The sequence below is a fragment of the Gossypium hirsutum genome, chromosome D01 (genome assembly GCF_007990345.1).
Source record: "Gossypium hirsutum isolate 1008001.06 chromosome D01, Gossypium_hirsutum_v2.1, whole genome shotgun sequence".
Taxonomy (NCBI): Eukaryota; Viridiplantae; Streptophyta; class Magnoliopsida; order Malvales; family Malvaceae; genus Gossypium; species Gossypium hirsutum.
Window position 1 is genome coordinate 22,178,572 of NC_053437.1, and position 72,089 is coordinate 22,250,660.

Genomic DNA, 72,089 nt, shown 5'->3' on the forward strand with positions numbered 1-72,089 from the left:
TAAGTTATATATTATGAAACATATATATACTAATATTGTGTTAGTTACGTACGTACATTTGTTTGTTAGCTTAAAAATAGAGCATATATTGGGATCTAAATTAAAATTGTTATACATTATATTAATTTGAATAATTTCAGTAAGTTATAAATTATAATGTTGGTTATATTTAAATTATACATACTGCATAAAATTGAAATAATTTTATAAATTCATATTAGTGTATCAATTTAAAATAATGTCATAACAATTATCAAAATAAAAAATCTACTAAAAATCATTAAACTTATAAATAAAGACAAATAAATTAAATTAAAAAATTAGCGGCGCTTATACAGAAAACGCCACTATAGAACAAGATTTGTGGGGTTTATTGCAAAAACGCCGCAAAATGTGTAACCGAAACGACTTCGTTTTTATACTGTTTATTGGTATTAGCGGCGTTTTTTGTAAAAAAGTCGCAAATGAAAGTTATGTATTTTAGGGTTTTGGGATTAATATTTAAGTTTTGTTGTATACGGTTTAGGGTTTTAGGGTTCAATACATAATGTTTATTAATTTAGGATTACAATTTTATGTTTAGGGTTTTGGGTTTAGGTTTATGGCTTGAGGAATGGGGTTTAGGGTTTGAGTTTACATGTTAGTTTTAATGTGAGGTTTACGGCTTATAAGATATATTAATGATCAAATTTATTGTTTTACGGCTTGATGTTTATGGTTTATGGTTTACCCTTATTGATTTGAATGTTACAATGCTTGGTTTTTGTGTTCGGATTTGCATGAAGAATATGAGTTAGCTAGGGTTTAGCCTTTAATTTTAATGTTTACGGGTTATAGGGATTAATAGCTTCAGGTTTTAGGGTACAAAAGCAAAAAAAAATTAAAATTCTTTCTGCTTTTTACTTCTTATTATGTCACTAGTATATAGGATTATAAGAGACAGGGTTATATATATAATATGCCACGATATATATCTATGCATATATGTTATATATTATACATACTGCATAAAATTGAAATAATTTTATAAATTCATATTAATGTATCAATTTAAAATAATGTCATAACAATTATCAAAATAAAAAATCTACTAAAAATCATTAGACTTATAAATAAAGACAAATAAAATAAATTGAAAAATTAGCGGCGTTTATACAGAAAACGCCGCTATAGAATAAGATTTGTAACCGAAACGACTTCGTTTTTATACTGTTTATTGGTATTAGCGGTGTTTTTTGTAAAAACGTCACAAATGAAAGTTATGTATTTTAGGGTATTAGGATTAATATTTAAGTTTTGTTGCATACGGTTTGGGGTTTTAGGGTTCGATACATAATGTTTATTAATTTAGGATCATAATTTTATGTTTAGGGTTTTGGGTTTAGGTTTACGGTTTGAGGAATGGGGTTTAGGGTTTGAGTTTACATGTTAGTTTTAATGCGAGGTTTACGGCTTATAAGATGTAATGATCAAATTTACTGTTTTACGGCTTGATGTTTATGGTTTATGGTTTACCCTTATTGATTTGAATGTTACAATGCTTGGTTTTTGTGTTCGGATTTGCATGAAGAATATGAGTTAGCTAGGGTTTAGCCTTTAATTTTAATGTTTACGGGTTATAGGGATTAATAGCTTCAGGTTTTAGGGTACAAAAGCAAAAAAAAATTAAAATTCTTTCTGCTTTTTACTTCTTATTATGTCACTAGTATATAGGATTATAAGAGACAGGGTTATATATATAATATGCCACGATATATATCTATGCATATATGTTATATATTATACATACTGCATAAAATTGAAATAATTTTATAAATGCATATTAATGTATCAATTTAAAATAATGTCATAACAATTATCAAAAAAAATCTATTAAAAATCATTAAACTTATAAATAAAGACAAATAAAATAAATTGAAAAATTAGCTGCGCTTATACAGAAAACGCCGCTATAGAACAAGATTTGTGGCGTTTATTGCAAAAATGTCGCGAAACGTGTAACCGAAATGACTTCGTTTTTTATACTGTTTATTGGTATCAAAAAACGCCGCAAATGAAAGTTTTGTATTTTAGGGTATTGGGATTAATATTTATAAATTTTAATGTTGTTAATGTTTAAATTAATCATACTGTATAAAATTAAAATTTTTTTATAAATTTTATCAATTAAAAAAAGTATTAAGTTTGAAACTTATTAAAAATAATAATTATAAATAAAAAGAAAAAATATATATTATAACAACTGAATTATTAGTGGCGTTTCTATGAAAAATGCCGCTAATATATTTAATTGAAACGACGTCGTTTAGTGAGAGATCAGATTTCGGGGTATACCCCCTCTCCTAGCGCCAATTTCATTTTTTCTCTTCTAAAATCCCTAAGTTCTGAAATCCCTAACTCCATTTACTGTTTTTGCTTTCTCCCATTTCTGAAAATCAATTCTGTATCTCTTTCAAATTTCCTTCTTTGGGTGTTTCAATTTCTTGCAAAACTGATAAACATCGGGTTCGTACATTCCGTAGACACAGACAGTTGACGGAGAACGTCGAGGAGCATCGTCGGAATTAGTGGTCGGGGGAATAAGTGTTCAAGGTTCGCTTTCCCTATTCTGCCTCCGTATACATTGGGTTTTCCCCAATTTGTTAATTTTATTTTTCCTTCCCTGTTATTGTGCTAAGAAACTGACATTAAAAAATATATACTCTGTTTATAGGGTTTTCGGTCTTCCTCTTCAATTTTTGTTCATCGTTTTGAAGGTAATGTAACGCTTCGAATGTTCATTTATTTTCTGAATGGTTTCATTGGTTAGGAACTGATTTTATAGGGTTTGTGTTTAGGGTTTCATTCAATTCCATTTCATTGCTTCCTTTTATGTTTTCTGCATCATTTAGCAGGTATGTGAATTAGGTACAATTTCTTGATGATTCCTTCTATGCTAATATAAGATTAAGTTGAAAAGCATTGACGTGTGTTCTGTGCTAATATATTTTTACCATCCAACATCATTGTCGTGTGTTCTGTTCCTTATTGTCATTTTTAGTTTTGGAACAAAAGAGGAAAATATCTGGAATATTCTTGGTTATGTTATTTGATGCCTATATATATAACAATCATGGTCGAATTATATTTTATACTTATTAAAAGAATAAATAAATTAATTTCTATAAAGAGTAAACTAAATTTTTTGTATTATATTTCTATTTATTTTTACCGTTAAATGTCACGTGTTACTGCCTAATTATTTTATTAATTATGCTAGTTTTTAACTGCAATATGGAAACAATTTAAAATAGATATAATTAATTGAATTATAAAAATTAATTTAATAAAAATGGGAAAGCAGGTTTAAGAAAATAATAAATAAATGATCTCGTTCGTAGGGACTAAATTCTTAATTTTAAACACCAAATAAATTTAAAGATTATTTCGAGTAAATTACAATTATATTTTTAATTTAATTCATCAACAATTTCAAACATTAAATTTAAGCTTAAAATATGTTATTATTTTATCTATTTACTTAGGTAATATGTTTATAAAGGTTAAAAAGTATTAACTTATATGTCTCTATCTTTGCATATCGTATCAAATAAATTTCTAATATTTAGTTTATATCTAATATTTTTGTTTTTTTATTTAAATTGAGGTCTAATTAGATACAAATCTAAAAATAATGATTTTCTTAAATACAAGGACATAAGAAAAAACAAAATAAAAACCCATGTTCTCCGCAATAACTACCAAGGAAAATAAATATCTTGTATTTCTTTTTATTGAGTGTTGTTTAGTCTAGTTGTGTAGAGCATGCCTAATATTAACATATACCATTTTTTTTAAAAAAATTAATTTGACTTTGACCTTAGCTGTAATTAGTTAAAAACTCAAAAGTTAAAAAAAATTACTAGGAACAATAGGACAATAAAATGTAGAGAAGAACGACCTTTCAATTGATTCATACAGGTCGTGGAATTAAGCAAGATCAATTTGGTTTCACAATGGTGAACTTCACTCGATTGATTCATACAGGACAACAATTGATTGATGAGCCATACGTATTTTCTTCTCAAGTCAAACAAGTTTTTTACTCAAAAGATCCAATTGATGAGGGTTGGTACGTTGTACTCCGTAACATCCCTAGGGACTTGTTTGACATGGGCAGTGAAAGTAGAGATGGCATTGACGACAGAACACAAACTTTGCCATTTCTAGAACAAAACTTAAACGAAAACATCCCTAGTACTAGTACACACAGTCAATGGCTCCGCCAGGATACGGATGAAGATATTTATGGATTATAAATTTTGTAAGCTTTTACGATTATTTAATTATATGTAATACCATATCATAATATTGGTCTTATTATATATTTAAACTATTTTAAACATATTATTATTGTAATTGTATATTAAGTTTTCAACTAATTTATTTGTATTGCAGATAAAATGCCTAGAAGACCCGTGCGAGCGCACCGCATTGTTCAAGGTACTTCAAACTCGGTGGAAACAAACAGCACTGAACAACAGACTGCTGTTGGATCTTCGAATGTTCCGGTTACACCTGAGGAACCTATAAAAGCTCAAAGTAATTTAACATTTAATTTACATGTGTGTTGACTTATTATTTATTTTATTTTTTAAATTTCTTATATTACAATACTTTTATTTTCCAGCTGAAACTGGTGGGACGCGGAGAGTTCGCGGACGTACGCTACTGAGGGATTTATACGATCTAGATCCAGTCGAGCATGTCCAAGTATCCAGTAATACCTTTGGTCAGCCTGTTGGATCAGAAGCTCGCCTTTTAGCAAGATACGTGGGCATTCTAGCACGGAATGCAAATATGTTGCCAATTAACTTCGAGCCATGGCATAAAGTGCCCCAGAGTAACAAGAACCAAGCTCTCGATAACATTGAGGTAACAAAACGTGTATATAATTTATAATACTTGGGTTTAAGTTTCGTTTAAATTTACTTTCTTAAGTTGTGTTTTTTGTAGGCGAGATTTGCTCTAGAGGTCTCCAATGCTTATGTAAAGAAGGCATTGGGAAAAAGATGGAGAGACCATAAGAGCACTTTAAAGAAAGACTATTTTAAGACAAAAACAACACTCGACGAGAAATTACAAAATGTCCCGCCGGGAATGCTGAGGTACCAGTGGGAAGAGGTCGTTAGATTTTGGACTTCGAAGAAAGGAGAGGTATGTGTTACTACAAAAATCTTGTAATTATTTTGGTTTATAGTATTTACTAATTAACGTACTAATAATTTCATAACGTAGGATCGTGAACGAGTTGGAACAAGTAGTAGGTAGAAACAAAAATTCACGCACACAGTTGGGTCGAGAAGTTTTGTGTGTGTAGCTCAGGCCGACGTATTTTGAATTTTTTAATACTGGCAGATATTTATTACTTTCTATCAAATAATATTTTTACTATTGTATTGTAGGAAGTGTTGTCGGGTCAAAAAGTTGGACGCCTTCAACTTTTTGATATTACACATAGGAAGAAAGATGGAAACCCTATGACTCCTGAAGCTGCAGAAATTATGGTACGTTTGCTTAATACAATTTGACTTATTTTAATTATTTATACTGTTTATTTTCTAATGGTTTATTTCATTTCTTGTAATGCAAATATTGTTAAGTTATGTTGCATTTGTTTTTCTAATATATATTGCGTTCTTAACTATGTGATTTATTTTTTAGGAAAACTGAAGGATAAAAAGGCGGAGTACGAAGCGATTGCTTCCAGTGATAGTTCTGTTCATATTGACGACATTGATAATCAGATTATCACTGAAGTTTTGGGTCCTGAAAGGTATGGTCGGGTTCGATTTCAAGGATCTTTTGTTAACCCATCCCAATATTTTGGATCCAGCTCACAACAATACATCCATTCGGGGAGTTAGGCTCAAGCTGAAGTTCAGAGGTTAAGAGACCAGATAGCTCAGATGCAAGCGACAACAAGTGAGCAAATTACACAACTTAAAGCGGAGGCAACATCGAGAGAAGCTGAGGTTCAAAAAAGATATGAAGAACTCCAGGTACAACTTAAAGCATATGCGGCAGCAAGAGAAGCAGAGGCAGCAGCGAGAGAAGCTGAGGTTCAACGAAAGTATGAACAACTCCAGCAGTAGCTTAAAGCAGATGCGGCAGTGAGAGAAGCAGAGGCTGCAGCGAGGGAAGTAGAGGCTACAGCGAAGGAAGCAGAACAGCTTAAAAAGTTCGATAAACTCCAGCAGCAGCTTCAGAATATGATGAATATGTTTCAGCAGTCGCAACCACCGGTGCCTTAGACTATCGTGTAAATATACTTCAATTTTGACTTTGGTATTATCATTTTAACTTTTACAATTTTTGTAAGAATAATACGAATTTTATTTTATTTATTTTAAATATTATATAGATTTATTACTTTCGGTTGGTTAGATTTGGTTTCTTCTGATTTGTTTTTACAGGAGGGCTGAAAATAAAAAAAATTTCAAACCTGCCAAAATTAGTGGCGTTTTTCTAAAAGCGCCGCTAAAAACCATGAGCTATAGCGGCGTTTGTTGGTTAAGCGCCTCTAAAGACCATGGTCTATAGTGGCGTTTGTATGGTAAGCGCCACTAAAGACCAAGATCTATAGCGGCGTTTTATGGGTAAGCGCCACTAAAAGCCATGGGCTATAGCGGCGTTTTATGGGTTAGTGCCGCTAAAGACCATGGTCTATAGCCGCGTTTTATGGATAAGCGCTGCTAAAGACCATGGTCTATAGCGGCGTTTGATGGCTAAGCGCCGCTAAAGACCCTGGTCTATAGCGGCGTTTATTATAAAAAGTGCCGCTAAAGTTACCGATGCAGTCATTAGCGGCATTATTTGCGGCACTTCTCTAAGCGCCGCTAAAAGTATTTGCGACGCTAAAAAAAGCCGCTATAGCCCTAAAAAGCGCCGTTAAAAGCCTATTTTGGTGTAGTGGGGCCAGCTGATCTAGTGGTTAAGTGGAGTATTTGATTGCATAAGGTCTTGAGTTTGAGTCCATGTTGGAGCGTAGGTGTTATTTTTGCGCAGTGATGGACAAGTATTTCGGCAGAGTGGGATTCTTGAGTGGTTGTAGGTTAGTAGGATTAGTGGGAGAACATTTAGGGATATGGGGTAGCTATCGATATCATCGAAGTTTCTATTTGGTTTTTATTTTTCCCAAATTTTGGCATTCTCCTATTTTCCCCAATTTTTCTACCGTCCTATTATTCTTTGCTTTGCCAAGTTATTGCTCCCTAGTCCACCCTCTCTATTTGATTTTTCTAGTGGCCAAACTTTTCGGCCAGCAATTGTATACACTCGTTCTATAAGTATCTAACTCCCTCTATTTTATTGTTTCTTAGCTAGTTCCTAAAAAGGATTGTTTTGGATCTCTTGGTTTAGGCAAAAATTAGTAATCAGTTGCGGCTTCACAAGTAAATTGAGCGTTAGGAATTTTGATTCATTGCCGGTAAATGTTTAGGTTCACTATCGATTTTGATGTAGACAATTTTTAGTTGTGAGATTTTTTTAGGGATCTAAATTGGGCTCTAATTATTGATTTTTAGGTCTTGGAGTGCTTGGGAGCGTATTTGCAGCGAAACGAGATCAGGTGTGTACCCGAAACACAAAAATAAAGGATTCGGTAAAAAGCTAAAATTGCTTGCTATTTGGACAATAGCAGTAGGCTAACTTTGAAAAATCACCATAAATTGTGGAAATTGAATTAGAGGATGAAAAAATATGAGATTAAATATATTTGAGTCTAGTTTCTCATAGAATAAATGAAGTAAGCAAAAGAATTTCATATTATGAGATATTTGAATTTTAGTGAGACAGGGTCAGAATTTATATGTTTAAAATCCTGAATGAGTTTATTTTCATGAGAAACAAACTAGAACATCATCCAAATTCTGTACGAGAAAATAATTAATTTTTAGTGCAAAAAGGTTGAAACTGTTAGACAACAGAGCAGGGGAAACTTTAAAGAATAAATTGTACTTATTGGCTAAACCAAAAATTCCAAACATTTTATGGTAAGAAGATATATGAGTCTAGTTTCAGGGAAAATTTGTGGATCTTAATTTGGAATTCTGTTGCTTAAGATACAAATAATTTAGTAACAGTGACTCAAGTAGACAGCTTTGAAGGATCATATAAGTAAATAGTGGAAACACATATGAATAATTAACTAGCACGGGTTACATTAAAATAGATCATAAGGCCAAGACAAATCTAGGTCATGTGGGCCATACGGGCGTGTGGGCCTACACAGGCGAACATCTTGGGCTTGTAGGCCCATTTTCACTGTTTGACTGATAAGGTTGTACGAGTTGCCCAAGTCGACTGTGAACCTACTGTAGGGTCGGTAAGTTCACCTAGACCCCTACTTGACTGAAATGACTGTATGACTGATATGATTAAGCCTGATGATGTCCCACTGATTTTATACTGTATGCCCTATTTACATGCATGATATTATGTTATAGCATGTCATTTATGTATACTGCATTGCATTGGGTTGGGGGATTATAATGTTCGGAGAAAGTGTACTGAAAGGCCTCAAGCCTAATTTACTGGCAGTTCAGTTTTAAACTACTGTCTAGTGCCGCATTCGATACTACTTGGAGTGTAGGGATGGGTGGGTTGATTATATCCCCACATGGAGTGTAGGGTTGGATGGAGATGATGTGTAGAGGCTGGATGGGTAGGATTTTTGTGACTGCATATCTGTTACTGCTACTGGTACTGTGATGGGCTAAAGCCCTACTACATGACTGTTTTTGTACTGAGATGGGCTAAGGCCCAAACTGGACTGATACTGATACTGAAAAGGGTTTAAGCCCAAACTGTGATTATCTGTTTACTGTCTGTTCATTTGTATGGGGGTTACACACTGAGTTTACGTAAACTCGCCCCTTATATTTAATCTGTACATGTAATCCCTAGATTTAGGCGGATCGGTGCAGCGGAGGACTCAGTGGTGGCCACATGACTTCTTTTATACTGTTTATTACCTATTTATGATTTTACTTTTATTTGGGAGTATTTTGCTGTAATTATGGCCTTTACGAATTTTGGTTTAAATTTTGTATTTTATATGGTTTTATGATTTAAATCTGCTACTGTTAGGTAAAACACAGGTTTTCAAATGAAATTAATGTTTTATCAAAAATACCACGAATAAGCAAACTGTTTAAAAGCTTTCGCAATAAAAAACATTTTGAAATTGAATAACGATATGTAAATGAATAATGTTTTGAAAACGAACGACACGATTTGAAGTTAACATAAGATAATAAAAAAATGGTTAAATAGAAAAGAGGATTTAGGGACGACATATTTTTCGAAAACCACTACCATGTGACGTCGTCAGATTCGACCACTACCATGTTAAGAAGATGTTTGGATTGTTTTTCTTTCATTTTTTTTGCTATTTGATTGCATTTTTATTGATGATATAATGTGTAAGTGGTTGTTTGGAATTGGTTATTCTGGTTGTTGGTTTTATGTTTAAGAGATTTTGTAAATTTTCTACTCCAAGGCTCATAGTATAAGAGTCATGAACATATACTCAAAGAGTTCTTGACTTGGAAGTTCATTTTCACTTTCGAACACTATCAAATACTATTAGTAGGAATTTGTTTTGGCTTAAATATGTTTCTATAATGATGTTTAGATTAGTAAAGCTCTTCGGTTTTCTAAATTTTATGTGTTTGATGTGTAGTAACCCATTTTTTAGTGGTACCAAAAATGGTGGTTTTGAAACCCCATTTTTCGATTATCAAGTCAATAAATATTATTATTTAATATTTATGAGTCTATTTTAGTATTATATCGAATTTTGGTATGTTAATTTTATTGAATCGATAGTTAATTGTGGTACAAGAACTAAATCGTAAAAGTGGTAAAAGTTAATCACTAGATTTTTAATTTCTAAATGGCTTATTTAGTACTTGAACAAGGCATAAAATGACAATTAAGACAACTTAGAATATTGTGGATGGTTAAAATTGTAACACCTCTAAGCCATCACTGGCACCAGACTAGGGTTACAGGAAGTTACAGCAGTTAACAAAACACAGGTAAAACATTTCATTTCAAAAGCATATTTTCAAAACATTCAATAATAATTCATTTAACAAACATGTCATTCAATCATATACGAAGCTTAATTCGAGCCTACAAGGCCTTAAAAATAGTTTTGAAACAATCAGGGACTAATCTGAAACAAATAAAAAAAATTTGAAAAATTTGAAAATTTTTGAAATAGGGGTCACACAACCATGTGATAGATCTCAAGCCGAGTGACTCAAAGACATGGTCGTGTGGCCAAACCGTGTAACAAAATGTGCTCATGTAACTCAGGGTCAAACGGCCGTGTCACCGACGTTAGACCAGGATGTGTTCAACTCGATGTAAGTTTGGCCATGTCACCAGACCGTGTAACAACTTTATGTCGTGTTGAAAAATCTACACTTTAAATCTATAAGACACACGGTCGTGTGGAGTGGTCGTGTGTGTGGCACACGATTTTGTGACAGCCCGTGTCTCAGGCCGTGTGCAACCAAATGACCTCATTTTCAAACCAAAACAACCACCACTACTTAGGCACCAAGCTATACCATTTCCAACCAAAATCATCTACACTAAAACACATATAAACACACCTAAATCATACCAAAAGTTATACCACTTATGTGCCTTACCAATGTGACCTCATTGGTAGCACAATATTAAGCATATACAATAAGCAACTTAACCATAACCATCAACAAGGTTTCAAAATGCCAACTATCCAAAACCATATATCCAAGCCACTTAGCAAAAACAAAATCTAACATTCCAATACCATGAATTACCTACCAATTGGCCATTCCATATATTCAATCACTAAAGATATACCAAAACAATGCCTATCAACGAAAATGCACAAAACATTTTCATACCAAATAAGACTAACATGAAATCATAACATATCACTTTATGACCACATAGACTTAATTTCAAATTTCAACTAAAACATTAACCTTAACAACTTCAAAACATATATACATGCCACAAACCAAAATAACCAAAACAAAAGCTACTGGAAAGAGCCTGGATAGTGTGAGCTCTGAAGTTGACCTGTCCAACTAATTCCACAAAACGTAAACTACAGAAATCAATAAATGAAACAAAGTAAGCTCATATAGCTTAGTAAATTCATAAATCCTTAACAAAACTCTTACCTCAATTTACAATTAAGTAAACAGATATAACTAATTTAATACAAATTCCTGTCAAGACATTTACAACAATAAGGTGAGCTTTTCACATATCAATCGTATAATCTCTTAATCCTTCAATACGACATATTTGCATATCATTCAATGAGAAAGATTTAATATATAAATCATATCAACCAATTGATCATGTCAATTCATATTCATATTCTATTTCTTTTAAACACATAACTCTGTCACCCATATCGCATTTACAAAGCGAGCGTTTCATACATATAACTATAAACTTTCTGTTCATTTCAATATCGTTTCAAACAACTTTTAAATACATAATCGTTAATTATTCAATTTCATCATTTAACATTTCAATATTAATATAAATAGATCATCTCCTAATAATTAATTAATTAATTACTAATATATATTTTTAACGAAAGGCCCAATGAACTATAGTAACATGACTCGGATACTCGGGTACCCCAAAACACACCAAAGAGCATCAAAATGCTGACAGAGACACCAAAGTGAAAACAAGGGCATGAAAATGCAAACTCATACAAGCACGTATTCTAACCCTACTACATGCCAATTGTATCCTAATCGATTACTACGTTCAAACGAGCATTTTAACAAAAATATCGCACTTAACATTCAGAGGCACTTTAAAAATATCCGTACACATGCTGCAAATCAACTATGTTCTTTTCGAAATCATATAACTCGTGTTTCATATAAGTTCAACAATTTCCTAATAGGTACTTCAATATTGTACTTAATTATAAATAATTAATAATTTCAATATTGCATTAGCATTTCAATCAAAATTTGATTAATAAATTCATAACAGCACGAATCATAAATATATTCATATGTCTATACTATGAACTTACCTAATTCAATCAGCAAGCAAATCTATTCATGGGGACTATTATGCAATTTTCCCTTTTTCCCAATTTTCCTCCGTACCGTTCAATCCTTGATCTATATAATAATTAAATTCAATTTATTAAACTCAAATACATTATTAAATTTATTTCTATGCATATGCCCCTTAAATTTCATTTTTTACAATTTTACACTTTATTCAATTTAGTCCTTAACACCAAAATATTTTAAATTTTCACTTTTAACCTCTAATACTTCCAACTAAATTCAATAACACCCCAAAGCAGCCTTTAACATTCGAATTCTTCACAATTAATATGCTAAATTTTTACAAAATTTCAAATTAGGCCCTAGGTTCAAAACTAACCAAAATTCCTTTACAAAATAATCCTAATTAACAATAAAGATTACCAAATCATCATTTAATCTCATAAACACCAAAATTTAATCAATGGTAATTTTAACAAACTTTTAACTATTTTGAGAACGAAAATACAGGCTAGCTAGACTCGTTGCAACAAGCACAACAACATAAAATATACTAAAAAACTATTTAGAAATTACTTACCATGAAAATTAAATAAGATGAATAGAAGCTTTTGGATGTTCTTCAATGCTGTATTCGGTGGAATAAAAGAAAACATGAAAGGAGATGATACTATTTTTTTATGTTTTTTATCTTTTTAACAAATGTTTATTATTTAAATTAATTAACATATACATTATTTCCATATAAAGTAATGTGAAATACTATCCACCAACCTTAATAATGGCTTAATTTCCTTGTCAATCCTTAAACAAACCTTAATTATGCATTTTAGTTAATAATAATCAATAGTGATAAAGTTTTATAATTTTTACGATTTAGTCCTTTTTCCTTAATTAACTAGTCAAACATTAAAATTTCTAGACCAAACATCAATAAAACATTATAATAACTCTGAACATATTTAATAAAAATATTTACAGACCCGATTTACAAAAACGGGGTCCCAAAATCTCATTTTTTAAAACCACTTAACTTTCGAAATAAACCATTTATCTTTACTATTTGTTCAATAAACTAAAATTTATCAAATCAAAATTTAGGATAAAATTATATTTGACTCATATAAATTAAATAATAATTTATTACGGACTTACTGATTAGATTTGTGGTCCCAAAACTATTGTTTCCAACACCACAGAAAAACAAGTTTTACAAAAATCTTAGATATACTAAAAATAATGTTAATTTTATGTTGAAAATGATTAATATCAATAAAATTTAATGAAAATAAAAGCATGGAAATTAAGAGAAACATTGTCTTATTTTCTTCTTCAACCACGAAGAACCGGTCCTAGGGCATTAAACTTTATGTCCTTGATAGGTAAGCTTAATTTTGTCATTTCTTGTAATTTTTATGTTTTTGAGATCTCGAGAGCTTAATTTAGCTAGCCTAGGGACTATTTTGCAAAATTTTTAAAGTTTATAAAAGTTTCTATTGTTGAATATTGAAGTTTTTGGCACTAAATTGTTAGATTTTAAGCTTAGATGTAAAAAATGACTAATTTGTAAAGTGAAAGTTGTTAGTTTTGAACATAGGGACTAAAGTGTAAATATTTCTAAATTGACATGAATTTTTTTAAATGTAGATTTTAGAGGGCTAGAGAAGGATGAAATTGAGATCAGTTTCAAAACAAAAGGTCAAATGAGATAGTTATGGAAAATTCAGTTTTAGGGACTAAATTGAATAAAATATAAAACTTGAGGGAATATCTGATAAATGAAATCAAACTTATATATAGTTATAGTGTAACCTCCCCAACCTGACCTAGACATTCTGGCTGAATCGTAAAGGATAAAATAGCCACCGGTGTGACTAAGTGACCTTACAATCCTTTGAACACCTTAGTTAATCTCTTTTAGGAAAAACCGTGTTCTTCTCTTGATTTACTTTGGAAAACATTCATTATTTACTTTGAAAAAATTGCTGCTTGTTCTCTTATTTTACAAAATTTCTACTACCTTTCAATGCAACGGAAAAACTTTGTTTATGTCAAGTTTTCAGTTAGGTCATGTGACATGCATTTCCCAGTTTTAAGATATACATACAAATCCAATCAACGTGTTGATTATGCATACTAAAATAAAACCCAAACCAAAGAAATACCTAAACCACAGTCCAAAAAGAAAATAAAACTTAATAGAAATTAATAAAAGTATATATTTAGTCCAGAGTTCATCATATGTCCGCATGTCAAGTCTGGTCCTAGTCTCGTGTATCACCTGAGAAGTTAAGACTATTGGGTGAGCTAAACTAGCTCAATGTGAGTCAATCACAATGCAACATATACATTCAATCACACAAGTAACATTTATCATTTTCATTAGAGCTCAATACATGACATAATTCAACATCATAAGAATATGTCGTGAGCATGAGGCAATGCAAGGAAAGTTCCTACCCATCCAACCGTTACACACCACAAGTTCCTCGGAACCCGTCATCTGAACTCCAAAATAGTATGGGCCCAAGCCCGTTGTGGATGAACCACCAATACAATAGTGCAATTATACTGCAAATCAATATGCAGACAAGCTACCAATTTTGTGGACAAGCCACTAGTAACAGTCAATGGATTTAAACTGCCAAAAGTATGCGATTTAATCGTTAATGTCCTCTATACTCTCGATGTAGTGCATTGACAACAATAACGTGGACTTAACTGTCTCCAATATTCCACAAAACTCCTCTGTAATGCCTCAATTTTCTTAAGTTTGGATTGTTAAAGTATGTCAAGTAGTTTAATTTGGTGTGGTGGTTAAGTGCCTTGGTTGTTTGCTTTAGGTCTTGAGTTTGATTTCCTTATTTTGGATTTTCATTATTTACTTTTGAATTATGGTCAACTTGAGCCTAAGGGCTTATCTTTTTATTTTGCAAGATTCTTAACAAAAATGAGCCTTTTGGTTTAGTGGTAAAGCTTCAGCTTAACCCTAGGTCTTGTGTTTGAATCCTGTGGAGTACAAGTATGAAATTTTTTTTAAAAAAGTAGAGTTCAATTTAATTCTATAAAATCTGGAGGGTTAGGATTTGGATTAAAATAAGTTATTTTTATTTTTTAAATTTATCAAAATCCTTAAATCCCCTCACCCATTAAACCATCCATCTTCCGACTTCTTCTCATGTTCTTTTTTCATTTTCTTTCCTTGGTTTTCTTTTCACGTCTTTCTTTTGCTAATTATCTTCTTCTATTCTTCTTGTATTTTCCAAATTCCTATTCTTTTGCACCTGAAGCTTTATTCCCATTGCAGTTCTACCATTAGTTCTATCTTCCTTCTTCGTTGTAAATTCGTGACGGGTTGGTAAGTGTGTAAGTTATTTGAATTTGGGTTCAGTCAAGCATAGTTCCTGCTTAAAAGTCTTTGAAATTAATGTTAGTATAGTGTATTCTTGTGTTATTAGGAGAAGAATATGTGGCGTTAAACGAACCTACAACAAATTAAGTACTTTGAATAGTTTGGGTTGTTGTTACCTTCGAGGTAAGTGTTCGTATGCTTATTGCAGGACTATTTTTCCTTTAGAAAAGGGTTAAAATTTTTGTTAATTAGTGTTTGAAATCAATTTTATTTGGTGTCGTGTGTAGGATTCAGAGTGCGATATTTTGTGGTTTGTCAAAAATATCATCAGGTGTGTGAAACTAACCTGAAATCTCGACTGAAACTCAAAAAAACCTAAAAACGATGGCTATTTTCAAAACTGGCCAGTGTCACAGGTCATATGGTAGGTCGTGTGACAAACCGTATGCACCACATGACTGTGTTGTAGGTCGTGTGCCAGGCCGTATGGAGCACACAATTGTGTGGACCATACGAGTTGGCTTGTTGGGCCGTATGGGCTCTTTTTGGCCAATTTGAATGCCCGATTAGAGGCCAATTAAGGGACTCTAAAATTGGATATGTGAGCCTTTTGTATGCTTATAAAAGCATAAAATACGGTATGATACACATGAGTATGCTTAGAAAGCATGTTGAGTAGGTTTAGGTATCATATAATCCATAAAAGTATGTTTAGGTATGCATTCCATACAATTCATGTGATTTATATGTGTGTTAATATGATTATGAATATACATTGGGGTTGGGTTTTGATATGATGGAGGAAGTGTTTTCTGGTAGTATTACTGCAATTTTGGATGTTAAATCGTAAATTTTTGTCTGGCAGCTCAGCTACACTTATATGAGTGGCATACCGCCCTATATCGGTGTGATTAGATGGATGGACTCCTACAGTCCTAACAGGTTTGATTGGTTGGATGGAGATGGTGTGTAGAGGATGGGAGTAGGATTTGTTGTGATATGCTATAAGTTCTGGAAATGTGAAAAATGAAATATTTTTTGAAAATATGAAATTTTTTATCTGATAATTGCATATGTGAACTCTATAAGCAAAAATTTGTATATGGGCCAAGTCACACACTGGGCTTTTAGCTCACTTGTTTGTCTCATTTTGTTTCAGGTGATCCTAAGACTTAGGATTAGGTGGCGATTCCGTAGTTCGGTTCAAACATTTTAGTTTTAAGTATGCTTTTGGTTTGATTATAGACTTTTGGACTTTTAATTTTGTTTCGGGAATTAAATTTTGGTGTTGGTATTTATTTGGCAAACGTACTATTAATAATTGAAATTTTTATCTAAGAAGACATAACTCATGAAATACTATGATTTTATAAGATTAAAGTTAAAAAAATGTTTTCTGCTGCCAAGTATTTGAAAATTTGATATGATGTTTTACGAAGCAAGTGGTTATGCAATTGGGTCCATTTTTTTATAATCAATTTTTCGAATACTTATATTTTTGAAAGACTAATCTATTTCGTTTACCTTTGAATTAAAAATGAGTTTTTCACAAAAATTAAGCGGCAATGTTTTTACGTAACAATGTAGCCTTCACAATCTGACTGTAATGTCTAGGCCAGGTTTGGGGTATTACATTTGGTGGTATTAGAATCAGGTTGCAAACTTGGGCTGTGCATTTTTGGGTTCAAAATGTTTTAGAAAAATAATTTTTTTCTTTAATTGGAAATCTTCATTAAATTTGACTTTTTGATTTTTGGAAAGAGAAATCGAAACTCCAGCGTCAATCTAAGTAAGAAACTTGAAATTTTAGCTATACTTTAGATACTTTGCATATAAAATTGTAGTAAAATTGTTTGCCTCTAGAGATTCTAGTGCCATAACATATTCTCTGAACTCCCATAAGTACTTCTGATAAAATTTTAGATTTAGGATTTTTTTAAAACCTAAACTAATACGTAAAACATTGAAATTGTAGATAAGATAATGAATACTTATGGATGCTAAGAACTTAGTACCCATAGGTGCGGTGCTCGATATCGAGGGGCTTGAGTTGAGCCATCTTTGATGGGCAGTATGCCCAGTTTAGATACAAGTGAAACTATTAAACTCCTACCGCTGAAACTGAGTCAAAGGTTTAGACTGCTGGGAACGAGGTATTATCAAAGGGACTCATATTGGATCTGGGAGTCAAGGGTCGATAATTGAACAACTCCAATCTAATGGAGCAGAACTATTTAGGAGTGTCGTTGGGGTCACCCTGACTGTGGCCGAGTATTAGTTGGTTGCCACAAATAGGATTATGAATGATTTTGATTGCACCCCAGAGTAGAAACTGAAGGGTGCTAAGGTTTTAGGGGGTCTAAGTCTCGAAGTAATGTATTCTGAAACCAATGTGTCAGTAACTAATCCTTTGGGTCAAAGTACCCTGGTGAATAAGTTGATAAAGAATTGTCCATTGGTATTTGGTGAGTATACATTTTTGATAGATTTGTTATTATTGATTTTTCATAATGATGATGTTTTGGGGTTGGATTGGTTGACAAAACATAATGCTATAGTTTCCAGGGGAGCTTCTTGGAGTGCCACTTGAGAGGATTAGAGTTTTCAATTGAGTTAGAACCTGGAACCTGGAACAGTACTTGTTTCTTGTGCACCCTACAGAATGGCCCTATTAGAACTTCAAGAACTAAAGGAGTAATTGAAAGATCTGTTAGATAATGGTTTTATACGACTAAGTGGATCACCATGGGTGCGTCAATTTTTGTTTGTGAAAAAGAAAGATGGAACAATGTGTCTGTGTATAGATTACCGTCAATAGAACAAGGTAAGAATAAATAATAAGTAGCATTTGCCAAGGATTGAACATTTTTTTGTTCAGTTATGTAAAATTTATTTGAAGTCTGGATACTATCAAGTAAAGATTAAAGGTAATGATGTGCCTAAGACAGCCTTTCGATCAAGGTATGGTCACTATGAATTTTTAGTAATGCCCTTTGGTTTGACTAATGTGCCTGCAATATTAATGGATTTAACGAACAGGGTATTCCATGCATATCTAGATCAGTCTGTATTGATCTTTATGGATGATATATTAGTTTATTCTAAGAATGATGATGATCATGAGGAATATTTGAGAACTATGTTGAGAACTCTAAATGATAATCAGTTGTATGCTAAGTTTAGTAAATGCGAGTTTTGGTTGAAAGAAGTACATTTTTGGGACATGTTATTTTTGTTGCTTGTATTAAGGTAGATCCTACCAAGGTAAAAGCGGTACTTGAGTGGAATCTGCCAAAAAATGTATCTAAAGCCCGTAGTTTTCTAGGATTAGCAGGGTATTACAAAATATTTATGAAAGGATTTTCAATATTAACATCACCACATGCTCGATTATTGAAGAAGAAAGAAAAGTTTGTGTGGAATGATGAATGTCAGTAGAGTTTTGAGAAATTGAAAACAGTTTTGATTGAAGCTTTAATATTAGCATAACCAAAGTCTGGTTTCAAGTATACATTTTTTATTGACACATCTTTGAATGGGTTGAGATGTGTACTTATGTAGAAGGGTAAGGATATATCTTATGTATCTCGTTAGCTTAAACTGCATGAGAAAAACTATCCAACTTATGATCTACAATTGGCAGCAGTTGTTTTAGCATTAAAGATATTATTTATATGGAGAGAAATGTCATGTATGCTCTGATCATAAAAGTTTGAAGTATTTGATGACTCAAAAGGATTTGAATTTGTGCCAAAAAAGATGGTTAGAATTGTTGAAAAGTTTTGATCTGATTATTGAGTATCATCTAGAGAAGGCAAATGTGGTAGCAGATGCTTTGAGTAGAAAAACTGTTGCAGCATTAATATCTCTCCGAGCAAACATAAGTATGTAATGCCCTCCACCTGAGCTGATGAACCAGATTCGAGTATTGGGTATTACATCCTATAATAGATGCAACTTAAAATTTTTTTCCTAAGTAAAATTTCTTTCTATGAATATGACAGAGTCTCTTATGGGTGTACATTGTATGGTTACATATAGAATTAATGATAATAAAATTTCATCAATTTTCCAATTTATCTCTCGGCTTACTGTATACATATTGGAATACAACCTAATAAACTTATGCTCAGAGTTAAGCACGACACTTAACTTCCTCTATATGCATAATATCCCGATCGGCCACTCCTTGGTGCAACCCTGGCTTTGTCCCTCGGCTCATACTCTTTTACAACCTGAAACAGGAAATAGCTTTATTAAGTTCATAAGAACTTAGTGAGATAATCCTTACATGCTTGTTTTAGTATATCAAAGCATGATAAATGCTTCGCATGTCCTTCATGTGTCCTTTGAATTTTCCTTATTCCTTTTTCAGTTACTCCACTAAGATTTCCTTTAACAGACTGTAATTACTCTTTTCTATTTTAGACCTTTATTTTCTTCTCAGTGTCTTTAAGAACTTACCTTCCTTTCATATTCATTAAGCATTCACTCTATTAGGCTCCAGATTTGAGGTCCAAACTCAAATGACCATTTCTTTCCTTTGAGCGTATTATACTTACAATCCCATCACTTTCTATGTCCCTTTTTAAAATTTTATCTTTACTTAATCCTTAACCACTCCATTTTTCCTCAATAGTAGAATTAAAATCTTATTTCATACGTCCTAATTTTACCACTACCTTTGGGTGTGGTACACTACGCCCATTACTTCACATAGAGTTTGCCAAGATATTTCTTACTTCAAACGTACTATCTATACATGCCTATAACATATATCTTGGATTCGCCACCTATTCTAGCACGCTCTAGCTTCACTATTATTTTCTTGTTATTATGCGAGGTTTGCCATTTCATTTACATACGGTGCCTTTCTTTCAGAGTTCACTGGATACTTAGTTCCTTCTACTTGTCCATACATTAACTCTGACGCGCACCATACCTTCAGAGTCCTATCTTTACTTTGCCTTTAGAGAACCATTCTTGTCATTCTTTCCTAATTCCATACACGTCATTAATTCAAAATTTGTTGTGAAGGCATTCCTTCATTTAAATAGTCACAATGGCTTCCTTTTTATTCACCACAAGGGCTTTCCGTTACAAATTTTCCACCAAGGTGTCTTGTCCTTAGGTTGCACACGAAGGTGTTCCTTTTCAGATATAGTCACAAAGGCTTCCTTTACGGAGATTGCCATAAAGGCTTTCTTGTCTAGAGTTTGCCACAAAGGCTTTCCTTTGACAGAGATCGCCACTAACAAAAATTGGGGTTTTAGACTCATCTTAGAGATGTTTTCATCAGCTTTTAGCCCTAGTTCTTAAGAAGGAATATAACTCTCCATTGACTTAACTCGAGTGTCCTTTTAACTTAACTCAAGTCTTTATAGGAACTTGGTAAACGTAACATCAATATTGAGTTGTCTTATCCAAAAACTATCACTTCTAAAAAACTTATCTGATTACTCCCTTAGCCTATAACCCTTCTAGTTCGCAGTCGATTAATTCCTAACCAACATCTCACACATTGGCTAGCATGGGACCACATTGGTTGTAATATCCCTAAATCGGGTCTAGTAGTTTTGGATATATTTTTCGGGTTCTGAGTGTGAAACTAGGAATTTATAGGGTTTCTAGTAATTTTTAATTTAATTTAGGAGGTTAATTTCATCTAAAATCGATTAAACAATAATTCGAAAAATTAAAAAATATTTTTTCAAAAAATTAATTTTAAAGATTTCAAATAATTATTACTAAAAATAATCAGTTTGGGTTGAAAAATAATTTTAAAATAATTTTTATTGGGGTAATTTGAGTAAAATTTAAATATTAATTACATAGGATTTAATTGTAAAATAAGGGAAAAATTAGAGTATTCATATGGAAAATAAACCTTCAAATTCAAATTTTGGGAGGGAAAGGATTAAATGGTAAAAGTAAGGGAAATGTTGGAATGGCCATTAGGCAAATTTCCCAATTTTTAAATTTCTAGTGGGTGGTTTCAGTTTTAAAACTAATGTATCTAGCCCACTTTTCACACAATTTACATCAAATTAGAGAGCTTTAAAATTCATTTTCTTTGCATGATTTTAAAGATCTATCATCATAGAATACATCCTACAAATTTCTTTCTCAAAATACTCTCTCAATTCACCAGAAATTATTCTCAAAAGTAGCCAAAAATATTCTGAAATTTCTCAAGTTTCCTGAATCAAGATTCTCAATCAACGAATTTAGAGTGAATCAAAGGTAATCTTCAATCCTAAACTTTTTTTTATGATGATTAGAAATATTTTTACATGATTTTGGAGTCAAATAAATGATTTTTATCAATGTCAACTTCTTCCAAGAACACATTGTTCTTTAATGGTGGATCTTAAATTCTGAGAAAAAATCCACAAATCAATGAATGTTTCAACTCAAAATGGATCCATTAGAAGGTTTTTGATCTTATTTATCAAAGATTAAACATGATTTGTGAGGTAATTTAAAGAAATTTGAATTTCATCATCTTCATGAACTGATTTTTTGGAATTTCGTGAAATTGATTTAAAGATGAAATTGATGCTTAGTTTAAGTGTATTTGGTCTAGTATTGATGATTGAAAGCGTTTAGGAGGCCTAAAGAGATCAATTTTGTGAGGAATCTAGTTTTCGACTTGATGTTACAAATTTGGTAAGGTATCTTTGTGAGATGATTTCGATTAGTATAGTTAATTAAAATTCCTGTTTATTATAACATTTGAAAGGTGGTAATGTCTACTTTAGCTCTATTAAAGCTCCAAATCTTGAAGAGGACCGAGCTAACCGGAATTGAAGCTTGGATTTGCTTGGTTGATCACTTGTTTATGGTAGAATAAATTGTGTGGTGAGTGTTTCTAAGGGTGATTTGGTAAATTGACCCTCATTTATGTTTAACTAGTAGCTTAATTGATTATTTCAATTGATTAATCATGGTAGAATGGCTGATTTTTGCAAGATTGATATTATATATATAAGAGTTGAATTTTTATTGAATAATGGTAAGTAAGCATTTAGGTGATTTTGTGCAATTTAATTAGGTTAGTTATATTGATGATTAAATCATGTTTACTAGAGTTTTTTATAATGATATATTGGTGTTACAATTGGTAATTGAACATTGGAAAATGAAAAATAAAATGCTTGATTTAATTGGATGTTAAATGGCTATGTTACATGTTAAACATAAGCATTTTGTCACATTAAATTGAGCATAATAATTACTGATTTATATGTTATGTTTGGCTGAATATATTGGCAACATGCATGGTGGATCCATTGGATATAGTTGGCATGCCATAGGATTTGTGAGTACTCACCTTTATTTGTGACATTATGACCATAAGGCTCTCAGTGGACTGATTTGTTTGGAGTAGATAAGAGAGTGTTGAGCATGAGTCTCCACTCATTGGGTTATTTGAGGCACTATAAGGGAGGGTGTGCTTCGGCCCGCTCAACTTGATGGACTATATTTGATATTTGTGGGAGTTCAGAGATCTATTTATTCCAATGTATGATCACCCGATTAAGCCATGAAAAGTGTATGCGAATATGTTTATGTGTGATTATTGTTATATCATTCAATGTTTGTAAGACATGAATAATTGATTCTTGATATTGATAAAACATATGGAAATTAAATTGAAATGTTTCTTTATCATGGCTAATAATTGGTGATTGATTGGATGTGATTTAAGCATGATTTGGATTTTGATTTACTAGTCGTTTTTATTAACATTCACTGAGCTTTTTAAAGCTCACACCCTTACAATTCATGCCGATAATCGTCGAGTTTGAGGAGCTGACGAGCCAAGCAAGAGAGTTCCAAGAAATTTAGGCTTGGTAGAGACTTTATTACACATTTTAAAGACTGTAATCAGGCATTGTGGAACTTCTACGAATTAGTTTAATTATGGTTGTAATTGGACATTAGACATTTTATTTTGGATGGTTTTATAATAATTTTGAGGCATGTTTAAGTTTAATTATTGAATGATTTACGGTGTATTGTTTCTTAATAACACGTTGATTGATAACACGGTGTGTGATGAAATTTATACTAACGATTGTTTAAATTAAGCTTCCATGGAGTGGGTTACTAGCGGCTAAGGTACGCCACTTATTTGATTTCTTCGGTGTTTGTTATGCATGAAATTGATTGCCTAATTCTATATAATTGAGGCTTAACTGATGTCAATAAATTCAATTAAAGGTGTATGCATATGTATGTTAATTAATCGTAGTTAAATCAGATTGACCATTAATATATGCAAAATCAGGTTTTAAAACAAGTTTTTCGCAAAAATAGGTGCAATAGTTTTCACACGAGCATGTTCCTATCCACATGGGCATGCGAGGGGTTTGAACTTTTGTCTTTTTAATTTGGTATCCTAATTTGTTTAACTTACAATTTAGTCTTGAAAATTGATTAGTCTAATTAGAGCCTTAGATGAGAAGGAAACTTGGTAAAATTTTGGGATTAGTCTCATAATGAGTAAAATTCGATAGGAACATGCTTAATTTATAATTCGGAATAGGTCCTGATAGATTGTATTTGTTACAATTTAAACCCTAGTAATAAGACTTGAATTGGACATAGTAAACGAACTTAAATTAAGCTGAAATTTTTAGGCTTGCATAATTTGATTAAAAGAAGGTCAGTAAACACTTAGATCTAAAATCGGGTTAGTTTTACCATAGATGCTAAAATGATGAAAATGCCCTTAGGTTAAATTACCTAAGAAAAGTTTAAAATTGGCTCATAGTTTGCTTCCGCATTAATAAATAACTGATAATTAAATAAGATTGAGGTGTTATAAGGTCGATGTGTGTCTTGGGTGGTTGTTAGCCAGAAAGTCACTTAGGTGGCTAATGTAATACTTCGAATTTGGGTTGGTCCATCTCGGTCGGGTTTGGGGTGTCACATTGGTCACTGAATGTAGTATATCACTAGCGTGGACTCATACCTTATAATCATTCCTTTCATAATTACCACTTCTATCTCACTTATCATCGTAATATGATGGGGAGTCCTTGTCTATTTATTTTCATGTCGGAGTCCGCCCATTCTATACACTAAAAAGGGCTTTTGGGCAAACACTTCTTCGCCAATAGTACCTTTTTATAATATGTACCATATTCATATATATATTCTTACCAGTACTCCTTGATTCGTCATACTTACCTTTCTTTAGATTTAGTCATCAACTTTGTTCTTTCATAAAATCCTATACGCTGTACATACCAGAGTTCACCACGAGTTCCATTCCACTACACCAAAACAAGCTTTTAGCGGCCTTTTTTAGGCCTTTAGCGGCGCTTTTTAGCGCATCTCCGCAAAAAATGCTGTTGTTGACAACGTCGCTAATGTTTGTTGCGTTTTTAGAAATAAACGCCGCTAATGGTCATGACTTTTAGTGGTGCTTATCCTACAAATGCCACTATAGATCATGATTTTTAGCGGCACTTTTCCCACAAATGCCGCTATAGATCATCAGTTTTAGCGACGCTTTTTCGTACAAATGCCGCTATAAAACATACCTTTAACGACGCTTTTCACACAAACACCGCTAAAAACATATCTTTAAAAAAATTTAAATAATATTTATTTTTATGATAAATATTATATTATGTTTTAAGGATTAATAAAAAATATTATTTAAATTAAAATTTCTACAAAAATTTTAACTTTAAAACTAAATATAAAAATTAATGAATTTAAATTTAGAATTTAAAATAATAAATTAATAACACAATTAAAATCCAAAAGTTAGAAATCTTAAGTAAAAATAAAAATTTAGAATCAAAACTAAAATAAATAATACATATGCAAGGTAATAAAACATACAATGCGTTTTCTTAATCAAGTAAATCTTGGTAATAAAAGATATAATACATTTACTAAATCAAGGAAATCTTGTAATGAACTCAAAGCAATGAGCCTTAGAAAAAAAATTTTGAGCATGGCTTCGAATTTGAACAGCAGATTTGGTGCCTACATGCTCTGCATGAAAATAAGAGTAACTTAAACTATTCAAACCATAGTGAACATGGCAAAGATAAGTAAATCACTTCAACTCATTGTGCACTTACCTTCTATTTAGCGCCAGCCATGACCATACAACCTTAAAGCTTCAATCAACCCGACCCACCAAATTGATTATAAAGTCAAGATTCAAGCAAAAAAGCAAATCTGATTCTGAAAAAAAGGAAGAAAATGATTGAGGAACTTTAAAGACCCGAGTCCTGACCAATCAAATGCTGAGCTAAATATTTGATAATTGAATCAAACCAAAGTCCAAAGAAACTCTAGTAAACTAAACATACTACTCATTGTAGTAGCTTAAATACCTTATGATCTACATCTATTTCAATTGATTAACTTTAATTTTATAGTTGGTCAGGGGAAAAACTTTTTAAAAAAAGTACAATTATTAATCTCTTTACATTGCCATACCAAAAATGAGCCAATCAAATAATATTGCTCGAAAATCAACTATCTAATTATTTATGTATAATTAATTAGTAAAAATAAACAATTCAATGATTATATGCAATAAATTAAAATAAATTAATAATTCAATAATTTATCAACATTCAAATTTATGTGTTTATCACTAACAACTGTAAGGGTTAACTTCCATCAATAACAGATCAGTTTCAAAAAATACAACAATAATCCTAGATTTCTCCAAAAACAAACAAAATTGCAGACACTTTAACACAAAAAAACACGAATCAAAGAAGGAAAATTAGAAGATCAAATAGGAAACTAACCTGACTTTTATAGCAAGAGCGAGCAAAGCTTTTTTTCTGAAACCCATACAGTGGATAGAGAAGGAACGGAAAGACAAAAAACCACAAGCTTTTACCTTGATTTTTCTTCTTAATCGTAATTACATGGAGACCATTTAGTCCTCGAGCAAAAATTGTTAAGAAACAAACATAAAGAATGATGCTTCACTATTTGCAAGAACCAAATGTAACATCAGTTTCAAAATAATGTCAAAACTGGGAAATTAACATCTGAGCATATGAATAACTTATTATATAACATCATGAAATTGGAGAATCTCCAAATTCAGTCGCATATAATACCTACAACCCATGATGGATGTACATTATTGAAGTCACACCATCAAATATGTACCCATCAAACTTATACTCCTCCAGCCACCATCTTGCATTTGAAAGAAGATACCTCAGTACCTAAAGCAATAATTAAGAAATAATATTTACAACTGGAAGGGAGGAAGCCAAAATCTTTAAACAAGCTATTCATTAAGAAATGTTTAGGTAGAAGTACATACGTCCCAGCTTCCATAATTAAAAAGGCGAGAATCCCACATCGAGTGGTGACGCCTTGACCCCGTGTGGAAGTAATGACCATCAGTTCCATCAAACATGTTCAGCCCATCTAACACATTATTGGAAGCATGGCTGTAATCATAAAACATCATTCAGATACATAGGTAGATAACAAAATAAAATTAGCAACTTAACTTAATTATAGAATAAAAATGAATGGGGATATAGCAAACAAATGCTTTAACAACAAGCTGGTCATGAACAATCATACTAGAAATTTTATTGTATTCTAGTCATTTATATATTCTCAATCAATTACGACTTTGCTTCTCTCTTTTAGATTTATTTTTTAGCAACCTTTTAGGAAGCAAAAATCAACTAGAGAAACGAAGGAGTAAAAGTGACAACAAATAAGAGCCTAAATTCTCATGGCCATATTTGCATCAAGTCTACTGGAAAAATGAGCATAAAGCCAAAGCAGGAAAAGAATAAGAGTTCAAGTTCTCATTTCCTGTACAAACAATCCAGGACATTTTGTTTGCACAAAAAATCTAACAACAAACACAGAAGAGTTTAAGTTTTCATTTTATTTACAAAACAATCAGGGAAAATGTTTGCACAAAAAGTATAACATCAAATATAGCTGAAGGGCATGTTTCTAGAAATTATATTCTCCTGCAGACATAACTATTACCTGTGCACAATATCCATAAGAACAAGTATACCCAACTCATGAGCCTTATCTATCAGTGACTTATGGTCATCAGGGGTTCCAAAGCGGCTACTATGTGCAAAGAAGTTTGTCACATGGTACATGCAAAATATTAAATGCAACTTGTTATAAGTAGAAAATTGTGTCTACTTATATCTGCCACATAGCAGTTAGTACAAGTTTACAAACTTACAAACATACACAGCAACAAATAGATTTGAGCCAATATTACGATGCAGGTAATACCCAAAGCTAGCATAATATGAGTGCTCTTGACTAGTCATGATCTGAACAGCATTGTACCCAAGTCTTTTAATACAGGGAAGAACATCATCTCTAAAGTTGGCGTATGTGTTAATAATTGGCTCCTACATCAGAGAGTTGATAATACTAAGAGAATTGTAACAAAGAAAATAAAGATCAAAGGTGTTCATGGGACAATTTTTCTTTGAATGACAGAATGCATGATCATTAAGTTTTAGCATGTTAGTCATATTCTACACAAGCATGTTAATCTTATATTATATGCACATGCCATTATCCACAGTGAGACCGAACATAAGGCATAATGATTCAGTTAATTTCTTCTCCAACAAATAGTAAACAAAAATGATTCAATTTCAATGACAAAACCCATTCCCCAAATCACATCTAAACCTTACCAAACTGTAAATAAATAAAACACAGAATTTATGCTTATTTTTATTAACTATTTACTATGTAAAACACTCCATTAACATTAAAATCACTATTTTTTTCTTTTGAGAAGTAAAATTCAAATAAGTAAATTGCTTTTTCTAATCGAATCAGCGAATTAAGTCAATAATTGTAGTTTCCAACACTAAACTTCGACTAAACCTTGCAATATCCAACTTGAGCTAATTTTAAATCTATTCTGGAAACCCAGAAATAATCAGCAATTAAAGGAAGAAAAACAAAAACAAAATCCTCCTTTCCACAAAGTTGCTAATCGTATGCAGCTAACTTAGATTGTGAGAGAGAAATCTTGAAGTTTCAAGGTCTTCGTATGATTAATTAAGCCATGGTTAAAGAGATCTTATCTATGAATCGAAACCACTGACGAAAACTAGCATGCCGCCAGCGCCGGAGGGCTGACAATCGACTGTGGTAATGCTGTGCTGACACCGCTGGAAAGGAAGGCTGATGAGTTTAGCGACGATGCTCTGAGAGCCTTGGATCTTTTGACCCTCCAAAGTCAACATTAAACCGTCCTGGTAGAGATTGGCTAGACCGGCCCTGTTCAAACAGATGAAATTACAAGAGAGCGAGCGAAAAGGAGACGGAAAGAATCGAAGAACTTTGGAGAGAGGGAGAAAGAAGATCCGAGAAAAAGAAAGAAGAGGAGAAAGAAATGAGTCTGAAAAGGGTGAAGAAGTGAAATGCTCATAGACCGTGAAGAAGAGGGAAAAAAATTAGGGGTTTCAGCGGGGGAAAATTGGGATAAAAAGGCGCGAATTTTTTTAAAATAAAATGATTTTTATGGCGTTTTTTATAAAAATCTTGCTAGTGCTTATCTTTTGCGGTGTTTTTTTATAAAACGCCATTAAAAATTAAAATTCTAATCAGAAACGGCGCCGTTTTGTTAAGCTTTAATGCATAGTTCTGGCGTTTTCTGTAAAAAAGGCCACTAAAAACTAATTTACTTAAGCCAAACGATGACGTTTTAAATAAATAATTCTAAAATTTTTAAGTAATATTTATAAGAATTATATAAAGTTATAAATTTTAGGTTTTTTTTGTCTTTTTTGTTTGTATTTTTATTTCATTTCTTATAATTTGGTCCTATATATCCAAAATAATTAATTATACGTACCTAAATATATATCCATCCATATATATATCAATACTTTTTTTAAATTATTTATTAATTCTATTTAAACTAATATTTAAATATATGGTTTAGATTAAATTTTTAAAATATATTTTTAAAAAACTAATTAATCTAAACCCAAAACCCTGATCTGACCCTAAAATCCCTAAACCTTAAATCTCTAACTCTTAACCCCTAACCCCTAACTCCTAACCCCTAAACATTAAATCTCAACCCCCAAATCCATACCCCCTAATCCTTGAAATACCATCCAAAAAAATCCCTAAATCTTTAATAATCATAAAATAGTTAAAATCGGTTAAAAATAATTAATAGTTAAAATTTTGGTATAAAGTAGCAATAAACAATATTATCTTTATAAAACTTATTTTTTTATATAAAGTTTGAAATTTATAATATTTTATTTTATTGATAAATGCATAAATTTATCTAATTAAATAATTTATTATATTCTTTCTCAAATAGATAAATGAAAATAAGAAGGACTAACAAGTATATGGGATGTTTTTTTATTGAAGTGATAAAAATAAGAATGATAGCGAGTCAGGTATATGCATATTTTTGAATGATTTCAATTCAAATTCACAAATTTATTTAAGTATTTAAATGTTATTCATGAATTATTTGAGTATTACTATTCAAATTCGAATTTAAATTAAATAATATTATCCATTGAATATTTGAATGCTAAAAAAAACCTAATTTTAAAATTTTAATTTTTTTGTGGATATTCATATCCACAAAAACCCAAATTTGAATATGGTAAAATTATTTTAATATATATAATCAGAATTGTAAGAATTTAGTAACTACTAGATTCATATATTTGAAATTACATTTGTTATCCGAATAAGCAATGTAGATTTAAATAATGGATATTCAAGGTATCTACCCACATCCACTTCGAATTCATAGGATATAGCAATTTTAAAATCTGAATCTAACTATTATTCCAACCTAAAAAAAATTGTCTTAGATCATCTGAATCCGTAATCTGATTTTTCATCTTTAACTAAAATATTTTTTATCCCATTAACATATGTAAGTGTCCACCAAGCTTTGTTTTTTATTCTATTTATTGATTTTTTTTATTTCTTTAAGAATTATTGTTTTATGGTTTTAATGTGGTGTTTTATTAATTTTTTTCAGATTTTGTTGGTTAATAATTTTTATTTATGTTGAAAAATAGAGGAAAAAATAGTTGATATATATTGTTGGGAACCAAGATAACTTGGTTGAAGAAATGAAAGTAGGAGTGAAAGTGCATTATGAAGAAGCTTACCATCTTTTACAAATTTATTATCTCTTTACAATTATATACACAAACCAAATCATATACCCAAACCAAAAACCCTAAACAAATTTATTATTATCTCTTTTACAATTATATAAGAACATATTTAAAATATAAATTAAAAAAACTAATTAATCTAAACCCAATACCGTAACCCGACCCCTAAATCCCTAGCTAAACCCTAAATCCCTAACTCCTAACGTCTAACCCCGGCTCTAACCCGTAAACATTAAATCTCAGCCCTTAAACCATAATCCCTAAATCCATATATATATACTCCTGATCAATTATGATAACCTTAAAATAGTAACCCCTAAACCGACCTAAAATCATAAAGTAATAATCATATATATACCCTAAACCTAAAACATTAAATTAACTATAGTGATAATTAATTAATTCAATATTTTAAATTTAAATTAATACTATCTCTTTTACGATTATATAAGAAATTTTTTAATATATAAATTAAAAAATAATTAGTAATCATGTACCCAAAAAACTTTAAAATTATTTTAAATAATAGTATTTTAATTTTTCCATGTGTATTATTTCAAATTATTTCTACGTGTTATTTTTTTCTAAAGATTTTAAATATTCAATTAGAAATAAGTTGAATTTTATTTAATTAATATAAATAATAAATCAATTAAGATAAAATGTTTTTTGCGGCGCATTCAAAAAATGTCGCTAAAAACCCAAGCATTAGCGGTGCTTTTTCAAAAATGCCGCTAAAACCCCGAGCATTAGCGACGCTTTTCTAAAAATGCTGCTAAAACCCCGAGCATTAGTGGCGCTTTTCTAAAAACGCCGCTAAAACCCCGAGCATTAGTGGCGCTTCATAAAAAACGCCGCTAAAACCTCGAGCATTAGCGGCGCTTTTTAAAAAACACAGCTAAAACCCACAGCATTGGCAGCGCTACTCCAAAAATACCACTAAAGCCCCCGATAGGTCACCAATCGACGTCGTTGGGTTTGGTTTTTTGCGGCGTTTTCCCAAAAAAGGCCGCTAATGCTTTTTTTAGTGGCGTTTTCTTGAAAACGCCGCTAATGCACAATCTTTAGCTGCGATTTCCGTAAAGCGCTGCTAATGCTCATTTTTACCGGCATTTTTTGTCCAAACGCCGCTAAAAGTGCCTCTAAAAGCTTGTTTTGGTGTAGTGTTCCTTTCGTACAGAATCTGCCAGACCAAGGCATCACTAGCACACTTAGAAAGTCCTTACACTTAATTGAATCCTAACATTGGGCACTTGAAACTTACCCTTAAGCCTTACTTTTATAAACAACACCAAAATAGTTAGGACTTCACCGGGCGGGATGTTACAAAGTATGTCTGATAATGGATCCTTACCGGCAAAATTAGTTGTGAAGCCAACTTTTGTTTCATAGATATTAGAAGAGCAGATTAAAAATGTTCAGTGTGAATTTTTTAAGCAACGAATGATATTTGGAAAAGCAACAAATTTCTATATGGGTAAAGATGGTGAGTTGAGATTCATAGGAAGAATATTTGTACCAGCTGAGAATGAATTCAGGAAAGAGTTGCTAAGAGATGTTCATCAGGGACCTTTTTCACTCCATCCTTGGAGTATTAAAATGTATAAAGATTTGAAGAGCTCATATTGGTGGCCTGGTATGAAGAGAGAAATCGTTGAGTATGTCTCAACCTGTTTGACTTTTCAATGGGTTAAGGTAGAACATTAAGTTCCCTTAGGTAAGTTGTATCCTTTTGAATTACCAGAATGGAAGTAGAATAGGATTACCATGGATTTAATATCTGGTTTTCCCTTTAGTCCTTCAAGGAAAAATTTTGTATGGGTGATAGTAGATAGGATTACTAAGTCCGCTCATTTTCTACCTGTAAATCTAGCTTATTCTTTAGAGAAGTTAGCTGAGCTTTATATTACTGAGATAGTATGCCTGCATGGAATTTCATCTTCTATAGTTTTAGATAGAGATGTAACATTTACTTCGAGATTCTGGAATTAGTTGCAGAGATCTTTGGGAACTAAACTGCAATTCAGTATTGTATTTCATCCTCAAACTGGTGGCTAGTCTAAAAGAGTTATTCAAGTCTTGGAGGATATGTTGAGAAACTATGTAATTGATTTTGGAATAAACCGGGAAAGATATGTTCCTTTGGTTGAGTTTGCTCACAACAATAGTATTTGTGCTAATTTGAAAATTTCTCCCTTTAAAGCTTTATATGGAAGAAGGTGTAGAACACCTATGTGAAGCTCAGTTAAAGAAATTTAGTGGGTCCTGAGTTAGTGCGTGAAATTGAAGAAAAAGTATTTGTTATTCGTAGTAATTTAAAAGCGGCTTGTAACACCCTTTACCCGTATTAGACACCGGAATAGGGTACAAGGCATTACCAGAACACATACACTTGTAAACATATTGAATCGAGTTATAAAATTTCATCTAAATTAAAATTTTCAAATTATTAACATACTTTTATAATTCTTCACTATATATCCTCAAAATATTATATTCATACTAAATAGAGCCTCCTAGACCCGATACATACTCATGCAATTCAATGCTTCATTTCCTTTTCATTCATTTCACAATTTCTCATGCTTACAATTCAAATAATATCACTAGCAATTTCCTTTTAATTCGCTTACAATTCAATATCATTAAGATCAATACTAATACGTATTTACCATTTAACTCAATGTGTATCGATTATACCATTCATTTACACATTTATGAAATTCTCAATTTTGCAATGAAAATATCATTTTAGCTTAAATAACAACATCAATTCAACTTATTATCCTCTTTTTTCGTCATTTTACACTTCAAGTATGAACTTATTATTTCATTACCATTCCACACTCGTTTCCTATGCTTATCACACAAGACATAAACATATCATTCAACCATAGTTGCAAGCTAGTACATTGAAACATAATTCTTTTTAGAACTAACCACATGATAAACCATTTCACTAGAGATTACATAATTTAAACCTTACCTCCCCTTTCATGATCACAAGCATATTTCCGTTTTGGCACTTACTATTTCGATGCATAACTTATAGATTTAACGTGGCATAATCTCGCCACAACTTGGCCAAAGCCTAAACATGTATACCAAATATGCCAGCCAAATAAACATATAACATAAGCATTATAAGCATGGATGAGCACAATATTTATTCATGTATCAAACTTACAAGCATGTGTTAACTCAATACCCATTCATGACATTACTTCATTCCAAATAATATACCAAATATACCATACATACATACTATGAAACTTTATTTTCCCACATGAGCTTAAACCATGACCAATAACGCACAAATATATGCGTCATTTTTATTTCTTCGTTTATCAATTATAATAGAGCGTATTACCAATTATACACAAATCATTCATATATTTCCCAATTTTTCCTCCACCTCCTCTCCATTCCTCATCCTTAATGTGTATAACACACTTAAACAATATTATACATACTTTCACTTTTTTCCCATATGTAAATTCAAGTTGACTATCTGCGTCATAGTCAATAATTTATTTATATCTCGAGTTACAGAGCTTAAAATTAAGATTCGTTAATTTTCCCTAAAAATAGACTCATATATCTTCTTACTATAAAATTTTTAGAATTTTTTTCTTAGCCAATAAGTATATTTTATTCTTTAAAATTTCCCATGTTTCACTATTTGATAGTTCTGACCCCTCTTCACTAAAAATTAAATATCTCATTGTACAGAATTTAGATAATGTTCTAGTTTGTTTTTTTTAAAATAGGCTCATTCAGGATTCTAAAAATATAAATTTCAGGCCATAATTATTTTTTAAAAATTTTTAACAATTTTCCAAAGTTAGAACAGGGGATTCCGAAATCATTCTAACCCTGTCTCACTAAAATTCAAATATCTCAAAATATATAATTCTTTTTCTTATTCTGTTTCCTTTATGTGAAAATAAACTCATTCAGCTTTAATTCCACAACTCATTCAGCTTCTAATTTAATTTCCACTATTTTTAGTGATTTTTCAAAGTCTCACAACTGTTGTTGTCCTAAACTATTTTATTGTTAAATTTACTCTTTTATAATTTCATTACTTCATTTCATTGTACCAAAGGGTCGATTAAATATCGAGCACATTTTTCATCACACGATCTTATTCGATTACACTTAATCTTTACGTGATCACATGTATTTTCACTTAGCCAATTTCTAATGATCACTTCGGAATAATAACCGTTACATGGTGGATCAGCATATAGCACCACCCTTATAATCAATTATATTCGGTGGAATCAACACATAGAAACCACCTTTATTTTCAATGATTTCTGGTGGAGTCAGTACATAGAAACCACCTTTATAATCAATGGTACACGGTGGAATCAGCATATAGCAACCACCGTTATAATCAATGGTACCCAGTGGAATCAGCACATAGCAACCATCTTTATAATCAATGATACTCAGTACACGTAGTAGCTTGCACATAGTACTACACACGTGACCATTACTATCACTTTCACATAGTGGCCTGCATACAGTCCATGCCACACATGTGATCATTACTGTCACTTCGTTCGTAACTTTTCTATTCCGGAGGTTCAACCGGGAAATTTTTCACTTTTTCTCACTTTTCTTTTTCACTGATCAAAGTCAATTTCTCATCTTTCTTGATTTATAATCACACATTAAACTTATAAACACTCACATTATTCAATCTAGTCCAAAAATCACACTTTGAAAAAATATATTTTTGCCCTAAAATTTCACAAAATTACGATTTTGCCCCTAGGCTCGTACCATACTCATGTGAGCATTGAGACCTTTACAAAACGTCTCAAGTTGGATGCAATGAGGGGTTCCGTGATGAGGGAACTTCCGTCGTAATTCTTTGTACCTTTCTCATGCCTCATACAAGGACTCGTCATCCATTTGTTGGAAAGTAGTAATCTCGTTCCTCAACCTAGCATTCTTGCTAGGTGAGAAATACTTCATGAGGATCTTCGGTAGGCATTCCACTAAATTGGACCACTGTCTGAAGCATCTGGAACATGACTGGCTTCAACTCAAATTGTTGTGTCTCGATTTCAGGTCTCCTAATACTCGATTTAAGATCAAGAAACACTGGCACGGCATATTATCTTAGAGCTCTATCCCTATCATCAGCAATAAGGATAGGATTTTGGGCAAGGTTTGCTCTGCTTCCATGATTCAGATTTTCAAAGCTCATCTCTTTGATCCTTTCTGACTTGCTTGTCTCCTTCTTTTTCGAAAATTTTTTTCAATCTCAGGGTCTACGAGGAGTAAATCAATAATTCGATCAACACTCATAAACACCTAAAATAAAACAAAAAAAATATAACTAAGTTAAAATTTGAACAAAAAAATAAATCAAAGTTCAAAATTAACAAATAATAACTCTTAGAAAAGTCCTTGGCAACAGCGCAAAAAACATGGAATAATGGAAATGTGCAAGTGTACACAATCGCAACAAGTAATTAAGTGACAAGTAAATTTCAAGTCTTCGTACCCACAAAGATTGTGAAAAGAATTATTTATGAATGCAATTAAAAACACTTTGGTGAAGAAAAATATTTTGATGTTGAGGAAGTGATTCAAAACTAAAATTTAACTAAGTAAAATAAAAAGTAGAAGTTCTAATGCACGATTTCAAAAGATTATTTTAATCAAGATGACATAATTGCGTTAGATTAACTACATTTCTTAACTTAGAATTACTAAACTCATGTTCATGTTGTTACGAATAAATTCACGGCAACTTGGTAATTTTCTAACTACTGCTTATACATACTAAATTAACTAATCTCTTGAACATTTTCCAATGTCAATTCAAACAATTAATCAATCTTCATAAGCACATAAAATATTAAGTGAGGTAAATGTGTATTCCTACCTTGAAACAATTTAATCACAATAATCTTACAAGTTATGCAAGGCTAATGTACCTTTTAATACCGTCGCTAAGTTAACCCTCAGCTACCTTAGAAGATTAAACATGCACTAATTAAGTATTGTGTCAATTAATTACAATTTCAACATGATTAAATAATTAATTCATTAGTTACCTTACAATTATAATGCAAGAATAACTTAATCATGATTTTACTTAATCAAACAACTTACCAAGGCCTATAACAACACAAACACAATTTTAATAACTTAGGTGGATGAAATGCAATCAACCTAGCATGAATTAAATTTAAGTCATATTAATTAAACTAAACATATCAACATAAAAAGTATTCATATACATGTTCATAACAAAAATAATAAAAATTAAAGGATAGGGAATCAGAATCAAATCTTATATTTCTCCGAAGCTTGACTAGTCTGCTCTGCTCCTCCTTCTCTACTTGTCCTTATTCAATCAAGGCTTCTACGAGCACTTGAATATTGCTACCAATGGTGATTGAAGGGCTCTTTTCCAAAATTGGAAATTGACAAGGGAATGGAAGGGAAAACTAAAGAACAAACGAAGGGTTTTGAAGAGAGAAAGTGAGAGAGACGTGAAGAATGAAAAGATGAGAGGTGTGCTTCAAATGAGCAGCCAAGGGGGGTATTTATAGGTTGAGTAGGCTGCTAAAAATAGAAAAAATCATTAGTCATTGACTCTCCCTATGGTCGGCCACACATGTGTCAAGTTTGAAGCTTTCAAACTTGCTAAATTTAGCTAGGGGCAAATCTTCAAAAGCTTGATAAGTGGAGGGGTTTGAATGCAAATTCAAGGAAAATTAAAGGGCTTTTTTACAAGCCAAATAATCAGCTAAATAAGTTGATTGGGTCAGCATATGGGACGATTTTGGGCAACCCATTGCTTGGTTGGATCGGTCTTCTCGGTTTAGCACAACTGGCCTCCTTTCATAATTTAAGTAATAATAATTATTTAACCCAAAATAAATTGGATAAAAAATAATTATATTATGAATTAATATTCATAAGTTGGACCATCTTTTGCTGGAAAATTAATTCGTCTTGATACTTCAAAAATCGCTTCTTGATTTTACGTTTCTAATAGTGTTTGCCGAGCCATTTTTCGCCCTTTGTGCGAATCTGTCTAAAATAAATAAAAAATAATCAAAATTTATTATAAAATTAATTAAAATTCAACATGTTAATAATTTAAGTACATTTAATTATTTTATAATTATTATATATTTTTTGACAAGAATTACTACGAAATTGCATGAATTTGAGTGAAAAAGGGCATGAAAAAGTGTATATTTTCGTGTTTCTAATACCCCTGGATGTACTTTTGGTACCCTGTTTAGACTTCAGTAATTTTGAATTGAATAATATATGAATTGTATTCAATATATTGTTAGATTAAATGATATGCTACGGTCTTACTAAGCTCTGTAAGCTTATTTGTTCTTGTAGATTGTTTTGTAGATCATTATTGCTGACACTTTGGACAGATCAAACCTTCAGCTCACATTATCCAACGACTTTGGTAGTTTGTGTATCTCCTAGGGTAGTGGCATGTATAAACTTATGTAGTTGAATTTGAGGTTAAAATGTATTTATGATGTTATAAAATGGTGTTTGATGAATGTGTTTATAATAACAAAATGTATTTGGGTTTTCATGTCATGTATGCATAATAGGTTATGATGCTTACTTTAGAAGGTACTTTTGGTCACTTTTGATAATAATGAGAATGGTTTATTTGTATCATTTCATGGTTTGAGTCATGGAACTACTTTAGGTTATATGTTTATTAGGTTTTTGAAATTGGTAGTTGATGAATGTAAGTGGTAAAGTTTACATGATTTGGTAGGTTTTGGTAATTGATATTAAGGTGTCTTGTATGGCATATTGGTTGAATGATCTTGGACTATTGATTTGGTCATTTTATGTAGGCTTTGGGTCATGTTTTAATTCCTTGATATAGTGTGCTAAAGGCCTTTAGGTGGTTGCATGGTTTAGTGTTGGAAATGGCTTGTTTTTAGGAAAATTCATGTCCACACAGCTTGAGACACGAGCGTGTGACTCAGTCGTATGTCAGGTGACATGGCCGTGTGTCTCCTATAAGTTTTAATGCATGCAAGTCAGGCTGTTACACGGCCTAGAACACAGCCTGGTACACGAGCGTGTGACTTGGCCGTGTGACCAACTCAAAGAGTTACACTAGTGAGGACACGGGATGGGACAAGGTCATGCGTCCCTATTTTGATTGTTACACTACCTGAGACACTGACGTGTGGCCAGTGTCTCAGTCGTGTGAGGCACACGGGCATGTGACCCCTGCAGTCAATTTTTTCAAACTTTTTCTTATGCTTTCCAAATATTTTTGATTTAGTCTCGATTTGTTTCCAAATTATTTCTAGGGCCTCGAGGGCTAGATTAAGGAACAATATGCATGTCAATGAATGATTTATTTTATGTTTATATTAATGTATGAAATATATGTTTTAATGTTCTATTTTTACGGTAATGCTCTGTAACCCTATTCCAGTGACAAATACGGGTTAGGGGTGTTACACACTTAAAGCATTCAATGGTGGCTTTGTTGAAAGATTATCTTAATCGTCCTCTTCATCTATCTTTATGACTTCCACGACCTCTCCCTCCAAGCACTTCTTCACTTGTGACCTCCAAAGCTTGTTATTCACTATTATTTCTTTGAAACTTCTGCTAATGAACAAGAAGGAGCTTTGCAACTCATCAATAGAGAGACAATTAATATCTTTCAACTCCTCTATGGAACAAACAATGTAATTGAATTTCTCTATGAGTGTGAATAATATTTTCTCAACAATTTTCATGTCTGACATGCTTTCTCCCACATTTCGCACGTCATTAGCCACTAACATCACCCTATGGTGGATTTCACGGTGGGTGCCAATAACTCAAGTTTGACTAGTGGTATTAGAAAAACCAAGAAAAAAGTTCACACTAGACCAGAAGTACAGTTAGATTTGATGACCCGAGTGTGGATAATAACGGCCAGAGGATTCAATCAAAGATTTCGAAGGCGTCGTACAAATCAACCCTCTTAGGGGCTTCCTCAGAGAAGAAAAATAGTGGTTTTCTGGAAGAGGAGTTTACACTTTTGGATGGCAACGCTATTACTGAAGTGATTGAGAGTGTTCTGTCGATTACGTTATCTAACAGAGTGCAAGAGTTTATCCAATGATGAATGGCCAATATAGTTATTGTAAAATTACTAGGGGAAAGGATTGTTTTAATGTTTTGTTGAATAAAATAAATTTATTGTGGAATCCTTAGTGTCAGATCCAACTCATGGATTTTGAGAATATTTTTATCTGTTTCATTTTTAGGATGAATCAAACTATAATAAGGTATTAATAGAATGGCCATGGGTAATTTTTGGCTGGTACCTGACTGTTCAGCCACGGTCACCGAAGTTTTCAACAAGTTAGAGTGGTATCAAGTCGTAGGTTTGTTTGGATTAGGTTACCTAGACTGCTTGGAGGTTATTATTCGGATTGCCTCCAAAGGGTGATTGGTCAAACGGTTGGTTCGATGGTGAAGTTGGATGTTCATATGGATTGTGCTCGTAGGGGACGATTTGTACGATTGGCAGCCTATGTTGATTTGGGGAAGCTGTTGGTGTCAAAGGTTCGAATTAATGGTTGTCTCCAGCGTGTTGAATATGAAGCTTTACCAAATATCTATTTCCAACGTGGTATGTATAGACATGCAGTGGACGTTTGTCCTGGGATTGCGACGACTTCACTAGTGGAGGAGTCAGGTTATGTTCAACTGGTCATGGAGAAGTCGGGTCTTGAAAAGAAGGTAGAGGATGAACCCTATGGTTCGTGGATGGTGGTGGAAAGATAGAGAGGGCGTAGTTGGGCTTCAAGTGTGGGAAGAAACGACGGTTTCGAGGGCCTTACTGGGAGATCTCGCTTTACAACGCTAGGGGTTAATGAGGGAGAAATTTCTGCAGTGTTTAATGGCGAGATTAACGGGTGTGATGAGGTAGTGACTAAGGAGAGGTCTAATAGTGAGGGGGGTATGTGGTTAGGGTTTCCAGAAAAAGATGTTATTGAGACGAAAGGGAAGCAGGCCAAGCTAAGGGCTAAGGGGAAAAAAGTGGTGATGGGGAGTGGGCCAAAGTCGACCTTGAAGGTTTTAAAGCCCAATAATGGAAGCTTGGGTATGAGTTTGAATATTGGGTGGGGTGCTTTTGATGATAGATCAAGATTGGCCTAGGTGGGTGCCACTAATAGAGGGAAAGCTATAGTGATGAAAAAAGTAGAAATTTTGGCTAATTTAAATAAGAAGAAACATGCAGTGTTAACACTAATCACTATAAACAGCAAAGGAAACCACTCGATGAGACTCGTGGGATCCAAGAGAAGCAATCGGTTAATCTCTAATTAGCAATGGAAGGGTTCCTTTGTGATCTCAAAAGGAGTCTAGAAAAAGATGTTATGGTGTCGGATCCTCAAGTTGTTAAGAAAGTTATGATTGTGGATGACACTGATGGTGTTGAGGTTAATTGTCAGAATTTATTGTAGTCTTATTTCGGGTTTGGCTTGTACATTTCTTTATTTTTTATGAACACTAAAATAATTTGCTGGAATTACCGAGTAGGACATCCTCGTTTTTACAGTTTTGTTAAAGAATTCATGAAGGAGTTTTCATCATATTTGTTGTCTGCTTGAAACCTAGGTTAATGGAGCTAGGGCCGATGGTATTATTACAAAAATTGGATATCCGAATTTTTTTAAGGTGGAAGCAAATGGTTTTGCTGCGGGGATTTGGTTGTGTTGGAATGAGGATGTAATGGTGGATATTTTGATTATACATTCTCAGGTGGTTCATGTTAAAATTCGTAGTATGATGAGCTCGAATTATTTCTTTTGTTCTATTGCCTATGCGAGTCCTCATGCTATGAAGAGAAGGGAGTTGTGGCATTTTCTCAACTCTCTGGCTGTTTCGGTGGAGGGACCTTGGATGCTTGCCAGTGATTTCAATTCTATTATTGATGGAGGTAAAAGAAAATGTGGGGCTTCTATTTCACGTATAGGTTGCAAATGGTTTATAAAGTTTTTATTCGACAATGCTTTACGAGATTTGGGTGCTAGTGGTGCCAAGTTTGCATGGTGTAAAGGGGGTTTGTCACAGAGACTTGACAGAGCTATCTATAATTCAGAGTGGAATTCGTGTTTTTCTAGAATGTTCGGTGAGGAACCTTTACATACTAAAATTTGATCATAGACCGACATTAATTTCTCTTAAGCCGAGCGTTAGCAAAGGTTTAAGGCCTTCCCGTTGCCTTGCTAGTTGGATGTCTTATGTGGATTTTGGCAACATTGTTAATAGTAGTTGGAATAATGAGTTAACGGTTGGTGATAATCTGGAAAACTTCCAGGAATCTGTTAAGGAATTGAACAAACAAGTTTATGGGGATATCTTTGTACGCAAAAGAAAGTTGATTTCTAAGCTGGAAAGAGTTCACAAAGTCTTTGAGGTTCGCTCCTCTCAATCATTTCATAGATGGGAGTATGAACTGTGACAGAAAATTGAGGAATTTTAGCTCATGAGGAGTTATTGGGGTTTCAAAAATCTAAATCTGAATGGTTAAAAGATGGGGATATGAATACATCCTATTTTCATAGTTGTACGTTGGCAAGATGGGATCGGAATAAAGCCGAGGGTCTTCTAGTGGATAATGAATGATGTTTTGAGGAGGATGTGTTGAAACAACATGTCGTGCAATTCTTTAAGGAACTTTATACCATGGACTATGTGACTAGTGGTGTTTTCCCTTGTCGAGGTAAATTTCCTATGTTTTCTTGTGATGAGACGAGGGCTCTTATTTCAGTGGCTTCAGATGAGAAAGTACATAGAGCAGTGTTTAGTATGGATCCTTTAAAGGCCCCTGGTATGGATGGGTTTCAAGCTAGTTTCTTTCAGACTCAATGGAAGATTGTAAGACCGTCGGTGTGTTCTTTTGTGAGACACAGTTTGGGTGGTTTACGGTTGGATCTGAAATTGAACAGAACGTTACAAGTTCTTATCCTGAAGACACAGAATCCGGAGAGAATTAATAAATTTGCCCTATAAGCTTGTGTTCAGTGTTGTATAAGATTCTTACGAAAATGATTGTGAACAAACTGTGACTTTTGGTGGTGAAAATGATAAGTCAAAACCAATCAAGCTTTATTCTAGGCAAAGATATTGTCAATAATATTATAGTGGCGCAAAAAGTGGTGCACTCTTTGAGGAACTTTCGGGGAAACAAATGTGGTATGATCATAAAGATAGACCTCGAAAAGGCTTATGATAGAATCGGTTGGGATTTCTTACGAGATACTTTGTTAATGGTAGGAATTCCTGAGTAGTTAATTAGTGTCATATTGCATTGCGTTTCTTCTACTTCACTCCAAGTATTTTAGAATGAGACTCTTACTGACGCTTTCCAACCATCACGTGGTATAAGGCAGGGTGACCCTTTATCACCCTATCTTTTGGTCCTTTGCATGGAGAGGCTTAGACACCTTATTGATGAGGCGACCGTGAATGATAGTTGGAAGCCTTTGTTCCTCTCAAGAAGAGGGCCCGCTTTGTCTTATATTTTCTTTGTTGATGATCTTATGTTGTTCTGCAAAGCTAGTAGAGATCAAGTTGTTGTGGTAAGCAATATACTGGAAACTTTCTGTTACTTTTCTAGGTAGAAGGTTAACAAGTCCAAGTCGTAAGTGTTTTTCTCCCCTAATACTCTTAGTTCAATTATTGAGGTGATTTGCAAGAGTGTGGGATTCAACCGAATGGATGATCTTAGATGTTAACTTGGTATGCCATTATTTCATAATAGAGTTACTGTGTATATGCCATTATTTCATAACAGAGTTACTGTGCATGTGCCATTATTTCATAACAGAGTTACTGTGCATACTTTTGACTTTATTATAAGTAAGGTTAGGTAAAAACTATCTAGATGGGATTAGAGGAAACTTTCACTAGCAGGACAAATAATTTTGGTTCGGCCAGTTCTTGTTGCTACTCCTAACTACTTTATGTTTACTGTTCGGGTGTCTCTTTCTGTATGCAATGAAATTGAGAGACTTGCTCGTAATTTCATCTGGGGAACAACTAATAATACAAGGAAAACTGCGCTTCTTTCTTGAAAGATTGTTGTCGGCCTTTGGATAGTTGTGGACTGGGTTTTCGAAAGTTATGTGATCAGAACAAGATTTTCTTAATAAAGCTTGGTTACCGTCTGCTTGCGAATACCGAGTCTCTATGGGTTCAGGTGTTAAGGAAATAATATAATATACAACGGGCGCTTCCAACCTCTATCTCTTGAAGCAACTATTCATTCATATGGAAGTCATTAACACGGGTTTGGCCAGAAGTTATGGGTAATGTTTTTTGGTCAATTGGCGATGGTTGTATGACGAATTTTTGGAATGACGTATGGGTTAGGCAGATGAGACCCTTACGAGATATTTTTAGAGGATCGAATCAACCTGAAAACATATTACACGTTTGTGACTTAGTAACTGAGAATGCTCTTTGGGATTGGGATAGTCTTACTAATCTTGTTTCACGCCCCATTATTCAACAGATCGCAGTGATCATACCCTATCTAATGCGGCAAGACAAGATTGCTTGGCTTGGAAATGGATGGAAAATTATGGTTTCTCATCTTCTGCAACTTATAAGAATCTCTTTGGTCGAGTTTCTGATGATGCTGCTATTTGGAAAATGATTTGGAAAGTTCTGGCGCCTTAAAGAGTACGTGTTTTCTTATGGCTTTTATGACATGATAGATTATTGACAAATAATGAGAGAAGACGTAGGCATATGATAGAGGATGGTCTTTGTCCTTTGTGTACTGATAGTTTGGAGACAGGGATTCATGCTTTTCAAGATTGCACTTTTGCTAAGATTGTATGGCGAATAGTGGCTCCCCGACAAGCCCATAATATTTTATTTTCTTTGTCAATGAAGGAATGGTTAGTTTGAAACTTGCAGGATAAAGGTAATCTTCATTGTGAAGAAATGGAGTGTCAAACACTGTTTGTAATCTTGTGTTGGCTACTTTGGAAGAATAGAAATGAGTGTGTGTTCTCTAATAGTCACAGGAATATCGGGGCTATTGTGGATACCGACTACATGTGGGCTAGGTGTTATCAGGATTTGGATGTGTAGATGAAATCTTTGGGGACCGTGGGGAGTCTTTCGTTTTGGACTCCTCCTGTAACGGGTTAGATAAAACTCAATTCAGATGGGGCTGTGTAGAATTTGGAGCGAAGGGTTTCTATTGGGGGTGTTCTTAAAGATTCAAATGCAAATTAGTTATCGGGCTATGCGATGAGTTTCGATAACAAGTCAGTCTTTAAAGTTGAAACAAGAGCGATGTTGGAAGGATTATTCTTAGCTTGGGATACAGGGTTTCAGAAAGTTGAAGTTGAGTGTGATAATGCTTTATTGGTTGAATTACTTTTCTCTAGTTGAGGAGCTAGTAGTAGTTTAGTGGAACTGCGACTGTTACATCAAGCTTTGCATCGAAAATGGGAGATTCGTATCCGGCATATCCCGAGAACTCTTAATGGTGTTGTTGATCACATGACTAAATGTGCTAATACAGGTAGTTTTAGATCCCCATTGGCTTCGGTCATGAACTTGTTGGGAAGATATTGCAACATGTCTATTTCCTCTTGATTATGGTTCTACCTAATGCAGTCGCTTAATGCTGTCCTTTTCTTAAAAAAAAAAATCTTTTACGTTTAATTTTCTTAAAAGGGATACTGATAACTTATATTAATTTTTTTCTAATAGAATTTCGAACTAAAAGGCGTTGAATGTTATCACTTGATGCTGAACATTGATTACGTGCTAAATTAAACCTTTCTTTTTGAAAAATTATTCTAATTAGATTATCTCTTTTACTTCTAATAAATAAATTCTCTCTTTTTATTGTTACAGTTCTGCCTTTTTTTAAATTTTGTATTGGTAACTTTTAAAAAAGCTATTTAAAATAAATTATTTCGTGTTAATTAAAATACTATTTATTTTTAATTTATTAATAAAAATTTAAAAAAGATTTGATCACGCAGACAAAAATTTTGAAGCTAAGATTATAAAAAAATATATTTTAGAAATGAAGAAATTGAAATATTATTATTAAAATGATTTTATACAACAGTTGTGAATATTTATATAGAGTTTTGAAATATTTTAAAAATTAATAAATTTATATATCTAATTATATAAAATTTAAGATAAACAATACATACTGTTTTAAATTTAATGCAATAATTAAAAATAAAGTTTTAAACAAAAATTTACTCCAAATTTTATAGATGGACTATTTTGCTCACTTGCAGAAACGTACAGGGACTGGAAAGGGATTTATACCTTACATGTATTTAGATATATATATATATATAATAATTTATATCCTCGCTTATTGGAAATCGAGATAATGAATCAAAAGAACAAATTCTTCCGCCCCTAGTCGATGCCCCTAGAGGCTACAAAAATAAACATCGAAATCTATAAACTTCAAATATAATAATAAAAAAATTAAAAATCTATTGAGGCCTTAACTAATATTTGCTTGATTTTTATTTTCAGAAATTTAAACGATTGACTTAAAGAATTTTGAAAGATATGCCAAGAACTTAAAAAAATAGAAAAAGAAAAAATCTGTCCAAAATTATTTAAGAACAAAAAGTTATTTTTATTAAAAAGTCTACTTTTTCTTATAGAATTATCAAAGGGATTACTAATTCATTTAATTGACAAAATTTTAGTTTTTGTTTCCAATTCTCTAGGGATCTTTTTGTCCACATATTTATTAATTTTAGATATAATGATTTGTTCGGTCTTCTAGCTTTAAAAAAAATTATTTTAGTCATTCATTTAATTTTTTTATCTTTTTTAACTCTTAAATTTATATTGTTTGTTAAATCACCCTAAAATAGATAAAAAAGTTAATGACAATTCACTTTGTAATTTTTAATTTTTAAATAATTTTTAAAATTTATTTTTAAAATTTTTTTAAATTTTAAAAATTAATTATTGATGTGACATTCACATGACAATATATGAATATCATGTCAGTAAAATTAACAAACGTTAAATTTTTTATCTATTTTAAAATAATTTAAAAAATAATATAAATTTAAAAACTAAAAAATTAAAAGAGTGTTAAAATATTTTTTTAAACCCGTAAAAGTCAAATAAATTATTACATCAAGCTAAGGGAAAATTCGGTGGGACATGAATAATGACACCAAATATATTTTTGTTGTGAATCATTTGTTTGATTTTCAACAGGTAGCCAACTAGACCATTGGAAAAGTCATTGTATAAACATAACTAGCATTAGACAAAATACAGAAAGTCCACCATATATAAACGTCAACATCGTACAATTAAAACTTATCACTTTGTTTCCTTCACCTCCTGAGAGTCTCCTATAGGGAAAAAGAAAAAGAAACCAGACAAATGGTTAAGAGTGTGTATGTGGCATCTCTGGCTTCCTCTATGGTTGTCAATCTGTTGTTTATGATCATCAATATATATGTGGGTGGTGAATGGAGCCTGAGTTGGAGCTCAAAAGCTGAAGCTGAAGCTGAAGCAGTGTCAGAAATAGCCTGCTCAGGGCATAGAAGAGCTTACCTGGATGGTTTAGTTGGTGATGGAAATGAACCAGTTTGTGAATGCAACACATGTTACACAGGCCCTAACTGCTCTCACTTTATACCTCACTGCACAGCGGATGCTGATAGGTATCACTTTGCAACCTATGATATGAACACTAGCTCTTTTTCCTGCTTTCGGTCAAGTTTTAATCTTTTCATTTATGGTTCATATTCTTATCACATCATGTCTAACTTTAATCCTATCATAGAGATGAAGTCTTAAGCTCTAAATTACTTGGGACCCCAAAAACGAAAAAAACAAAAAAACCTTAGTTGGGATGATGATGAAGTCTTCTTAATTTCGGAAAAAAGTGATAAAATTAGATGGAATTTCTCTGTTTCTCTCGGCCATAGGTTATGGACGAAACAAGAAAAAAATATGATTGTTTTGTTTTACCATCTCATAATTAAAGGTTAAAGAATCTGTTTTAAGTGAGGTTTTTTTATCAAAATAATATAAAAATAATAATTAGTTACGAAAATGATATTAGAACTATATTATTTACGAAAATAAAGTATAATTTGTCATTTTTCTATTGAAAGGAAATAAAGATGTAAAATTACAGTTTCATATAATCTTTTCTTTTTTTACAATAACATTAGATGTCTTATTATTATTTTTAAAATACCCGGATTTTCTGTTAAATATAGTACAAAAAACATAAGAGCAAAAAAAAAAAGATTTTTGTGCTACCTAATACATTAACATCGGTGATTTTTTTTTAAAAAAAAAGTGATAGAAAAAAAATTTGTTATAAAAAAAAATCTCATCTTGTCATATAAAATTATATTATTATTCTTTGAATTTCTCTCCAATTACTAGTTCTTTAAAAAGATAAATTTTTTTTTTCTAGAACTCGATGAAACGGATTGAAATAGCTCATAGTTGAGTGTTTTTGTGTACCCTCTTTATGGAAGTCAATTTCCTATTTATATGGCACGATTTTATGATTTGATGTAATAGGATTAGGTAAGTCCTATGTAGGTCAACACGTGTTTCCTGAATAGGAGTTCCTATGCATGATGATGCAAACTCATTCAGGCGGACTATATGGTGACAAACTACATATCAACGAAGCATAACTAGGTTGTAGGTTGGTATGGAACCAGGTCGATTGGATCGAGGTGAATACCATAACACATACGTTATAGAGGATAATTATTTCATAAAAATTTTTTTATTATTTTTTTAAAGTTACTTTCAGTCTTTTATAACAATAATTTTTTTTAAAAAAATTCAAATTATTGTTGTCTGACACATTGGCGGCATCACCTTAAAAAATTATTTTTTTCTTCGTTTCTGATATTTATTCTATATTTAAAGGGAATATTTAAGTGTGGCGACATGTTAGTAACACCACTTAAAAAAATATTTTTCTCTGATAATAATTGATAGATGAGTGTGTAAAATTTAAGATGGTGTTGCCTAATAAGGTAGCAACACTCAATAACACAGTAGAAAACAACTTATTTTTATAAGTAATCTATATCTTATACCATTTTTGTATTTAATTTGTTTTTATATTATTTTAATAAAAAAAACTCGTTTTAAGTATATATTTATATATATTATATTGGTTTTCACGTTTATATCCATTTGAACCAAGTGGGTTCCACTTACTAGGCCTCACAAATACTTTTCCTTCGGCTATCCACTTTGGATTCACATGACTGAATATGCAGATTATTCCCAAGTTGTGGCACTAACAGATACCTTCCCCCCACTAAGCTATCAGCAGATATCTTACATGTAGGTGTCTGAAAAAAAATTAAATCGAAAAAATCAAATTAAATACAAAATTAAAATTTTTCCGTTTATTCCATCTTTCCATTTAATTGGTTTATTCAATTGGTTTTTAGTTATAATATTTTAAACTGAATAAGCCATAACTTATAAGACTAAAAGTCTACAATCTATTTACATACACAAACTCAATTTTAAACCTTAAACTCAAATACTAGTTAAAACTTAATACTCTTAAAAGCCCAAACCAATGTTACTTAAACCGGACTGGAATGATTGGTTGGATTGATAACCGGTCAGGGTACTAGTCCGGAAGGTGCTTTTGAACAGTTGACTGAAAACTGGTACGAATTGATTGAACCGACTAAAAAACAGCTTAACCGACGACCGAACCAATTGAATTGATCCTTTTTTTAAAATTTTAAATTTTTAATAAATTTTTAATCTGACCAGTAAATCTGTGACCCGAACAGTTCAACCAGTGATTCTATTTAAAAACATTGGCATAAACCCTTTAAAATTTAAAACTCAATACCCATCAATATTTAAAACTCAAATTGATAATTTAAATTTTTTATGTCATTCATTTTTTTAATTTAATAATAAAAAACTCAAATTGATATATACCTATTAAGAATAGTAAAAGACATGAAAATTATATGTTGGTCATGTAAGAAAATTAACATTTTTCATGTTCATTAAAATTGTTTGATTTAATTTTTAATATTTTTATAATAAATTTGAAATCAAAATAAAATTAAAAGTAATACTATATAAGAAATTGAAGAGGACTATTATATGAAAAAAAAATTATAAGTACATACTTTTTTTTAACTAAAACAAGCTGAAAACTAAAAAATTGAACTGAGCTAACCGAAAATTCTCAATTCAGTTTTATTTAATTTTGCTCTCTAAATCGATTTAATCTATTCAGTTTATATGAATAATTCAATTTATTCGATTTCTAGTATAGAAAAACTAAAACAATCAAATTCACATCCCACCTACATGATTGTACTCCATGTTAAAAGGTAACATTAGATTAGTGAAATTAAAATAAAATTAAAAAGAAATTAGAAGGAAAAACTAAAAATTTTGTATTGAAATATTTTAAATTCAATTATTAATTCTTTTTAAAGAGGCCAAACATGGAATTTTTTCCATTTATTATGAGGCTAAAAGGGACTAACTTAAATTATTAATTATTAAGAGTAGCTAAACCTAAAATCGCACAACTCTTACCAACTTCATTTTTAGAAATGAGGCCTTTAAGTTAATGCAAATTTTATAAAACAATTTTGGCCCTTTAAAAACGATAATTTTAAGTCAATGCAATAATAAAATTACATTCTTTTAAGAAAATTATAATTCAATTAAAAAATAACAATTTCATCCTATGGAGCCATAGATTTGGACAAGATTTTCTGGTTAATGTTGACTCAAATATTAATTTAATAAAAGATATAATTTTATTTAAATTTAATTATAAATCTAACTATATAAATATAACAATATTAATATATAATATATTATTGTTTTTTGAATGGTAAAAGGAGCATTTTGGGTCAAGGATCTCGATGATGAGAATTTCAAAAAAATCAAGGCCCCGATTAGACTCACCTTTCTTTTAGTTTAGACTTGTTATATTTAGAGTTAAACTATCATGGATAATATTGTATTAGGAGTTAAATTACATTTTATTTTTGTTATTTAAAATTGAGTAAATTAGACTCTACATTAAATCAAACAATAAATTAGTTCTTTCTGTTAAAATTTTCATATATTTATATTGTTAAAAATTGATATGACTGACAAAATAATCAGATAGTAGCACATGGCGTGTCATGTATGCCTCATGCTGATGTATAGAGATTAGTTTTTAACAATAAAATTGATGAAAATTTTAAGAGAGAAATAAATTTGCTTTTTGATATAATATACAATGGCTTATTTGTCCATTTTTTAAGAAGAGAAGTAAAATGCAATCCTACTCTTAACACGGAGCTTCCATAGTAATTTTAGCATATTAAGGTTAAGTTGTCTATGTTATTGCTATTTATTGCTTAAATTCAGTAATACTAGTGACAGTTCGAACAAATTTCCAATATATATTCACAACATTGTGTGTGTGCATTGCTCTCCATTGCAACTCCTCGTGTTACTTGATCTGCAGATTCTCGTAATTGACGTTCTAGATAAAAGGTCAGCCAATGTTGACATAGAGGTGATCATCTATAAATAACACATTTTACGTTTATGATGAACCAAATGTAGTGGAGATCCATTATTTCTGGAACCCTTTTGGATGCAACATTCAACTAGTAGTGCACTGGTAGTATCAGGGTGGCATCGAATGAGCTATAGCTTTAATGATAACACTCTCATCTCACAACATCTGGAAAGCCTCATCCGCAAACTACACGCATTCGTAGGGACTGCAGTCACACAAGATAGATATATCGTTTTCGGTGCCGGTTCAACCCAAGTCCTTAGAGCCGCAGCTTACGCATTGTCTCTTGCAAATTCAAGCTCCTCCCACTCACCTACACGAGTTGTTGCTTCAGTCCCTTACTACGTGGTTTGTTCCGCACCCACCCACCACCTACGTTCATTAAATCTACCTTTCGTTCATGATTGTTGATTTGTATCCAAACTCAACTTTGACAGCTCTACAAACAACAAGTTGAATATTTTAATTCCGAAAAGTTCAAGTATGAAGGAGATGCTCATACATGGAGGAATAGATCAGAGTCAGATGCTAGTACAAATGTGATTGAGTTTGTAACCTCACCAAACAATCCTGATGGACTGTTAAACAAAGCTGTTCTTCATGGCCCTAATGCCAAAACAATTTATGACCGTGCTTATTATTGGCCACATTTCACACCAATTCCAGCTCCTGCTGATGAAGATCTCATGGTGTTTACACTTTCCAAACTTACTGGTCATGCTGGTAGCAGATTTGGGTAAATATTAACTAAAATGGCAAAACTTTCATGTTCATGGTCGCTAATATAGCTTAACAACTTTTTTTTTTTACACAGGTGGGCAGTGGTAAAGGATGAAACTGTGTTTAACAAAATGGTATTACACATGCAAGTCAATTCCATAGGTGTTTCAAAAGATACTCAGTTAAGAGCATTTAAGCTTTTGAAAGCAATCCTAGAAGAGGGAACCCAAATATTTGACTTCGCATACCAGACAATGAAGAGCAAATGGGAAAGATTGGCCACCACCTTATCCTTGTCGAACCGCTTCTCTCTTCAGAAAATTAATCCTCAATACTGCTTTTTTTACAATAAAGTCAGAGAGTCTTCTCCAGGTACGTCTCTCGACCTTAATTGCTCCTTCTTACCATTGCTATGCAGCCATACAGAATGTGTTTAACCTTATGATTTTGTGGCAGCTTATGCATGGGTAAAATGCGAGAAGGAAGAAGATAAGGGCTGTTATGCAGTTCTCAAGGCAGCTACTATCATTGGTCGTAAAGGAAATGTGTTTGGTTCAGAAGATAACTATGTTCGACTCAGCCTGGTCCGAAGCCAAGATGATTTGGATATATTAATACAACGTTTACAAAAATTAGTCTCAGAGGAAGACGGAGCCATAAGTATGTGAAGAATGAGATCAACATTTTTTGATTAAAACCTTCCATCGCTTGCATATATAATCGTTTGTATTACAAAAACATGGATAGAGAGAGGTCAAGCAGTCCATTGACCTTCTTTATCAGTGTTAAGAGAGGGAAAGGGTTCATGTCAATTAACCTTTTAGATCTGCATTCTTTAAAGGATAGACATGTGTCTATTGAACTTGTGATGTGTATATGTGTATGTCGATACTTGATGCATCACTCAATTGTTCAAACTTGCTTGTGAAATATTTGTCACAAATATGATAATGAATATGAATATTCTTTAAAGAATATTCTTAAATGTTGCTCTCATTTTCTTAAATATAATAATAGGTAGTTAGTTATGTTAGTTAGCTAATTAGTACTAAGTAAAGAGGTCTATATATATGTACATAGCAGAGAACTTTAATCTATAAGTTGTATTACTCAGTTTTCTTCATTCTCTTGTTTAATAAACTGTTTCTATTCACCATTTTCATCAGTTTCTATACGATATACAAAGAAATTTATCGGCTCTTTTCTTCAACTAAGTTTCGATTTAAGGGCTGTCGAGTCTTTATATTGGATACATGCATTCTACTTCAAAGGACATAAAGATATGATCTTGAGAATAGGTATGAAGAGATGCTTGCTTGAAAATATATTTTGATTTGGATATAAAGATATTTGAGACTTAATTTTGAATCAATAAGGTTCACTTCAATGATTGTTTAGACTTGATCTGAAATTGATTTTCTTCATATTGATGAGATAAGATTGAAGATACTTTGATCCAAAAATTTTCTAGACTTGATTTTGGATAGATAAATCCATTTCAATTGCCTTTTAAACTTGATTTTGAAAGACAAAGCTGATTTTTATGTCATATATAGTAACAAGATCAAAGAGAGTTTGGTCCGAGGTCTTTGAGATTTTGATCTTGATGCTTCAAAGGCTTTTTAAATTTGCGGTCAATTCTTTATTACTTTTGAAAATTTTAGTTTAAGATTTAAGTGTTAAGTATATTGCTGCTGTACAGGCCCTATTTTGCCCGAGCCTAGGAACAAATAATAAAACCCAAAATAACAAAAAAGTCCAAATTACAAATAGGCCCAATATGGTCCAAATCAGAAAAAAAACCTAGCAGCCCAACTGGCCCAAAAACATCAAGCCCTAGCCCAGAAATCTAACACAATCAGAGAAACCCTAGGGTTTCCCTAAACCTTTTGCGTCGTAGCCCTTGTTGCTGCCCATGTGCTTCAGCAGCACATTCGACGCCCGAGGCGGCCTCCAGTAGCACCAAAATGGCAAAGCCTTTTGCCAATTGACTCCACAGGCCTGCAAGTAGCATGAAAAGGAAATAGGAGCAGCATCAAAAGAGCAGAAATAGTGAAAAAAAAGCATTGATATTTTGGCTTTATAAGCCCAGAAAAAAGGATGTAACAAGGGGGAGAAAATAAAAACAAAAAAATTCAAAGTGATTTATTTTTTTTATTTCAATTTGTCTATTTCTTTTATCTTTATTTTTATTATTGTTCTTTTTATAAATGAAAATAATCTAAAAAAGAGGCTTACCGGAGTCATCCCGTGACCGCGTTGTCGGAGGGTGGCTCTCCGCCGTTGGGACCAGACCTGAGGGGGCCGAGGGATTCCTCGTCCTTTTCTTAAGTTTGGAGGGTGTTTTTGGTATTTTGGGCCTCGGATCGGGGTTCGAGAGTTCATTTTAGGTCGAAAGGGGCTCCCTTTTCTTGAAACTCCGACCACCGTATGCGGTAGCCGATGGGGCTAGCTGCCGAAACCCCCAGGCCGGAGAGGGGAGATTGAGAAAGGCCCTCTGGTTTTTTTAGGAGGGGAAGAAGAATGATTTTTTTTAAGAAAAACTGATTTATATGGAGCTACTAAACGGCGTCGTTTAGGGCTGGTTCTGATAGCCCTAAAACGACGTCGTTTCCCCTCAAGGATCCACGTGTCGACCTGACCCGCAGGGCAGATCCGCGCGTTTTGACTTTAATGGTCTATTTGTGTGATTGGTCCCCCTACTTTCGCGGAGCGTTTAATGTGATCCTTTTCTTCTTTTGATTTTGGCCACAAACTTTTGCCTCTGGTTCAATTCGGTCCATAGACCATGCGCAGATGTCGTCCCTTGGAACGACGCCGCTCAAGTAACGTGGGAATATTTGCCTTCGGCCCCTGCATTTTTACGCGCGGCACAATGGGACCCTAACCTTTTTTATTTTCTTTAAATTTTGGATCTTTAATTTTATTTCTTTCTTGATTTAGCCTTTTTTTGTTATTTTATTATTTTATTAATTAATTCGGTTATTTTTTATTTATTTATTTCTCACTATTATATTATTATATTAGGCTATTATTTGTGTATCATTGTTGTTATTATATTTCTATTTTATTTATTATCTAAGTTTAAATATCTTTTAATTTCATATTATTATTATTATCATTATTATTATTATTACTATTATTTGCTCATTTGTGCCATTTAATTTTAGATTTAATTATATATATGCATATACATCTTTGACTTAAATATATCCTTATTTATATTTTTATATATACTTTATAATATACATATATACGTACATATATTATAATCTACACATATATATCTTTTGTATTTTTCTTTATAATTTCGAAACACATATATACATATATTTTTAATATACATTCATGTGTACATTTTACATTTCATGTGTTTTACCTATTTTATAACTTCAAAATACATTTTTATACATGCATATGTATTTTATGACAGGTATATATATACGTACATACTTTTATATATATTATCATAAATATATATACACATACTCACATTTTCATAATTTTCATACACGCACATATATTTTTATAATATATCTATACATACAGATACACATATATTTTTGTAACTTATTTATATTTGTATGTGTATTTACATATTTATATTTTTTTTCTCATATATTTTAATACATATCTTCTTATATCTAAATACCCATTTTATTTTCATAAACACGTACATATATATACATTTTTATATATCTTTTTTATATTTTCATATTTTTATTCATTTATTTATTTACATTGTCATCATTATTTTGAGAGAATGTTTAAATTTTATTTGCTTATTTATTTGTTATTTTATATGTAATCGATTTGTCTTTTTTTTCTTTATTTTTGTTGTGGTTGCTCGTATTATCTATGTTCACATCGTCGTATTCATTATTTTCATTTTTAACACTACATAAATTTTTTCTTCCAATTAGTAAGAAAGGAAAATTTTGAAAATAAGGGTAATACTCGGTATTTGGGATCTTTGAGAGGTTTGAGCCCTAACGTATTAGGTTCCAATTTTCTTCGTGAATCTAAATAATCGAGAATATTTTTTAATCAAAAAAACATAAATAAAAAGTTCATTATCGGGAATTCAATACGTTGTGTCCTAACACATTAGATATGACACGTTGTTTTCTCGAGATGAATATTTTTTTCTAAAAAAATAATAAAGGCAATATTTTGCGTTTGGAAATTTGAGAAAACATGCCCTAATGTGCTGGGTTTCAATTTCTCGTTTAGCCAAATAGCCAAATACCCTCTTAAAGTTTCAAAGTATGGGTTTTGGAAACCATAAGGTGATATTGGTTTCGAGAGTTTAAAGTATCGTATCCTAATGTGCTGGATGTGATATTCTTTCGGAACAAGAGAATCCTAAATTTCAACCCATATTGTTCGAAAATTTTTAGGATCGTATTTTTAAAATTCTTCAAAGTTTTCAATCTTCGACACTAAGACATTAATTAATCAACTAGGTACCAATTTTGGGCGTTACGAGGGTGCTAATCCTTCCTCATGCATAACCGACTCCCGAACCTATTTTTCTGAATTTTGTAGACCAAAAGAATTGTTTTAATAAACCTAAACCGTTTATTAAAAATAACCGTTTTACGAGGTGACCCGATCACACCTTATCAAAAAAGATTGGTGGCGACTCCCACATTCGTTTTCATTTTTCAAAATCCAAGTCGACCCCGTTTTATCCAAAAAATGGTGTCAATAGCTTGGCTACTCCGCTGGGGAAGCATAAGAGAGTCAAGCCATAAATTGATTAATTTTTGTCTTTTTTGTCGAAAATTGAAATTTTGATTTTTAACATATGATCCTCTCATTGCATTTCATCTGTTTTGAGTTATAGTTTTCATCATGTTTTTTACTTTAATTTTTATATCTCTACACATTGCATTGCATGACCGTGGGTCACACCCTTTTAAGTGGGAGTGAGAAACTATTCCTTCATGAGGTCTTCACCTCCATGCGGGATAGTGGATTGCTTTTGAGATACATCTGTACCTATGTCTTCATGAGATTTTCATCTCCATGTAGCCATAGGGAAATGTATTCCCTTGAACTGAACTCGGTCCATATGAACCTATAATGGGTGAGGATCGAGGAATCTACAAGTTCGGGTACCCTTTCTTTAGAACTGAGCCGCATATAGTGAATCCTAAGAACCTACCCTAGGTAAAGTCGTACCAAACCCTAGTCGTCACCCGAATAGGTGCTTTATTTATTTCTTGCTTGCTTGCTTTTGTTTTGTACTAACCTATTTTCTTTTATTTTGGTTATAATTGCTTTGCATTCTCATCATAGAAAAGAGGTGTTGATTCAAATTTGATTGCTAAATAGAAAGTTTGTCATGGAAAACAGGTTTCTTGATAAAGTGGAATATAATGCGACTGCCCGAATATGGTCTGATTAAACATAACAAGAGAAGGCTGAAAGTTCGTGGAGGAATATACGACTATGCTTCGCTGCCTGAGGATTCAAACCGACAAAGATTGTTCGAGAGTCGTCAATGTCCCGACCTTTTTAAAGAAGCTATTGAACATCACGAAGATGAGTGAGCAATGGGTCGCGGCTCGGATCAATCAAAAAGGAGATAGAGGAGGTGCCATTTGAAGAGTTTTCGAGATTCAGTCTTAATATACAGATTTGAGGAAAAGGATCGGTGCCTTCACTTCGAGCATTAGGGAAATGTCGTATATGTAAATATCCATTTTATGTAAAGAGATTTGTTTTCTAGTAAAGTTGTTCTAATAGAATTGAATCAAGATCAACGCCTCTTTCTTTTTGCATTCATGCATCTACATTACATTGCATGCATCTTTTCATTCAATAACATTACATTTTATTGCATACAATAAATTTCCTAAAATCCAAAAGTGCATTGAGTTCAAAACTCTAGTATAGAGCCAGATAGATGATAAAGAATTGGAATTCTTTGAAGATATCGGTCGTATGGAAAGGAAAGATGTTTGTGCCTTTCAAGAAGGAACTAAAAAAAAAACCTATCAGGAATTTGTTTCTACATCCCTAGAGGCATTCTGGACAACTGGACTGTGGAGGAAATTTTTGTAGTTTTTAGGACCATTTCAGAGTAATATTCAGAACACTCTTATTTTACTCTAAGCCTAAGAGCAATAGAAAATCTTTTTGTGAAAAAGGCACATGTCCACTATTTTTATTTCAACGAAATGCATCTTTGTGTCTTGTTTTGGCAAACATTCTTTTGTTCCTTCCATTTCAATCATACTCATACCACACAAATAATTCCCCTTTAATTCATTTGCTTTTTGAGTTTTCTTTCGTTCCTTTAACAGGTCTCTAGATATCAATGATATGAGCGACACTGCTATTGACTCAGAACCACCTTTTGAGCAAGATATGTATCCAGAGGAACCTCAAGACTTTGAAGATGACCAAGACTGTAGCTTATCTCCTAATTTGTTAAGGGTGGTAGAACAAGTCGAGAAACAGATCCTACCCTACAAAGAATCAGTGAAAATTGTGAGCTTAAGAGAAGAGAAAGAGGTGAAGATCGGAGGCTGTATCATCGAAGAGATGCCATTGAGTTACTCCAAGAATTCAAAGATGTTTTTGTATGATCAAGATATACCTAAGCTACTAAGATCTGTGGACGCTGTTGAAGCTAAAAAAATCTTGGAAGAGGTCTACAAGGGTGTCTGAGGAACACATGCTAATGATTTTGCAATAGCCAAGTAAATCATAAGATTTGGGGTACTGCTGGTCCACCATGGAAGGGGATTGCATCAGTTATACCAAGAAATGCCATAAGTTCCAAATTTTTAGAGTCAAGATTTATGTGCTTCCTTCATCTATTCATGTTCACTTTTCCATAAACTTTCTCTATGTGGGGCACGGATGTCGTTAGGGCCGATCTCGCTAAAAGCTTCTGGCAAGTCATCGAGTCATCTTTTTGTCGTCTATTACTAAGTGGGTAGAAGCTGCTTCATATGCCAATGTCAAAAAGTGGACAGTCAGCAGACTCTTGAAAAAGAAAAGAAATCATATGTCGATATGGAATACAAAAAGGATCATATCTGACAATGCATTGAATTTGAACAACAGCACAACATTAGAAGTTTGCAGTCTGTTCAAGATTAACACCATATCGCTCCAAAGTGAACAGTGTAAAATAAAATAAAGAAAAAAACCTACTGGGGCAATGTCTTTTTCTTGGGCTTATCGCATTTTTTCCTATTGAAGACAAGATTCTTTTGTGGATCTGATCCCGATTGAAGAGGAAAGTTCAAAGTTATCTGTCGTGATCAAATACAAGTAATGCAAGCTCACCAAAAAAGGTTCTCCCTAGAGAATTCCAAGAGGGGGACCTGGTATCGAAGAAGATTCTCCCCTTATAAAAGACTTCAGAACGAGGTGGGTGCCAAACTGGAAAGGACCTTATGCGGAAGGCCTTATCTGGAAGAGTGTTGATCGAAAGAGATAACAAGGACTTGCTTCCTACGAGTTTAGATTCAATCAAGGAATGTTTAAAAAAAGAAAAAAAATAAAAAGAAAGAGAAAAGAAATGAAAGGAGAGGCCAAGGTGAAAACCCGTAAAAGGGCACCTTGAGACCAAAGGGGTTTTAAATTGAAAACCCAGAAAAAGGGCAATTCAAATTTTGATCGAAGGTGGGGCATGTGGTAGTCTTACTATGCCTGAATTAGCAAGAAAGAATGATGTTACATCTTAGGGCATCGACAAAGCATTCTGAATCCTCAAAACACACATCAAGTTCAAAAGGGTCCTCAAGAAGCTCATGCAGAGAAGCTCATGCTGCGATATATGGGGCACCTATTTTTATCTTATTCATTTTGAATCTTGGAAAAATTTGCTATCTTGATTAATTTATTCATTTTGAGCTTTGCTCTCAATAAAATTTCATCTTATCCATTGTGATAATCTTTTTCATCTTATCCATTGTGATAATCTTTTTCATATTATCTTAGCAAAATTTGCTATCTTAATTAATTCATTTCGAGCTTTGTTCTCAATAAAATTTCATCTTGTCCATTGTGATAATCTTTTTCAAGCATTTTTCATTGAAACAACGATTAATTTACTTAATATTCAAGCAAAAGGAGTTTTACATATTATTCTGAAAGCTTCTAAATAATACAGGAACCTGAAATAGGACTATTGTTTAGAACACACCAAGTTTAAAGGTTGAAATGTCTAGGGAGGAAAAGTCTAAATTAAGACCATCCTTTCAGATTTTTTTGTCCAAACATGGATTGAACAAAATGACAAAATGTCGTGTTGGTGACAAAGCTTCAATGAACAAACAAGCAATGATCACCGAGTGATAAGAAGAGGTTTGTCAGAAGAGAAAGTACGACAATTGTGCATAAATGTTTGGTACGGCACCCTGAAAATGGTGTAGGAGAGCAAAGAGATTCAGATCCTGTATCCCTGAATTGTAGTGGGAGAGGATTGAGAAAGAGCTAGACCTTATACTCCTAAATTACAGTTGGAGGAAGATGGTTCAAATTTTATATCCCAAAATTATAGTGGATTGAACCTTGAAGATTACAGTGGATTGAACTTTGAAGATTACAGTGGGGGCAATCTGATTAAGTAAGAGATGAGTGTTACCAGCCGAACAAGATAATGTTCTAACATGTTGGTAATAGAGCCTTAATGAATAATGAGCAATCACAACTCAAACATTAAAGGATCATTTTCATGACATTTTTGTATTCATGCATGCACATTTAGTTAGGAGATTTTGATTCATTCCGATCATAACATCCTAATCACTAGGCATAAATTGGTTCATAAAATGGACTTTACAGGTCATGTTCCCCAAAGATTAGAGCAATGGAGTTACTCATACCCCTGAGGTTGCAGTTAAAAAGATTGAAGCCACAACGGCAAATCTTACTTCCTGGCGATGCATTGGAACAGATTGAAGCTACAACGGTGAATCTTATTTCCCTGACATTGCAATTAAAAAGATTGAAACTACAACGGCAAATCTTACTTCCCTAGCGATGCAGTGGAACAGATTGAAGCTACAATGGCAAATCTTGCTTCCCCGACATTGCAATTAAAAAGGATGAAGCCACAACAGCGAATCTTACTTTCCTGGCGGTGCAGTGGAACAGATTGAAAATACAACGGCAAATCTTGCTTCCCCGACATTGCAATTAAAAATATTGAAGCCCCAACGGTGAATCTTACTTCCCTGGTGGTGCAGTGGAGCAGATTGAAGCTACAACGGCGAATCTTGCTTCCCCGACATTGCAATTAAAAAGATTGAAGCCACAACGGTAAATCTTACTTCCCTGGTGGTGTAGTGGAATAGATTGAAGCTACAACAGCGAATTTTGCTTCCCCGACATTGCAGTTAAATGGATTGAAGTCATCATGGCGAATCTTATCTCCTTGAAGTTGCAGTGGAGCAAATTGAAGCCACTAATCTTATCCCTCTAAAGTTGCAGTGGGGCAGATTGAAGATAACAAATCTTATTTCCTTGAAGTTGTAGTGGAACAGATTGAAGCTAAATAACAGATCTTATTTCTCTGAAGTTGCAGTAGAGCAGATTGCATCCAGTCTTATCTTCCTGAAGTTGCAGTGGAGCAGATAGAAAAAACCAATCCTATCTCCCTGAAGTTGTAGTGGAGCGGATTAAAACCACAGATCTTATCTTTTTGAAGTTGCAATAGAGCAGATCGCATCCAGTTTTATCTCCCTGAAGTTGCAGTGGAGTAGACAGAAGAAACCAATCCTATCTCCCTGAAGTTGCACTGGAACAGATTGAAGCTAAATAATAGATCTTATTGTTAGAGTATGCCCAAAGATCAATCATGAGATGGTTGTAATAACATACTTGATTTATCATGTTTATTAATATAAGGCGTTACCATTATTATTTCAGTTTCTTTTCTGTGTGTATAAATAAACTGTTTTCTAATAATGTCCTAAGAATAATATGATTATTCTTAAAAGATCCTTAGTCAAGTATTATTTTTGGATAGGACAACAATAATGCATTAAGACTAACATGTAGTTGATTGATGATAAAGAGTTATCATTGATATGGAATATCAGAATCGATGCATGAATATGTGTGTTAGAGAACAACATATTGGACTGACCCATTATGAGTATGTTTTTTGGATTATTATGTAATTGTCACGACATTACTCATAGTGATTAATATGTATATGATCCTCAGACTTGAGATCATCATAATCCCAACATCGTGAGTAGTATATTTTGATACAGTCAAACGTACACCGTAACTGGTTGTTCTATAAAGGCTGGTGTTGGATATACCACAATCGATGTAGAAGGATATGGTTGGTCGATATAGAATAAGTCCCTCCTACATAATGGGAGTAATATCTTAGGCCACTTGATTAAGTGAGACTAGAAATGCATGGCCATGCTCAAATAAGTTGATATGAGATGTCATACTTATTTGTATATCGTAGTTTGCTTAAAATATCAAGGAACATGGAATGGACTATACAAGTGTGACTATTCCATGACTTGTGTCCAATCCAGAGATAAAGGACTTAAGGATTATTGCATAAAAGGTTAATCATAAAAGGTTATGTCGAATCATGATCTCTTGTGACTTAGGTAGCAATGATGCATTGCTAGATGCCACTCATTGTTTGTAACATTGGAATCGTTCTAGTATTACTGCTAACGTTACAAGAACCTACAAGGTCACACCCTATAGTTAAAATGAACAGAATAAACCATAGTTGGTATTGTTTTTAGGTGTCACTTGAATTAAATTAATTATAGAATTAATTTAATTCGATTTCCAACACATTATGTACAAGGTTGTTGTACACATAATGAGGTTAGCATATGAATTCGAATAAATATATGGTTTACCGAAATTATATTATAATTAATGTAATTACAATTTTCAGTTTAAAATATTATTATATTTATTTTAATTCATAAATAAAAACCTTAAAAAATAAATAATAAGGATATAAGTATCCCGTTTTTCTTTGTTTTGGTCTAGCAACCGTCAAAGAAAATTCACTCTCAAAACTGTTTTGGGGATTTCTTCCGTTCGTAGTCAACTGGGTGGATCACGTAGAGGTCGGAGTCTCGATAGATTGCGGCTAAGTTCGACTGTAGATCAGACTACACGTTGTTGAGAAGTTGCTGTCTACTCAGAACAGCATTAGGTAATTTCGTAACCCTTTTCACCCCGATTCGTTCCTCACACATGGATCCGTGGTTAGGGTCGTCGATTATTAAATTTTTCCGCTGCGCCATAGGGGTGCCGGCGATCCAACACTTATCTCTCTGAAGTTGCAGTAGAGCAGATCGCATCAAGTCTTATCTCCCTAAACAGTAGTGGAGCAGACAGAAGAAATCAATCCTATCTCCCTAAAGTTGCAGTGGAGCGGATTAAAACCACAAATGTTATCTCTCTAAAGTTACAGTAGAGCAGATCGCATCCAGCCTTATCTCCCGGAAGTTGCAGTGGAGCAGACTGAAGCTACTAATCCTATCTCCCTGAAGTTGCAGTGGAGCGAATTAAAACGATGAATCCTATACCTTTGAAGTTGCAGAAGGTCGGATTAAATCTTATCATATCAAACCTTATCTCCCTGAGGTCGCAGTGGAGCAAGTTGAGGCAACAAGTCTCATCTCCCTGATATTGCAGTGGAACAGACTAAAACCACAAACTTTGTCCCCTTGAAGTTGTTGCGAAGAATATTGAAGCTACAAGTCAGAACTCTCTGAAATGCAGTGGAGTGGATCGAAGCAACAAGACGCAGTCAACTGGAATGAGGCCACTTGAAGAAGAACAGCGCCAAAACAAGTCAAGATTCGGCGAGACCGGGCAAAATTGGTTCTTTTTAAAGTCTTTGCTCTATTCCCGTTACACGACAATAAGCAAAGAGGGGCAGCTGTACAGGCCCTATTTTGCCCGGGCCCAGGCACAAATAATAAAACCCAAAATAACAAAAAAGTCTAAATTACAAATAGGCCCAATATGGTCCAAATCAGAAAAAAACCTAGCAGCCCAACTGGCCCAAAAACATCAAGCCCTAGCCCAGAAATCTAACACAATCAGAGAAACCCTAGGGTTTCCTTAAACCTTTTGCGCCGTAGCCCTTGCTGTTGCCCATGTGCTTTAGCAGCACATTCGACGCTTGAGGCGACTTCCAGTAGCACCAAAATGGCAAAACCTTCTGCCAATTGACTCCACAGACCTGCAAGCAGCATGAAAAAGAAATAGGAGCAGCATCAAAAGAGCAGAAATAGTGAAAAAAAAGCATTGATATTTCGGCTTTATAAGCCCAAAAACACACAATGTAACAGGGGGAAGAAAATAAAAACAAAAAAATTCAAAATGATTTCTTTTTTTTTTTATTCCAATCTGTCTATTTCTTTTATCTTTATTTTTATTATTGTTTTTTTTATAAACGAAAATAATCTAAAAAAGAGGCTTACTGGAGTCATCCCATGACTGCGTTGTCGGAGGGTGGCTCTCCGCCGTTAGGACCAGACCTGAAGGGGTCGAGGGATTCCTCGTCCTTTTCTTAAGTTTGAAGGGTGTTTTGGTATTTTGGGTCTCGGATCGGGGTTCGAGAGGTCATTTTAGGTCGAAAGGGGCTCCATTTTTTTGAAACTCTGACCACCGTATGTGGTGGCTGACGGGGCTAGCGGCTGAAACCCCCAGGCCGGAGAGGGGAGATTGAGAGAGGCCCTCTGGTTGTTTTTTTAGGAGGGGAAGAAGAATGATTTTTTTTAAGAAAAACTGATTTATATGGAGCTACTAAACGGCGTCGTTTAGGGCTGGTTCTGATAGCCCTAAAACAACACCGTTTCCCCTTAAGGATCCGCGCGTCGACCTGACCCGCAGGGCAGATCCGCGCATTTTGACTTTAATGGTCTATCTGTGTGACTAGTCCCCCCACTTTCGCGGAGCGTACAATGTGATCCTTTTCTTCTTTTGATTTTGGCCACAAACTTTTGCCTCTGGTTCAATTCGGTCCATAAACCATGCGCAGATGTCGTCCCTTGGAACGACGCCGCTTGAGTAACGTGGGAATATTTCCCTTCGGCCCCTGCATTTTTACGCGCGGCACAATGGGACCCTAACCTCTTTTATTTTCTTTAAATTTTGGATCTTTAATTTTATTTCTTTCTCGATTTAGCCTTTTTTTGCTATTTTATTATTTTATTAATTAATTCGGTTATTTATTTATTTATTTATTTCTCACTATTATATTATTATATTAGGCTATTATTTGTGTATCATTGCTATTATTATTTTCTATTTTATTTATTATCTAAGTTTAAATATCTTTTAATTTCGTATTATTATTATTATCATTATTATTATTATTATTTGCTCATTTGTGCCATTTAATTTTATATTTAATTATATCTATGCATATACATCTTTGACTTAAATATATCCTTATTTATATTTTTATATATACTTTATAATATACATATATACGTACATATATTATAATCTACACATATATATCTTTTGTATTTTTCTTTATAATTTCGAAACACATATATACATATATTTTTAATATACATTCATGTGTACATTTTACATTTCATGTGTTTTACCTATTTTATAACTTCAAAATACATTTATATACATGCATATGTATTTTATGACAGGTATATATATACGTACATACTTTTATATATATATTATCATAAATATATATACACATACTCACATTTTCATAATTTTCATACACGCACATATATTTTTGTAATATATCTATACATACATATACATATATTTTTGTAACTTATTTATATTTGTATGTGTATTTACATATTTATATTTTTTTCTCATATATTTTAATACATATCTTCATATATCTAAATACCCATTTTATTTTCATAAACACGTACATATATATACATATTTATATATCCTTTTTATATTTTCATATTTTTATTTATTTACATTGTCATCATTATTTTGAGAGAATGTTTAAATTTTATTTCCTTATTTATTTGTTATTTTATATGTAATCGATTTATCTTTTTTTTCTTTATTTTTGTTGTGGTTGCTCGTATTATCTATGTTCACATCGTCGTATTCATTATTGTCATTTTTAACATTACATCAATTTTTTCTTCCAATTAGTAAGAAAGGAAAATTTTGAAAATAAGGGTAATACTCGGTATTTGAGATCTTTGAGAGGTTTGAGCCCTAACGTATTGGGTTCCAATTCTTCGTGAATCTAAATAATCGAGAATATTTTTTAATCAAAAAAACATAAATAAAAAGCTCATTATCGGGAATTCAATACGTTGTGTCCTGACGCATTGGATATGACACGTTGTTTTCTCGAGATGAAGATTTTTTTCTAAACAAATAATAAAGGCAATATTTTGCGTTTGGAAATTCGAGAAAACATGCCCTAATGTGCTGGGTTTCGATTTCTCGTTTAGCCAAATAGCCAAATACCCTCTTAAATTTTCAAAGTATGGGTTTTGGAAACCATAAGGTGATATTGGTTTCGAGAGTTTAAAGTATTGTATCCTAATGTGCTGGATGTGATATTCTTTCGGAACAAGGGAATGCTAAATTCCAACCCATATTGTTCGAAAATTTTTAGGATCGTATTTTTAAAAATCTTCAAAGTTTTCAATCTTCGACACTAAGACATTAATTAATCAACTAGGTACCAATTTTGGTCGTTACGAGGGTGCTAATCCTTCCTCGTGCGTAACGGACTCCCGAACCTATTTTTCTGAATTTTGTAGACCAAAAGCATTGTTTTAATAAACCTAAACCGTTTATTAAAAATAACCATTTTACGAGGTGACCCGATCACACCTCATCAAAAAAGATTAGTGGCGACTCCCACATTGTTTTCATTTTTCAAAATCCAAGTCGACCCCGTTTTATCCAAAAAATGGTGTCAACAACTGCTAATAAGTAATTTTGAGAAATATACATTTAAATGATGTTAAAGTTCATTAATATTATGACGTTTCAATAAAAATATAAAAAAATAATATTATTAATAATTCGATATATGAAATATAAATTTTTAATATTTTTTAAGCAATTAATATGAATTGTTTGTAAGATGTAATTTGAATATATAAACTATATTTTAAATATTCACAATATAAATATTACATAAGATACATTGAATTATAATTGAATGTTAAAAGTATTATTTGACTCCAAAAGTACTTTTTCCAAACACAAAAGCTTTCAAAATCACTTTTGACTTTAAAAGTACTGTATTTAAATTACTTTTGTAACACAAGGAGTAACCCTCCATTAATCTTAAAAATTGGGTTTGATCTCCATTGTGCTGCTAGAGCTAGATTGGTGAGAATAAATTTTTGAGACATCACACTTGGGGATTAAATTGAAAATTTTTAAAAGTATAGGAATTAAATTATAAATTATCTAATTTATCTCAAAGAGGGTAGAAATGAAAATTTCACCACCCAAGGACTTTTGATAAAGACAATATGTGAATTATGAGATTGGAATTAATGGTTTTTATTCGATGTGAAGAAATTGTGCAAAAAGGTAAAAATGGTAATTGTGTCATATAAAGGCATTTTGGTCTTTTCTTAAGTATTTATATTGAAAAGATTATTTTGATGATATATTTGATATATGGAATGAATTTGGACCATTGGATGAGATTTTATAAGGTGATGAATTGTGAACCACAAATTTGAATCGGAGTTTGACTTGGACTTTGACCAAGTTGGGAATGGTCTTATTTGGTATTATAAAAAAAGAAAAAAAAACAAACCAAAACGTTGGCCTTTCCCTTCTATCTTCCTCCCATGGCTTTCTTCTTTGTTTCGTTTTTCTTGCATTTTTCTTCAAATTTTAATAAGATCACACCCCCAACTTTGATATTTTGTTAAGATTAATTTAAAAAAATCACTTTTCTAAGCTTAAGTAAACCTTTAAACCTCTATTTTTCAACAAGGGTTTTTTTGGTTATTGAGATAAAAAGTTGAAGCTAGACACTAATAGTTGGTTTTATTTTTGTGTATGATAAAATGAGGAATTGATGGTGCTTTCCTTCACACCTAACTTGATTTTTGAATTTGGTTGTGATGAAAAAGCTTGGAAAGCTTAGACGCTAATAGTTGGTTTTATTCTTGTGTATGAGAAAATGAGAATTGATAGAAAATGGAAATTCCAAGCTTGTTGTTGATAGATTTAAGTTCTTTGAAAATTTGGATATAAGTAAAATGCATCCAAGAGGTAAGTATACTTGGATACTCATACTTTCTTATACTAACAAGTTTAGGTAATTTATGAACTTGTGTAACGAACATGAAAATGAGTGTCTTTAAATTCCATGTTATAAAGTGTTGAAAAAGTTGTGACAGTAAGCTTGATTATGAATTGTCTTATTAAGTATTAAGTGTTATAGTAAGTTTGGTTGTCATGGAATGGTTAATGATTATGATTCTTTATATGTGTACAAGTATGAATTGTTATATGTATTAAAGAGGAAAATGTGTTTAATGTGTCACTTGGGAAATTGGATGATGAACAATTCCACTAAAACATTTTGGTGACAATATTAGTGGTATAACTTTGAAAATATGCCAAAATTTGTAGAAATTCAATTAAATGTCAAGCCATGTATGTGTTGAAATCTTAGCGAATCTAGTTTTTAATGGAATAAATGGAGCTTGCATACAAATTCTTCATTACGAGAAAAAATTATTTTAGTGAGAAAAGCTCGAAATTGTATTAAAAGATGAATTAGAAGATGAAAATTTGTGAAAAAAAAACAGCTTTTATAAAATGAATTGGAAGATGAGCTTTATATGTACAAAAATATTATTGAGTCTAGTTTCTAAAAAAATAAACAATAATGTCATACGAATTTCGTATCATATTCTGATAAATCAAGGATAATTGAATTTTTTTGGTAAGGTGACAAAGCTAAATGATCATGTCTTTAGTAATAAAGGAGAATTACGAGCCAATTCTGTAACACCCCTAACCCGTATCTGTTGTCGGAATAGGGTTATGGAGCATTACCAAAGTTTTCATTTCAAAATGAACAAAAATATTAAACGTTCCAATTCATATCATTAATCATATCAAAACCAATCCATAACATGCATATCGTCCTTTATACGAGCCCTCGAGGCTCTAAAAACACATTAGAAACAAGTAAGGACTAAATCAAAAAATATACAATTTTCCAGAAAACAATGAAAATTTTTAAAATTGTAGGGGTCACACGGCCATGTGGGCATTCAAAGTAGGGACACACGGTCGCGTCCCAGCCCGTGCCCGTGTAACTAACTTACTTGGGTCACAAGGCCAAGGCACACGCTTGTGTGCCAAGCCATGTACCTTTCGAAATGTCCTCACGCGCCTGTATGCCAGGCCATGAAACAACATGTCTTGCAACCCTTTGAAAGTTATAGGGGACACACGGTCGTGTCACTAGGCCATGTGTCATACACGACTGAGGCACATGCCCGTATCTCTGCCCATGTGGACAAAAAATAAGCCCTTTCCAAGCCATTTTTCTCACCCATTCATACATGTACCTACAATCAATTTTATACAATTATACAAGCCATCAAAATGCATCAAAACCTTGCAAAATCAAGCTAAATAAATATGATACGTTAGCATACAACAAATATGCCCAAAGGTACCTCAATGAAAATATATAAACATATATAACCATGTGCATCATTTAACCAAATATTAACACTTTGTTCACATACCAAATTCACATCCATAAATTCCAAAACCATTTAGAAAATAATATCATAACTTATTTATGCCAACTACATTTTCATACCAAAATGGCTATATTCACTTCTATCATCTAAGCATCATAAACTATAAATTCAACCATTATAAGGCCACATACACATAACAACATATTCAACCATTTCAAACATTCAAAATACCAAATTCACAAGTCAAAACACATTGGCTAAAGTAAATGGCTATTTCAACAACCAAAATACCTATACATGCCATTATAACCAAACTAAAAAACATCCAAAAATACCGATATAGACGATGGATAGTGTGATATAACTCTGACAAGCTTCCAACCCGATCAAGCTTCCGATTCACTATAAAACACGAAAAATTACACAAAGTAAGCATAAATGCTTAGTAAGTTCGTATAATGTAAAACACAACTTACCATTTCAACACATAATAAGTAAGTTAAACATGACATAATCCAACCACAACTTGGCCAAAGCCTAAGCATGCACACCAAACATGTTAGCCATTTATACATTTAATAAAGGCATTATAATCATGGATGAGCACAACATTTAATCATGTATCATATGCATATATAATCCATTTCAACTCCCGATATATCATGTATCACTATTTCAAAGAAATTCACATGTGTCCATGTCTCAGTTCGTATCGAACTCTTACCATTTCCTTTCCAAATAATGCCTGTTGAACCATTTACAATACCGTTGAATACCTTGGATAGCTCTCACATAGTGTGTTAACTCATATAACTATAATATGTCAATTCATGTACATGTATGCTCACACGAGCTGTGAATCAGAATGGTCACACGAGATGTGAATATGGGCCTGCTCACACGAGCTATGGGAGAAAACGTAGCTACAAGATGCTGCTTACACGAGCTGTGGAGTATCCACAACACATGCCAGACCTCATCCATCGGTAGGACATTCAGGACCAGCACCCGAATCATGTAAACCCTAATGACATGTCATTTGTATCCTACGAATTCTTAAGGTTCAAATGGGGCTCAGTAATCGTCGTATGTCGTTGGATATGCGATTGATATATATATGGAAATTTCCAACACATGTATAATTCAATTGAAAACATATAAATACAATATCATTACACGAACTTACCTCGACGATTAATTGTAGATACTGAGGCGACTAATCTAAAATTTTATCTTTGCTCTGATCTAACGCCATACAAGGTTTGTCTTGCTCTAAACGGATAAATTTAGCTCAATTTAATAATTATTCTATTCAATTTAATCCAATTTCATATTTTAGAAAAATTATAATTTTGTCCTTATACTTTTGATTTCTTTTCAATTTAGTCCCTAGCTCATAAAAATGAAAATTCATGCCATTTTCCCAAAGCTGAATATCATATAGGTCCCTAGCAAGCCCTATATTTTATTTATTTCACAAAGTCACCATGCATATTTTCTATTTTTCAATTTCATCCATATTTGGCAATTTCATCAAAAATCACTTAACAAAAGTTGTTTATCCAACAAAAACTAACCATTTAATTCCATAAAACATTAAAAATATACACTTTCATTCATGGAAAAACTCTAATAGTTTAACAGTTTCACAAATTAGTCCCTGGGTTAGCTAGACTAAGCTACAATGATCTTGGAAACATAGAAATCATTAAAAACGAGACAAAAATACACACCACACAAGCAATGAGAGGTTGCTGAAAGTAAAAGCTCTTCAATGGCTATTCTTGCCCTAATTTTCAGTTGAAGATGGAGAAGAAAAGATGATAACCTTGGTTTTATTTATTTAATTTATCATTTATTTACCAAATTACCATTATAACTTTTAAAAACATTAAAAATTTCACTAATGCCAAGCCATGTACATCCACTATATCCATTAATGGTCTAATTACCATATAAGGACTCATACTTTAAGGTTCTATAGCTATTTAATGCCTTTAGCCTATAGAACTCTACTTTTGCACTTTACGCGATTTAGTCATTTTTATTCAATTAAGCATGTAAACGGTAAAATTTCTTAACGAAAATTTTTATAGTACTACTATCATGATGTAGACAATAAAATAATAAAATAAATAGTTCAATGTCAGATTTGTGGTCCCAAAACCACTGTTTTGATTTTCACTAAAAACGGGCTGTTACAAATTCATAGGCATAAAAGTCATAAGAGAAAGTTATGAGAGCGAACCTTCTGAATGTATATGCTCCTAATAAAGGAAATAAAATGTAATGCCTAAATCCTAAAAAGTACCCATGTACGGTAGTTAAAAGAGAAATGAACCTATGTGAGACCATATTAAGAGAACTCTAATTAAATGTGGTTGTATGTTTGATTAAACACTAAAAAGAAGTCTTATATTTGAATTCAGAAATGTGATT

At 32.5% G+C, this 72,089-nt stretch overlaps 2 protein-coding genes and 1 non-coding gene across 9 annotated transcripts; 2 read left to right on the plus strand and 1 right to left on the minus strand.

Moving 5' to 3' along the window:
* Nucleotides 1-25,244: 25,244 nt before the first annotated feature.
* Nucleotides 25,245-28,910, minus strand: LOC107933414 (1,4-alpha-glucan-branching enzyme 1, chloroplastic/amyloplastic). Of its 7 annotated transcripts, none has more exons than XR_001693621.2 (6): nt 27,727-28,907; nt 27,463-27,549; nt 26,771-26,900; nt 26,238-26,669; nt 25,554-25,659; nt 25,245-25,464 (listed from the first exon to the last, which is right to left on the minus strand). XR_001693621.2 is itself a non-coding variant. In XM_041086287.1 (5 exons), exons 1-4 carry the CDS (start codon nt 27,762-27,764, stop codon nt 26,559-26,561), a joined length of 414 nt encoding a protein of 137 aa, XP_040942221.1. In that variant the 5' UTR covers nt 27,765-28,902; the 3' UTR covers nt 25,245-25,464; nt 25,554-26,558. The 7 variants fall into 7 exon arrangements, 1 of the variants encoding a protein (XP_040942221.1); XR_005908908.1 differs by having other exon boundaries at nt 27,463-27,552; nt 27,727-28,906; XR_005908907.1 differs by having other exon boundaries at nt 27,682-28,906.
* A 6,565-nt stretch (nt 28,911-35,475) lies between these two features.
* LOC121214280 (small nucleolar RNA R71) lies at nt 35,476-35,582 on the plus strand. The gene has a single exon (XR_005909864.1). It is a non-coding gene; the product is annotated as a small nucleolar RNA R71 (small nucleolar RNA).
* Nucleotides 35,583-47,004: 11,422 nt separating this feature from the next.
* LOC121213677 (tryptophan aminotransferase-related protein 4) lies at nt 47,005-52,782 on the plus strand. Its single transcript, XM_041086566.1, has 5 exons — nt 47,005-47,356; nt 51,288-51,591; nt 51,681-51,979; nt 52,058-52,335; nt 52,420-52,782. Exons 1-5 carry the CDS (start codon nt 47,073-47,075, stop codon nt 52,629-52,631), a joined length of 1,377 nt encoding a protein of 458 aa, XP_040942500.1. The 5' UTR covers nt 47,005-47,072; the 3' UTR covers nt 52,632-52,782.
* The last annotated feature ends 19,307 nt before the right edge of the window (nt 52,783-72,089 follow it).

Coding starts and splice junctions, on each gene's coding strand:
- LOC121213677 (XM_041086566.1), top strand. CDS start 47,073: ATGGTTAAGAGTGTGTATGTGGCATCTCTGGCTTCCTCTATGGTTGTC. Junction 47,357..51,287: donor TGCACAGCGGATGCTGATAG/GTATCACTTTGC, acceptor AACCAAATGTAG/TGGAGATCCATTATTTCTGG. Junction 52,336..52,419: donor AGTCAGAGAGTCTTCTCCAG/GTACGTCTCTCG, acceptor ATTTTGTGGCAG/CTTATGCATGGGTAAAATGC.
- LOC107933414 (XM_041086287.1), bottom strand. CDS start 27,764: ATGACTAGTCAAGAGCACTCATATTATGCTAGCTTTGGGTATTACCTG. Junction 27,553..27,681: donor TCAAATCTATTTGTTGCTGT/GTATGTTTGTAA, acceptor CTTTGCACATAG/TAGCCGCTTTGGAACCCCTG. Junction 26,670..26,770: donor TTAATTATGGAAGCTGGGAC/GTATGTACTTCT, acceptor TTATTGCTTTAG/GTACTGAGGTATCTTCTTTC.